The 72,089-nt window shown below is 43.5% G+C and overlaps 1 protein-coding gene across 3 annotated transcripts; it reads right to left on the reverse strand.

Annotated features, from left to right (window-relative positions):
* Positions 1-4,047: 4,047 nt before the first annotated feature.
* On the reverse strand, positions 4,048-59,443 carry LOC119960775 (solute carrier family 43 member 3-like). Of its 3 annotated transcripts, XM_038788377.1 has the most exons (13): positions 59,378-59,443; positions 43,791-44,004; positions 40,438-40,570; positions 28,847-28,893; positions 24,083-24,159; positions 20,528-20,620; positions 19,060-19,199; positions 14,970-15,250; positions 13,652-13,819; positions 9,463-9,582; positions 5,845-6,037; positions 5,333-5,456; positions 4,048-4,504 (listed from the first exon to the last, which is right to left on the reverse strand). In XM_038788377.1, exons 2-13 carry the CDS (start codon positions 43,978-43,980, stop codon positions 4,367-4,369), a joined length of 1,704 nt encoding a protein of 567 aa, XP_038644305.1. In that variant the 5' UTR covers positions 43,981-44,004; positions 59,378-59,443; the 3' UTR covers positions 4,048-4,366. The 3 variants fall into 3 exon arrangements, with proteins under 3 accessions (XP_038644305.1, XP_038644304.1, XP_038644306.1); XM_038788376.1 differs by lacking the exon at positions 4,048-4,504 and having other exon boundaries at positions 5,030-5,456; XM_038788378.1 differs by lacking the exons at positions 4,048-4,504; positions 40,438-40,570; positions 59,378-59,443 and having other exon boundaries at positions 5,030-5,456; positions 43,791-43,965.
* Between the last annotated feature and the right edge of the window lie 12,646 nt (positions 59,444-72,089).

A 72,089-nucleotide genomic window follows, 5' to 3' on the forward strand; every position in this document is an offset into this window, starting at 1 on the left:
GTGTTAGATTTGGAGGTAGGTGAGCATTTTGGTGATAGTAACCACAATTCGATTACGTTAACTTTAGCGATGGAAAGGGATAGGTATAAACCGCAGGGCAAGAGTTATTGCTGGGGGAAAGGCAATTATGATGCGATGAGGCAAGACTTAGGATGCATCGCCTGGAGAGGAAAACTGCAGGGGATGGACACAATGGAAATGTGGAGCATGTTCAAGGAACAGCTACTGCGTGTCCTTGATAAGTATGTACCTATTAGGCAGGGATGAAGTGGTCGAGTGAGGGAACCATGGGTTAATAAAGCAGTTGAATCACTTGTCAAGAGGAAGTAGGAGGTTTATGTGAAGATGAGACGTGATGGTTCAGTTGGGTCGCTTGAGAGTTACAAGTTAGCTCGGAAAGCTCTAAAGAGAGAGCTAAGAAGAGCCAAGCGAGGACATGAGAAGTATTTGACAGGTAGGATCAAGGATAACCCTAAAGTTTTCTATAGGTATGTCAGGAATAAAAGAATGACTAAGGTAAGAGTAGGACCAATCAAGGACAGTAGTGAGAAGTTGTGCGTAGAGTCCGAGGAGATAGGAGAGGTGCTAAATGAGTATTTTTCGTCAGTATTCACACAGGAAAAAGACAAAGTTGTCGAGAATACTGAGATACTGGCTACTAGACTAGTAGGGCTTGAGGTTCATAAGGAGGAGGTGTTAGCGATTCTGGAAAGTGTGAAAATAGATATGTCCCTTGGGCCGGATGGGATTTATCCTCGGATTCTCTGGGAAGCTAGGGAGGAGATTCCTGTACCTTTGGCTTTGATCTTTGTCATCTTTGACTACAGGAATAGTGCCAGAGGACTGGAGGAGAGCAAATGTTGTCCCCTTGTACAAAAAGGAGAGTAGAGATAACCCCGGTACCGATAGACCAGTGACCCTTACTTCTGATGTGGGAAAAGTCTTGGACAGGTTTATAATAGATAGGATGCATAATCATCTGGAAAGGAATAATTTGATTAGAGATAGTCAACAGGGTTTTGTGAAGGGTAGGTCATGCCTCACAAACCTCATTGAGTTCTTCGAGAAGGTGACCAAACAGGTGGATGAGGGTAAAGCAGTTGGTGTGGTGTATATGGATTTCAGTAAAGCGTTTGATAAGGTTCCCCACGGTAGGGTATTGCAGAAAATACAGAGGCATGGGATTCAGGATGATTTAGCAGTTTGGATCAGAAATTGGCCAACTGACAGAAGACAAAGGGTGGTGGTTGATGGAAAATGCTCTTGCTGGTGTCCAGTTACTAGTGGTGTGCCACAAGGATCTGTTTTGGGGCCGTTGCTGTTTTTGGTTTTTATAAATGACCTGGAGGAGGGCGTAGAAGGATGGGTGAGTAAATTTGCAGATGACACTAAAGTTGGTGGAGTTGTGGACAGTGCAGAAGGATGTTACAAGTTGCAGAGGAACATAGATAAGCTGTAGAGATGGGCTGACAGGTGGCAAATTGAGTTTAATGAAGAAAAGTGTGAGGTGATTCATTTTGGTAGGAATAACAGAAAGGCTGATTACTGGGCTAATGGTAAGATTCTTGGTAGTGTGGACGAGCAGAGAGATCTCGGTGTCCATTTCCATAGATCCATGAAAGTTGCCACCCAGGTTGAGAGGGTTGTTAAGAAGGCGTACGGTGTGTTATCTTTTATTGGTATAGGAATTGAGTTGCGGAGCCATGAGGTCATACTGCAGTTGTACAAAACTCTGGTGCGGCCACATTTGAGTATTGTGTGCAGTTCTGGTCGCCACATTATAGGAAGGATTTGGAAGCATTGGAAAGGGTACAGATGAGATTTACAAGGATGTTGCCTTGTATGGAGGGAAGATCATATGAGGAAAGGCTGAAGGACTTGAAGCTGTTTTCGTTAGATAGAAGAAGGTTAAGAGGGGACTTAATTGAGGCATACAAGATGATGAGAGGATTAGATAGGGTGGACAGTGAGAGCCTTTTTCCTCGGATGGTAATGTCCAGCACGAGGGGACATAGCTTTAAATTGAAGGGAGATAGATTTAGGACAGATGTCAGAGGCAGGTACTTTACTCAGAGAGTAGTAAGGGCATGGAATGCCGTGCCTGCAACAGTAGTGGACTCGCCAACACGAAACGCATTCAAATGGTTATTGGATACGCATATGGACGATAAGGGAATAGTGTAGAGGGACTTTAGAGGGGTTTCACTTGACGGCGCAACATCGAGGGCCGAAGGGCCTGTACTGCGCTGTAATGTTCTACGTTCTAAACACAACGATTACTAATATGATAAAGTAATTAATATAATATCCCCAATTATAATTTATGTAATAATAATCTTTATTATCACAGTCGACGTATATTAACTCGGCAATCAATTTACTTTGAAATGCTCCGAGTCGCCTCATTCCGGCGCCTTTTCAGGAACACAAAGGGAGAATTCAGAAAGCCCAAATTACCTAATAGCAAGTATTTTGGGATTTGTGGGAGGAAAGCGGAGCATCCAGAGGAAACGCATGCAGACACAGGGAGAACAGAATCACACTAAACGCTACCTCATAGAGTATTACAGTGTTACAGCAAAGAAAAGGCCCTTTGTCCATCGATGTCGCACTGACAACAATTACCCCTAAATTTGCGCTATTTCCACTTACCTCCATTTATCCCATACCTCTGAATATAATCGAATTTCAAGTGCTGTTGCATGAACTTTTTAAAGGTTGGAAGATTATCAGCCTCCACTAACTTCCCAGCAGTGCATTCAAAAATTTTCTCCCATCTGAGTTCAAATAAAAATAATTATAAAGCCCTCTTGGATTCTCCTGCGCCCAACCAAATGTGATCCCCCTTGTGACTAATCCCTCAATCAAGGGGATCAGCTTTTATCTCCTTTCTTGCCGAAATCCATCATAATCTTTTACACGTCCACCATATCGTAGCTCAGCATTCTCAGTTCCAATGAAAACAATCCATGCCAATCCAGCTTCTCCTTATAGCTCAGATGCTCCACCCAACAACCTGGAGAAATCCCTGTCACCTCTCTAGTGCAACCAACTCCTTGCTATTGTGAGATGACAATAACTTTACATAATTTGGGGCAGCACGGTAGCATGGTGGTTAGCATAAATGCTTCACAGCTCCAGGGTCCCAGGTTCAGTTCCCGGCTGGGTCACTGTCTGTGCGGAGTCTGCACGTCCTCCCCGTGTGTGCGGGGGTTTCCTCCGGGTGCTCCGGTTTCCTCCCACAGTCCAAAGATGTGCGGGTTAGGTAGATTGGCCATGCTAAATTGCCCGTAGTGTCCTAAAAAGCAAGGTTAAGGGGGTGGGGTTGTTTGGTTACGGGTATAGGGTGGATACGTGGGTTTGAGTAGGGTGATCATTGCTCGGCACAACATCGAGGGCCAAAGGGCCCGTTCTGTGCTGTACTGTTCTATGTTCTATGTTCTATTCTAGCTGCGGTCTAACCAACGCTTTCTGCAGCTCCAACATAACATCACTCGCACTGTTCCTCATCCGCTAGCTCCCACACATCAGCCCCGCACATATGCACCCTTGACAGCTATGACACACAGACTCCTGCTGAAGAATCACAAATTGTTCTTTCTTACAGTGAAAATAAATATTGAGGAACTTCACTAAAGTAGGATAGCGGGATGGGTGACTATATTTGTGTATCGTTGTACACCGGTCGCTGAAGATAAACATGCAGATACAGCAGGAGGAAACAAAGGCGTCTGCTATGCTGACCTTTGAACCAAGATGGTTCGAGTAAAGGAACCGGAATGCCTTGATGTCATTTGGTCAGGCCACAACTGGACTATTGCAGTGTCTGTCCCCTTATATAAGGAAGAATGCAGTGGGAATACAGACAAGGATTATCTGGCTGATTTCTAAGTTGGCAGGACTAACGAGATATTGGTTAGTATTGTCTTCGCAACAGTTCAGAGGGAGGGGGAGAAGTGCAGGGTATCTCGAAGAATGCTATACAATTCTAAGAAGAGACAACAGAGCAGATACAAGAAGGCTGTGTACAAGGGTGCGGGTTTCCAGAATGAGAGCTACCGGTAATTTAGAACAGAGATGAGGGGAAATCCCCTCATCCAGAGTGTTAGGCCCGTGGAATTCGCTGCCACAGCGATAAGTTGAGGCCAACGCAGTGTATGTTTTCAAGAAGCAATTAGATGTTTTCGTTGTGGAGAACGAATCAAACGATTTAGGGGGATGGCGGGATCCAACATGATTAAACGCATGAACGAGTACACTGGACACGCACGATGGTCTCCTTTGGTTCCTAGTTTCTAAGTTTCTATCGTAGTATATTCCCACCCAACCCTTGCGCTTCACAGGAATGTATTATCGACCGATCGTACTACTCCTCCAGTTGCGACACTTCGACTTGAAAGTGATTTACCACACCTCTCTTCTCCATTTCTCGTCGGCAATGAAGATAGACGATGATCGGATGGACGTAGGTCAGAGTTACCAGTAGGATTAAACCGATGTTCAACTGCATCAAAATGGATAAAAAGTAAATGGAGTGTCGCTGTACAGGTAAAAGCGTTCTCGAAAATCTTTCGTTGAATAATGAAGGAACAGCGCAGAATCAGCCGACAAGCACGCATTTCCAGTACCGCAAATCTCCAAGATAAATCCTTATAGATCTGTAGTTCTAACTGGAACGCGTTAATAATAGAGCTGCATTTTCCAGTTTAAATATTTAGCCAGCTCCGTGCCTCATGTAACAAAGGAATCGGGCTATTCATTCCTAACCTGTCTTTGCAGTAAAATGTTCTTCTTTCAGTTGAACTCTGGCGCTTTTCACTCGTTCGAAAAAATTACCCTTGGTAATTGACCTATCTGTGAATGAAAACAGATTCCCGTTCCGTTCTATATCCAAAAGCATTCTCACTTTGAATAGCTCTATCAGACTTACTCTTAACCCTCTCTGCCCCGAGGAGAACTCCCGGCACATTATTGAAATCAAAGAACGACTCCAAATTTCGATGCAGTGATATCGGATTTCGGATTGGTAATAACTTCCTTCATTGGATGTATTGTATTTCTTTCTCAATAACATTGTGCACATCTATGGTCTGTGTGGATGTCGAATTTAGAAGAGAGATGAGAAATCCCTTCACCCAGCGAGTGTTACACCCGTGGACACTGACAGATTGATCGTTATTGACTTTGTCGCGTTCACACTGGGGATGATCGGAATTGGAGCGCAAGCCCTCTCTTTCTTGCGGCTGTCTTCCTGTATGTGTCCCGCTCTATCTCCCTGTATCACTGCATTCCTGAACGTCAGGGGGGCACAAAGCACCCATTTAATACTTACATACAAAGGATTGCGTTGGAGAGGTCCCTGGACCAGAGTGAAACAGGGGTACTGGAGAAGAGAAACACATGCCGAAATAGCTTGTGTCAGACCAAATAACTTCCCAAAGTGGCATGGAGGAAACCTGCAGAAAACAAACCAACAGACAAGGTGTTTCACTCAATTACACAGAGTGGCCAGCATGGTTGACTATTGAAATAACAGGTAGAGCTGCTTTCCATATTTATCATGCGAACATTTCCCCCATGCTTCCCTCCATCAGGTATTCCTCCAATATTTTATAAAATTGATCTTTGATAATCCTTCCAACGGCGTTTGTGATATGAATTACAAATGATGACCACTTGTGACGGCATCAACGTGTTTTTAGAAATGTCAAATGACGCTGTATCCCACAATACCAGATACAATGGACTAGAACGGTGGAAGTGGGCTATTGGTCACCAAAATCCTCATGGAATACTTAAGTTTCGATAAATGTTTCAGAAACCCAAACCCTTTGATTGACTTACGCGATGGTGATGAATGCGGAAAGTCCTCCAAACAGGAAAGAGCGAGTGATCACATGCAAGACGAAGGTAAGGTACTGCACTTCCAGCACAGGGATTGTAGCGAAGATTGAGAACAGAACACCCAGAGTCACCGTGACGGCGAGAGACAATACGACAGAGTTCATGTCAGCCAATCTCTGGGAAGTAACTGGAGCTGAAGATGAACGAGAAATATTCCTGATTGAAAAGACTCAATCTCAATTGTAAGGCCCATCAAAATTCATTGGCCCAATAAATCGACAGAGCTGCGGCGCGGGAGGGAGGAGTATGAAGGGCGGCGGGTAATGGCCGGGGTTGGGGAAGCGTAATCCCCCATCACAGCACCAGAGAATAAAGCACACATTAAATTATGTAAGACGTCTTACAACACCAGGACAAAGTCCAACAGGTTTGTTTCAAATCACTAGCTTTCGGAGCACTGCTCCTTCCTCAGATGAATTAAAAGGTAGGTTCCACAAACATATATATAGACAGATTCTAAGAGGCAAGACGATACTTTGATTGCGAGCATTTGCAGGTAACTGACTATTTACAGGTCCAGAGAGGGGTGACCCGAGGTTAAAGAGGTGTGAATTGTCACAAGCCATTGTCACAGTTATAGAACATAGAACAGTACAGCACAGACCAGGCCTTTCGGCCCTCGATGTTGTGCAGAACATGGCCTGAAACCAAGATCAAGCTATCCCACCCTGTCATTCTGGTGTGCTCCATGTGCCTAGCAAATAACTGCTTGAATGTTCCTAAAGTGTCAGACTCCACTATCACAGCAGGCAGTCCATTCCACACCCTTAACACTCTGAGTAAAGAACCTACCTCGGACATCCCTCCAAATCTCCCACCCTGAAATGTATAGTTATGCTCCTTTGTAACAGCTGCATCCACCTGAGGAAATTGTCTCTGAACGTCCACTCTATCTATCCCCCTCATCATCTTATAAACATCTATTAAGTCGCCTCTCATCCTCCTCCGCTCCAAAGAGAAAAGCCCTAGATCACTCAACCTTTCCTCATAAGACCTATCCTGCAAACCAGGAAGCATCCTTGTTAATCTCGTTTGCCCTCTTTCCAATGATTCCACATCCTTCCAATAATGAGGTGACCAGAACTGCACACAATACTCCAAATGTGGTCTCACCAGGATTATGTATAGTTGCAGCATAACCTCGCGGCTCTCAAATACAAGCCCCCTGTTAATAAACGCTAACACACGATAAGCCTTCTTCACGGCTCTATCCACTTGAGCGCCAACATTCGGAGTCGCAAGCCCAGAACAGATGGTGGTGAGTGAATGTCATGCGAAATGAATACAAGTTCCCGGTTGAGGCTGTGTATATAGATTTCCCTGCATTGTTTTCTACTGTGGTACCGGAGGAGGCTTGGTCGCTGCTGCTGTTGATGCCGAGTTTGTCAAACATCCTGTTCCTGATGTGTATATAGGTAGTATCGTTGTCTCATCTGTTTGGCGGTGTTCCGCAGATGTGGTGATGGAAATTATGTGGTTGAGGGAATAAATCATTGAAGTGGTGTGTTCCTGTTCAACTACACGGATGTGACTAAGCATTGTGTCGAGGCGATGAATATTGTTGAACAAGCACTCCTCCAGGCAAGTTGAGACTATCCCATGATATTGTGTAAATGGAGGACATACTTGGGTGTCAAGTTGTGAAGTACAATATTCATCAGGCGGTTTGGTTTAGTCTCTGGCCATTGGGAAATCCCATTGCATTAATTTCCATGCACTAAGGGACTGGTTTAGCTCACAAGGCTAAATCGCTGGCTTTTAAAGCAGACCAAGCAGGCCAGCAGCACGGTTCGATTCCCGTACCAGCCTCCCCGGACAGGCGCCGGAATGTGGCGACTAGGGGCTTTTCACAGTAACTTCATTACATAGAACATAGAACAGTACAGCACAGAACAGGCCCTTCGGCCTTCGATGTTGTGCCGAGCCATGATCACCCTACTCAAACCCACGTATCCACCCTATACCCATAACCCAACAACCCCCCCCCCCCAACCTTACTTTTTAGGACACTACGGGCAGTTTAGCATGGCCAATCCACCTAACCCGCACATCTTTGGACTGTGGGAGGAAACCGGAGCACCCGGAGGAAACCCACGCACACACGGGGAGGACGTGCAGACTCCGCACAGACAGTGACCCAGCCGGGAATCGAACCTGGGACCCTGGAACTGTGAAGCATTTATGCTAACCACCATGCTACCGCGCTGCCCATTGAAGCCTACTGGTGACAATAAGCGATTTTCATTTCATAAAGCAGTAATGTAACATTGGGATCGCGGCCCGCGGATTACATGCGGAATGGGAGCAGGATGTGTCGCCAGAAACTCACCAAAAATTATCCCAAAGATCGCCTGACTATTTTCACTAGGTGACTGCTCACTGAAGTACAGTGTATGAATGCATGAGACTGAAACAGAAGCCGGCACCTTGGTCTTCCAGGCCTCTCTGGTACATCGCATGTTGGGCAGCTTGCTTTCAGAGACCTGTAAATTCTCTTTTTCACAAGAGCTGTGTAATCACCTGTAGGTTACCGGGTCTGCGGGGATCACATTATTTGTACTGGATTGTCTAAAAATGGCAGGAAACTGAGCATTCGCACTGTAAAACCGGGACTAGGTGTGAGTTTAGTGTTAGTTATTTAGTCTGAGAAGCAGGAATTCTCACACTGGGTTTCCTGATACTTGGATGTCCTTTAAATTCACACTCGGATGAACTGTGACAGGGAGGAAACTGACTATTGACACTTGGGTTTTATATGGCTGTGTGTCTAAACCAGGTTTACTGTGACTGGTAATGATCTGAGTGTTCATCCCTGGACTATATTTGACTTAGAGGCAGAACATTCTTTCTACCCATATTTAAACTCCCTGTGGTGGAGCTGGATAACGATCTCGTGATTATAAATGATTGGACGATAGATTAGTGTACTATCATGATTTCATGTTTTTGGGATTCAGCTCGTTCTTCTCATCTGCACAGGAAATTACTGGGAGTGACCTGAACCTTACCATGTGGCGAGGAGGGAGTTGAGTGTTCACGACTGGATTACCAGTGACTAGAAGGGAATTGCATTTGATTTTGGTTTGATTTGGTTTATTCTCACATGTACAGTGAAAATAATCTTTCTGCATCAAGGTACGGTACCCAGTACGTACATAGTGACACAAATAATAATCCACAGCATACATGGCCAAATGATACATCGGGACATAGTGATTGATTACAGTGAGGAAGAAGGGGCCAAACAAAGCAAATACATGAACATGGAACATGGAGGAACTGTTTGTTCAAATCAATATTTCCTATCTCCTTAAGGGAGCTGCTTATTGGTAATCGGATTTCTTATGATTTAGTGTTCACAACTAGGTTAGATGTGACTGGGATGAACCTGTTCGTTAGCAGCGGTATTACGTGAAGGTGAGAGGGAAGTGAAGGTGAGTCTTATCTGTGAGATAACTGACTGATCATATTAGGCTATCTGAGAGTGGGAGACAGACAAGGGATCATAATTGAATAACCGGTGCTTGACAGAGAGCTCCATGAGCACATTTGGTTTACCTGTGACAGTGAGTGACGATACTGTTCTGCGTCTGTGCCGATCCATGATCAACCCGTTCCATGGAGCAGTAAAAATTCCAAACAACTGAGTGATGGCGAAGGCGTTTGTTAATCTACTAACTGAGAGGGAGAGAGAGATAAAGAGGGAAGAGAGAGAGAGGCATTGTTAGATAACTCGATAGAGAGAGAGACGGGGAGAGAGAAAGAGCGAGATGGGGACAGAAGAGTGAAAGAGACGGGGTAAGCGAGATCATTTGAAACAAACAGCATTTTAAGAGTTTTCGATTCAGTTCTTCCTCAAGGCTTCTTTTTTCGAATGAAATTAGATTTGAGATCCGATTTGGACTTCTGTTCAGGCTGGTTGTGACTGGGATATGAGGTCCAGTGTGGATTGAGATATCCGTCTCTGTTAGCGTTGATGTGGGTTGCTTGCTGCATGTGTCTTGGTGTTGTGGGCGGTACATGTCTTAATATTGACTGCGGTAAGAACCTCCATGCGGACTAGGCTGTGGTTCACGATATAGTGTGGGGTATGTCTCTCAGTGCTGATTATCAGCCTCGCTGTGGGCTGCTGTATGGTTCGAGTAGTTGGGTGGAGTACGTGTGTCAGTGTGGATTCGGGTGTGAGTCTCAATGTACGTGGGATATGGGTCTTGGTGTTGTGTGGGGTCTGTTTATCAATGTGTTCTGTTGCAAAACTCTTGGTGAGGATTGTGTCGGGCACCACGGTGGCATTGTTAATTCATAGCTCCAGAAAACCGGTTTTGATTCCCGGATTTGGTCGCGGTCTGTGTGGAGTCTGCACGGTCTCCCTGAGTCTGCGAGTATTTTATCTGGGTGTTCCGGATTCCCCCCAAGTCCCGAAAGACGTGCTGTTAGGTGAATTAGACATTCTGAATTATCCTTCAGTGTACCCAAACAGGCACCGGAATGTGGCGATCATGGGCTTTTCACAGTTACTTAACTCATAGATTATCATAGAATTTACAGTGCAGAAGGAGGCCATTCGGCCCATCGAGTCTGCACCGGCTCTTGGAAAGAGCACCCTAACCAAGGTCAACACCTCCACCCTATTCCATAATCCAGTAACCCCGCCCAACACTAAGGGCAATTTTGTACACTAAGGGCACTTTATCATGGCCAATTCACCTAACCTGCACATCTTTGGACTGTGGGAGGAAACCGGAGCACCCGAAGGAAACCCACGCACACACGGGGAGAATGTGCAGACTCCACACAGACAGGGAACCAAGTAAGATTCGAACCTGGGACCCTGGAGCTGTGAAGCTGTGATAGCTGTGCTATCCAGAATTCTACCGTGCGGCATAATCACAGTGTTAATGCAATCCTATTACTGACAATAATAATCATGGCTGACATTTTCTCAACCCATTCTCCTGACTCAGTCCTATTTTTTATTTTATTCTTTATATTGTTTTTATGAATTTAGAGTAACCAATTGATTTTTTTCAAATTGAGGGCAATTTTAGGGTGGCCAATCCACCTAACCTACACATCTTTGGGTTGTGGGGGCGAAACCCACGCAAACGCGGAGAGAATGTGCAAACTCCACACCGACAGTGACCCAGAGCCGGGATCGTACCTGGGACATCGGCGCCCTGAGACAGAAGTGCTAACCACTGGGCCACTTTGCTGCCGAAGCTATCCCTTTTAGGAGCATGGGGTGTAATTCCTCCCGTCCAGGTGACACTGTCCACATTCAGACCTTTCAGTTTCCAAAGTACCTTCCCTTTAGTGATGGCCACTACACTCACCTCTGATTGTCCAGGAGCTCTGGCATCCCACTGGTATCTTCCACCTTGAAAACTGATCCAAAGTAGCTATGAAGTTCTTCTGCGATTTCTTTGTTTCCTATTATTACTTCTCTAGCCACGTTTTCCAGTGGTCCCACAGGCAGGCAACCACAAAGGTGCACATTGCTGCATTCTTGGGGATGTAACGGAACACTTTTCCTAATCTGACCGTCAGTGAAGGTCAATTTCTATGCTCCTCAGTAGAATGCGGGTGTGACCGAGAAAATTCCGAGGATAAACAATACATTTAATACACCAAAACATCCTTCCCTCACCGGAATCTCCTGTCCCTCCCTCTCATCCCTTCCATCGCCATCATGTGCTCCATCAGGGATTCAATTCTGGGCTCCACCTCAATCTCTATTACCTCTACCTTTTACCCTCTTTGTTCATTTGCTCACCCTCTCCACAAATACTACTTCCACCTCTGTCCACGAACCATCATGACTCCATTCCCGACTTCAAACTCTCTCTTTCTCTTCTCTATTGCATCATTCAATATTCATGAAGCTCAATTGTTTCCTCCCCTATCTGTCTCCGTCTTTGTCTCTGTGTTTTACATGACATTCCTGCCCCTCCTTGCAAGCCAACTCGAACTTTGACTCTGATTTCTGCTTCTCCCTTAGTCTTTGCCATATCGTTTTCTCGTTCACTGCACACTTTATTTTACATTCTAAACGCCAAATCTACATTCAACTATCCTCTATAACAATTCCCTGTCAGAAAATGTGCTCACCTTGATTCCCCACATTTCAACATGAAATCTCTCATCAAAAATCCTCCCTCTCTCTCGCTATCCTCTCCCTTTTCTCCCTCCCTTTTCTCTCTTGTCTCTCTCGCTCTCTTCTCTCGCTACTCTATTTTATCTCTACTTCTCCACACCCCCTCTCTCTCTTTCTATCTATGTCAACCTACCTACCTATCTATCTATCTATCTATCTATCTATCTATCTATCTATCTATCTATCTATCTATCTATCTATCTATCTATCTATCTATCTATCTATCTATCTATCTATCTATCTATCTATCTATCTATCTATCTATCTATCTATCTATCTATCTATCTATCTATCTATCTATCTATCTATCTATCTATCTATCTATCTATCTATCTATCTATCTATCTATCTATCTATCTATCTATCTATCTATCTATCTATCTATCTATCTATCTATCTATCTATCTATCTATCTATCTATCTATCTATCTATCTATCTATCTATCTATCTATCTATCTATCTATCTATCTATCTATCTATCTATCTATCTATCTATCTATCTATCTATCTATCTATCTATCTATCTATCTATCTATCTATCTGTCTGTCTATCTGTCTGTCTGTCTGTCTGTCTGTCTGTCTGTCTGTCTGTCTGTCTGTCTGTCTGTCTGTCTATCTATCTATCTATCTATCTATCTATCTATCTATCTATCTGTCTCTCTGCCTATCTATTTATCTTTTCTCTCTGTTCTCTCTCTCTCTCTCTCTCTCTCTCTCTGTTCTGTCGGACACCAGATTTATTTTTCATTCTCTCTCTAACCTTCGCGTTCTTTACACGCTGCTCGTTTTTCTCGCTCCCATTGTTCTACTCCACGCAAAATGTGCACCATATAACCCTGCCCCGTCATGTGAATGCTCTATTATTTTTCCACCTCGCCTCCTCTTTCCTTTTTATCTCAATGCCTTAGCATCACTCCTGTTATCCAACCTCTTCTTTTCTCTCCTGTTCCTTACCATCTAATAATTTCCATCTTCACTCCAACGTGGCAGCATTTTCTTCCTCTACACCTCATCGAAATTTCATCCCACTTTCCCTCCCTCTCGCATGATTCCCAGGCTGCAAAATATTCTCCTGAATTATTTCCAGATTTTTATCCTTGCCCATATATTATCCACCTGATAATTACTCCTCGCCTGCAACTATTCACAACGCAGCGTTCTAATCACACAGTCGATTGCTTTCGTTTCCCCTCTCTCCATCTCCCGGTGACTCACAATCATCTATCTTGCTGTTCCCCATTCCCGAATTCCCTTACCTTTTCCTCATGTTATGACTATCTCTCTGCCACTACCGAAGCAACTTATTTACGTCATGCCTATTCCTTTATCCGGTCTCCCTCGCCACCACTGTGTTCCTCTGTATCTGCCCTGATGTCTTTCATCCAAACTCTTCATAAATCGATCACCCCATTGCCCTCTCCATCTATGTCCTCTCAATGCTGAGCCCCTTCATCACGATCAGTCTGTAAATCTCACTGACCACTCGCTCTGACTGCGTTCCACTAACGAACACTTCCTCTTGACTCTGTTCGTCACCCATTGGTACCCCCTCCACCCTCAGCAAATCTCATTTACTTCCCTATGCCGAGTACCTTGCAGAGCGTCACCGTTGGCAGCCTGTGTGAGCATGGGGTTCAGGGTACCAATGAATAAAATCAGTCGGAACTGTATGATGGAGATCCAGAACAGCTGCGTGAGGAATATCTTGGAGAAGATGCAGCTTCTGAAGGTGGGAATATGTTCCTCATGTCCTGTTGCACCTGGTGAGGTAGGGGGGAATGACACAAATAAGAGAATGTTTTGACCAAAATTCCCACACTATCATCAGCCTTGTGTCACCAATGGCCTGATACTGAATTGCTTCAGCCAATTGAAAAATGCAGCTACTCAAGCAGATCAGAGGCTCGGATTCTGGGCGAGTATTTCACCTCTTGAATCTCATCAGGATGTGTCCAATTCCAGAGGGTGATATAAAAAATAGGCGGAAATTAGATCATTCGATGAAACTGCAGTGTATCCCATAAAAAGACTGTGAAAGCGTATTTCAGCATATAGAAAGGTAAACAATTAACAAAAGTAAATGTGACTCACAAGCCGATCCTGGCGAACTTGCAATTGGGAACAGGGAAATGACAGATAAACGAGATATGTCTCCGTGGAGGAACATATTAACATCCGCCGGGAAATAACGGCGAATCAGGTCATTCACAAGGGAAAAAACAAACTAGTTAGTGCAAATGAGGAACAACAAGACCACTTTAAAGCTGCCGTGGAAATTGATGTGGCTTTAAATAGATAAGACGCGGGAATCGGAGGATCTACGGCTGAAGTGTACATAATGAATTCAGACGGAACAGTTCCATTGATGGTAATCTTTCTAAATTCTGCAGACTCAGGTATGGAATCTGTTGACTGAAAGGTGACAATTGTCAGACTAGTATTTGAGAACGACGGGAAAGAGCAAAAGTGGAATCATATATCTGTTCGCCTGAACTCCGGAGAGGGAAAGATGTTTGAGTCTTTGTTAAAGAATGTTACAACAAGAAACGTACTAAATTACTGTAGGGTTTGACAGTCAACATGGAATTTTAAAGGAAATCTTGATTGACAAAACAATTCAAGTTATTTTGAGGAAATAAGTCGCAGAGTAACTAATTGTCACCAGTGGAAGTGGTATATTTATATTTTTAGAAAGCGTTTATAAAGTTTCGGACACGATGTTGTTTAATAAGACTGAAACATGGGGAAAGGCGTAGGAATTGTGGGGGAACCTAGTTGGAAGTGTCGGTTAAAAGAGAGTGAAAATCGGAGATGCTGGAGATTACTTAGGAGATGTATGGGTAGACTAATGGAAGGAGATGCAAATAGAGAGATATGCGGCAAGACAGGACGAGGACGAGAGAATTTTACCTCCGTATTCATTAAGCGTCACAGCACCAATCACGCCCATCTCATCATTTCCAGCTTCGCTGTTTTCTTGTCTCTCTCCAGGGCCTCCTTCCTTCTCGCCCTTTCTCTTTACGCTGTCTTCTTCAATATTCTCCTGTCCGTGTCGACTATCTCCTGCCATTTCATCATGTCTCCCGTCCACCTCAACCATATTTACTTCTGTTCCGTGGTATGGTTCTATCTGTCCTGGCGTGGCTTCTTGACGGCAGAATGATGGCAGTGGCAACGTATCACAGCCGATGCTGTCCGACAAGGCAAATAAATCCTCGTTAACCACAGGTTCTGACGCAACTTTCGGCACAAGTTATTTCTTTAAGTGAAAAAGCAGCATATGCAGCAGATCGGTCATGTGTTCGCGCTCAAGGCATCAAGGCGAATTAAACAAGAGTGGGAGAGTATGAAGCCGAGAGGCAGCAAGAGGAGTGATAACAGCAGAAACAACGAGAGGAACTAATTTGACATCGGGCTCACAGATCGCAAAGTAGATACGTGCGGCAGGGGTAAGAGTGCCTATGCATACACTGCAATGCCATAAAGGAAAGGACATTTACCACTAGATACTAGACTAGAGGGGCTTGAGGTTCATAAGGAGGAGTTGTTAGCGATTCTGGGACGTGTGAAAATAGATAAGTCCCATGGGCCGGATGGGATTTGTCCTAGGATTCTCTGGGAAGCTAGGGAGGAGATTGCTGAGCCTGTGGCTTTGATCTTTAAGCCATCTTTGTCTACAGGAATAGTGCCAGAGGACTGGAGGATAGCAAATGTTGTCCCCTTGTACAAGAAAGGGAGTAGAGATAACCCCGGTAACTATAGTCCAGTGAACCTTACTTATGTTGTGGGAAAAGTCTTGGAAAGGTTTATAAGAGATAGGATGTATAATCATCTGGAAAGGAATAATTTGATTAGAGATAGTCAACAGGGTTTTGTGAAGGGTAGGTCATGCCTCACAAACCTCATTGAGTTCTTCGAGAAGGTGACCAAACAGGTGGATGAGGGTAAAGCAGTTGATGTGGTGTATATGGATTTCAGTAAAGCGTTTGATAACGTTCCCCACGGTAGGGTATTGCAGAAACTACAGAGGCATGGGATTCAGGATGATTTAGCAGTTTGGATCAGAAATTGGCTAACTGACAGAAGACAAAGAGTGGTGGTTGATGGGAAATGCTCTGACTGGGGTCCAGTGGTGTGCCACAAGGATCTGTTTTTGGGGCGGTTGCTGTTTGTCATTTTTATAAATGACCTGGAGGAGGGCGTAAAAGGATGGGTGAGTAAATTTGCAGGTGACACTAAAGACGTTGGAGTTGTGGATAGTGCAGAAGGATGTTACAAGTTACAGAGGGACATAGATAAGCTGCAGAGCAGGGCTGACAGGTAGCAAAAGGAGTTTAATGCAGAAAACTGTGAGGTGATTCATTTTGGAAGGAATAACAGGAAGGCAGAAAACTGGGCGAATGGTAAGATTCTTGGTAGTGTGGACGCGTAGAGAGATCTCGGTGTCCATGTCCATAGATCCCTGAAAATTGCCACCCAGGTTCAGAGGGTTCTTAAGAAGGCGTACTGTGTGTTAGCTTTTATTGGTAGAGAAATTGAGTTTCGGAGCCATGAGGTCATATTGCAGTTGTACAAAACTCTGGTGCGGCCGCCTTTGGAGTATTGTGTGCAGTTCTGGTCGCCACATTATAGGAAGGATGTGGATGCATTGGAAAGGGTACAGAGGAAATTTAGAAGAATGTTGCCTGGTATGGAGGGAAGATCATATGAGGGAAGGCTGAGGGACGTGAGGCTGTTTTCGTTAGAGAGAAGAAGGTTAAGAAGGGACTTAATTGAGGCATACAAAATGAACAGGGGATTAGATATGGTGGACATCGAGAGCCTTTTTCCTCGGATGGTGATGTCCAGCACGAGGGGACATAGCTTTAAATTGAGTGGAGATAGATATAGGACAGATGTCAGAGGTAAGTTCTTTACTCAGAGAGTAGAAAGGGTATGGAATGCCCTGCCTGCAACAGTAGTGGACTCTCCAACACTAAACGCATTCAAATGGCCATTGATAGGCATATGGACGATAAGGGAATTGTGTAGAGGTACATTAGAAGGGTTTCACAGGACGGTGCAACATCGTGGGCCGAAGGGCCTGTACTGCGCTGTAATGTTCTCCGTTCTATGTTCTATGGCCTGTCTTATGGTCCCGGATGGGACCCAAACATTCGCTAGAACACTGGACAGAAACACGGTATCTTATCTCAATTTTGTTAGACTGTGAGGTAAGGGTAGGTCGCTCCGGGATAATTTATAAAGATGTAGGGTTATGATATATTAATACAAACTAATTGTTAACAGTGGTAAAACATCGTGGACATCACACCCTAAAATGTCTTACATTGCTACTCAACACAGTGAATACCGTAAAGGTTAACAGACATTCTTATTCCCACTCAAACAATAATAAAACATCGCAACTCTCAACCTCCTGTAAATACATTTTGTCCTCATGAGTACCTGTTCGCATGGCCGAACTAGATATTTCAGAATATTCATACGAAGTGTGTTCATACAATGAAGAAAAAGGTTAAATGATGACCGACCATCTGTGTTTAAGTAGAAAAGGTAGTGAAAGAGTCGAAAAAGCAAATAACTGGGCAAAGATGAGTGGGAGATCTGATGAATCCTTCCAGGAGAAACAACATATTATGACTAACTGACTTGTGAACAGAAATATATTAGTGTGAGTGGAAACGTTGTCGCCATGTACAAATGAATAGCTCCAGCTTTTTCCAGGTGTTTAACTAAAACTTATGTTGAAAGAACGAGAAATCCATGATAATGGGCGAAAATACAGAAATGCCGAATAAAATGAACATATATTTTGTTTCTAGCTGCATTGTTGATGATATGATAATCAATCCAGCAATAGCTGTAAATCAGGAGTGGAGTGAGCAACTTGGTGAAATTACAAACACTATGAAAGTGGTTGGAGAAATTTCATGAAGCTGAACCCCAAGATTACTCTTCTATATGTGTCTGTTACTCGATATATTTTCACCCAATAAGTACCTACCAATTCCCGAATAACGTGATTGAATTGCAGCCTGTAATCAATTCAAAAATACTTAAATTCATGTCGATCGTTTGGATTTCAGCCGCTAAACACATCAACTTCCGATAATGTGGATGATCATTGACATGATATTCTTATTTTTTTCATTACGCAGCTCTTACCCTGTATTCGATTCCAGTTTCTAACTTGATCTCGTTGATCTACTTCTCGAAATGTAACCACTCGAACATCTCCATCAAGTACTGCCTTTCACTCACATTGAGGTACTTATGATTATGTATTTCGCAATCCCACATCCTGATGTCTGTGCAAGACCACAGCACACTCCAGGAATTTATTTTATATGCATCAATTTATAAAATGTTTCCAATAAATTTTAAATTGTGATCTGTAATAAATTGCCGAGGGTATACTAACTATACGATACATTACCGCATTACCTGAGCGAGAAACTGAAAAACCCACAATTAGATTCCAGCCTGCAATTAGCTCCGAGAAAACTGCCATTCGAGGTTCAAACAAATGACATGATTTCAGCTTTTATATCTTTCCTGTGCAATTAATCTTAAATACAGGTCTCGCCTACCCTCCATTACACCAAATTAGTCACCAATCTGTAACTCTATCCTGGATATGTCTTGTGACGGGTATATCCCCAAAATATCTCTGGAGATTACAGAAAATTGCTACGGATTCTGTAATCTTAAACAAAAAACAGAAAATACTGGACAATCTCAGCAGGCCTGACGACATCTGTGGAGAGGAAAGAGAGTTGTTCGAGTCAGGATGACGCTTTGTCAAAGAGACCCTTTGTTAGCTCCCTTTCCCTCCACAGATTCTGCCAGACCTGCTTAGATTGCCTTGTATTTTCTGTTTTTGTTTTGGGAGATTACAATTTAGAACTTAGTCCTCAGTGAATGTTATTCTATATCTGATCCAGATGAATGCCTGGATTTTGCTCCAATCTAAAACTCCTTCTCCCCTCCTCCTTACCCATAGCTGTATCGCTCCAGTAGCGGGTACGGAATGCGTGTCCTCGGAAGCACAAAGAATGTCCGTAGGATGTGAATGATGCTGAGCGAGCTGATGAACAAGAACATGGACATCAAGGAAAGACCAACCTCGTGCAAAACCTACAACAAGAGGAATTGAGGGCGAAATTAAGCAGGGGTGAATGTCAACTGATCACGTCTGACCCCAACGCTGCACATTTGAATCTCTATTAGTCTTCCTGCATCCGATGTTACTTTATTCTCTATGCCACCACTGCCATTGTTACTTGCACCGGGGTATCTCTCTCGCGCTGCCTATCTTTTCTCCGTTCAAACAATCTGTCTCTCTTTGCTCTCCCTCACCTTCGATCCCCTCATTCTCACTCTGCAATACTTTTTTGCACGCCGGATTACATTTTCCTCTCTTCCCATGCTCCTTTCTGAGCTATATTTTGTCCTTTCCTTTTCCCCCTTTGCTTCCAAGTTGCCCACTCTTCCCGGTATGCACGCTCTTTCGTCTCGCTCTCTATCTCTCCCTCAGCGGCAACCACTTTCACTGTGCTGCTATCTCCGGGCCAGTGAATTCACTCATTCACTCCCGTGCTCCGCGAACCCTGTAATGTCTGTATCTCCAAGCGAAGGGTCCTCTCCAGTGGAACCCCCGATGCCCAACGGCATGAGTGAATGACCGTAAGAGATTCTTTCTGCGGGGTGTCAGACTTTAAGCTTTCAGCTAATGGGGATTTCAGGCCCAGCTGCTCAGTCGTCTGTACTGGTGCCTTACAGAGCCAATGACCCGGGTTCATTTAAGGTATTCAGACATGGTATGTGTGGAGTCGGCCTTTTCTCCCCATGTACGCGTGGGCGGCCTCCGGGAGTTAACGTTTCCACCAACAATCCAAATGTGTACAGATACCGTGGAGGTCTGGGGTTAGGGAGAAATGGAGGAGTTCTGTGCCTACATAAATGCTCTTTTGGAGGATTGGTGCACTGCAGGCATTCTGTGGTTCTCTGTGTTCGACGCCCGCTGCGCTATTTTACAAGATTATTGCATTATCTTCCTCAGTCTGATTTCAGGGGCTGTTTTCTGCCCCTTGGAAGAAACTACAGCACAAAACAATGCTATTTGTCCCACTGTGTCTGTGCTGGCAATGATTTTCTTAAAAATTAGAATCCCCATTTCATTTTTTTAAATGAAGGGGCAATTTAGCGTGCCTAATCTGCCTAGCCTGCACATCTTTGGGTTGTGGGGCCGAAACCCACGCAAACTCGAGAAGAATGGGCAAATTCCACACAGTGACCCAGAGCCAGGATAAAACCTGGAAACTCGGCACCCTGAGGCAGCAGGGCTAACCCACTGAGCCACCGTGCTGCCCTACGTCCTGGCAATTTTAAAACGCGGTTATATTGTAGTCACCCCCTACTGCACGTTCCCTCTTGGAGTTCGGCATAAACTGCTCCCATCTCACCTTTACCAGCAGAAACACGACAGATGAGGAATCCAGTGCTCCATTGTACAGAGTGATAATTGTAGAACGTCGGTTTCCAAACAAATTCGCAACCTGCGAATTAGACGAGAGAATCATATAATTGGCATTCGCCCAAAGAAGCCACTTTGCGGAACGTGTCCTTGATTGAATGAAGAGCTTCCTGAACCATTGCACTTCGAGTAATATGCATGTAATAGACAAGCAGATACTTAACAAAAATAGAGACGCTTTCAGTTACGAACGCTCTTTCATGTCCAGAGTGACAATGTTTCGAGCACCCTGTGCAAAAAGAAGAAATTAATGGTTCATCTTCCCTGCAATTATTCATCCCTTTGTTTTTTTTAACAGCCTCCACGAACAGGCGCCGGAATGTGGCGACTAGGGGCTTTTCACAGTAACTTCATTGAAGCCTACTTGTGACAATAAGCGATTTTCATTTCATTTTTTGTTTAGCACTACGCTGCTGCAAGTCCTTCCTGTTTAATCTTGATGGGCGCCACATAATCGTAAAGTTCTCGGTTAAAGCGACCATTAAGTTCCTGTAGACGAATTGAACAAGATCAGTTTATTCAAATTTTCCTCCCAGCTGTCTGTTTCCCATTTCTGCCAATATCTGCTGCTACATTAGACTACCTCTTCAGTTGAAACACAGACTCTTGTTCAAAACTACTTCGTATCATACCAGCTATTATCCACTTAATAACGTGATGCCCAAGGATATTACGGTGGCACAGTGGTTAGCACTGCAGCCTCACGGCGCCGAGGTCCAAGGTTTGATCCCGCCTCTGGGTCACTGTCCGTGTTGAGCTTGCACCTTCTCCCCGTGTTTGCGTGGGTGTGGCCCCCACAACCCAAAAGATGTGCAGGGTTGGTGGAATGGCCATACTACATTTCCGCTTCTTTTGAAAAATGAATTGGGTACTCTAAATTTATGAAACAAAACGTGACGCCTCTGGCTCTGAGGCAACGCATTGTTTTAAGCACACACTGAGTAACTGATGTCTACAGACGTGAGGTGCCTCAGACAAGCATATATAGTGAAGTTAATTGACAGAACAATGACGGGGATGATGAACCATCAATTATTTTTTTCCGCACAGCGTGCTCGAAACACTGTTACTCAGTGCATGAAGGGGTGCTTCAGACAAGTTGATAATTGGTCAGCTAACAGTGCGGCTCGATAACCGCATAGAGTGCCAAATATGTGTGTGAGGATGTGAAACACATACCATGTACCCCCTGTAGCCACCGAAGTAGGCCACTTCCCGACCCAAGGTGGCGATTTACAAAGCACGCAGGAAACATTGGACACTTTAAGAAAGACAAACAGGCTGCAGAATCTTCCTGTGTATTCTGCCTGCGAAGAAAGCAGACAAGCCACAAACCAACAGTTTGCATATTGATGAGGCGATCCCCGGGAACAATGGATACTACGATTAGCTACATTTAGGACATTCTATAGAAGGTCAGACTTCCCGGCGCCAACGGGAGTCTGAAACAAAGGAGAGAAACAGGCCAGGAATAACCGCCCCGCGATCGAGGGACAGCGTCAGTATTGGGGTGATTCATACCAATCGATTGGTATGGGATCCAATCGTTTGAAAGCAAGCTCGGGGTCCGCCCAAAAGAGCACGAAGCCCTTGGGACCCATAAAAGACACGTCACAAGTTTAGCTCCCTCTCTTTGCCGGCCCTCCCAGCAGAACACTTTGCAGCAGCTCTCTAAGAACTTGAACGTGAGAAGGGGAGTCCTGGCCAACAGCTACACCGACAAGTAAGTGTCCAACCAACGCACTCTACGAGAATAGACACTCCTGACTCCTTAGCCCGTACCAACTGGGAGGCCTGCAGTCTCAGAACAGAACAAGAGGCCATTGTTCCTTGATCCAGTGGGTTCCTCACGGTAGCATGGTGGTTAGCATCAATGCTTCACAGCCCCAGGGTCCCAGGTTCGATTCCCGGCTGGGTCTCTGTCTGTGTGGAGTCTGCACGTCCTCCCTGTGTGTGTGTGCGTGGGTTTCCTCCGGGTGCTCCGGTTTCCTCCCACAGTCCAAAGATGTGCGGGATAGGTGGATTGGCCATGCTAAATTGCCCGTAGTGTAAGGTTAATGGGGGGATTGTTGGGTTACGGGTATACGGGTTACGTGGGTTTAAGTAGGGTGATCATTGCTCGGCACAACATCGAGGGCCGAAGGGCCTGTTCTGTGCTGTACTGTTCTATGTCTATGTTCCCTTATCGAATATATGTATTGGCTCATAGTGGTAGGAATAGTTTAGTCCGCTAGTATTAGTTTCATGAGTATCGATTTACTGTGTAAATAAAAAATGTGTTTGATTGAACCTTACTAACTGGTGTATTGAGTCATTGATCTAAACTTGAACTTGAACCTCGTGGCGGTATCATAAGGGTACCTGGCGACTCTAGGGCTAAGGAATAAAACAGAGCCAATTGAGTGTAAAGCACACTCACCAGAACGAGCAACACCCCTTACTGTGATGTACCGCTCAATATGCACTGAACGCGATTAAATTCGATTTTCCACTCTATGATCCAATCGCCCCAAGTGCAGATATTGCCTGATCACAGCTTGTGCGCCAGTGGCCTGCACATAATGAGGAGGAATGACCAAGGCTCAAAGACCAGTCTGTCGTCTGATAAACGGAACTGATCTTTTTGATAATGAGCTTCAAACAATGAGCGGCAAAGCCACAGATCCCCACACTCGAATGTGGCCGGTCGACCTTTCGCCTCAGCTCACACACGTTGCCCCACTGAACGCCAAGTGGAAACGGAGCAGTAGGAGGATTGGCTCCATTTCAGGGTGAATACACCAGCTGTGCTGTGCAAAGACAGGATTTCATGACAGGATAGTCTGAGCTTTTAACGAGCATCTCCTGGGCTTCGATTATATAATTTTGCACTTACGCGCGATTTTCTACACAATTTAGATAAACCGTGTGTATCACACAGATTATGCCCCATATTACAATGACATTTCCAGGCAGAGCTTTATTAATCGTTTCAGGTTCACGTGCAGAGGAGGAGAATTTGAAATATACTCACTGCAGGCATGTTGAAAATAGTGTAGTTAATTATTGCTCAGAAAACCCCGACAAATGACTTGATTAAGCATCAAATTAACTATTGTCTGATGCTGATTGAGAGGTAAACTGAACATCCTTGACCTGCAGAGCACTTTTCACAAAATAGCAGCGATTAACTTTCATGTTCCTCTCAGTGGGAAATGAAGACACTGTTGAAAGTTTCAGCCGAAAGCTGGACACTGTGTATTTGCTGTCTAGTACCATTCCAATGTGTGTGCACATTCAATCCTGGCACTGAGTGTGCTCGTCTCAGATAGATCAGGTTTCATGGAGACTCTTGTCGAATTCTTTACTGTTTAGTATTATATTGCTTGCTATTTCCTGACAGAGTGGGTCGTTGCCTTTTAAATTGTTTTTGTTTCTTAGCAATTACTACGGATGCGCCGTACAGCGCTCCCTCGGTCAATTTCACTTACAGACCGTGCCATACCTGGATGTTTGTAATGAAGAGGAAGATTCCACCAATTGCCATGAGAGAGAGCACAGGGAACAACAATGCTGCGGTGGCTGCAAAAAAGAGTGTGTCAATGTGAGAAATCTTAGTCAACTTCAGAAGCACTAGGTAATACAGTTCGAAATAAACACTTTGTCCCGTCGAATGTACACCGATACATGAAAAATACCTGACCTGCTTACATCATAGCATTCTGCCGCACTTCGCACATACACTGGAGTGTCATTGCGTGCGAAGTACACATGCAGGTTCCTTTCAAAGAATGTTAAGCAACCCGCCTTTTTCTTTCCTTACAGGCAATACATTGCAGACCTTCAACACTCTCTGAGTATAAATGTTTATTCCTCAAATCCCCCCAAAACTTTCCCACCTACTCCTGAAAATGTGTCCCATGGTATCTGACCCTGTAAAAATAAAAGGAACAGCTGTTCCTGGCCACTCCCCTCATTTTCTCGATCAAGTCGTCCCTCAGGCTTCCCTGCTACAGCGAAAACAAGTAAAGCCTGTCCAATTACTTTCCATAACATAAATGTCACATTCCAGGCAACATCCGGTTGAATCAACTCTCCATCCCCTCCAGTGCATTTACATCCTTGCAGCAATGTGGCTAACAGAGTTGCATTTAGGAATTCAAATCATCCCAAACGCATTCACCACAAACAGAGTAGTGCACTTAAAAATATCTTCCTTCATTAAATATGACAACCGATGCTGACAGTTTCGGCAGAGTAAGAATGTCAAAGCAAGCATTTATCTAAAGGGACCTGTGGGGCCGGTACTCCTATCAGCGATTAGACCACGGCGTAGCCACAGGTGTGTTAAAGGAAGTGCATTATCGTTTCTTCATCCTTTTCAACAGAAGCATGTTGTCCCAGAGCGAGCGGAAAGCCATCCTCCCATGTACCTACGAGTAATATTAGCAAGTAAAAAGACTGGCGTGGTCTCCAAACTTCTTCATATCACCAGCTTCAAAAGCTCCCTTTACCTTCACCATGCTCGATGAGTTAACGTCTTTTTAAAAAAAGATATTAAGCTTTATTTTTAACTAATTAACTATTTAAGTATTTTTGGACGATTATCAATTTGTGCTGGAGCATTGATGATGGGTGGGTTTTATTGGTTGTTGGTTAAGAAATTGCCCGCTGTGGTGAAACGTTCTTTCTTGAGGGGCTGAAATCAGGTGAACGTTGTCAGGGTTGTGAAGGAGACAGAGGGAATTCAGGGTCCACAAATGTTCAGGAGAGATAGTATCGGTCGTTGCAATGCGAGCTTTGTCCGAGTAGGATGATGTGGCTGGATAGTGCAGAGGGTGTGGAGGCGGGAAATATGGGCCGCTGGGGCTGCGGTATGGAAAGCACTGTTGGATGTTGAGTACTGGGCACCTTGCACTTTGGGACGCGTTCAGGTAATTATCCAATTCCGTCTTGAATGTTCAATCCCATCAGCAATCACTGGACTTGAGCATACGTCATTCCTGATCGGACTTGAACTTCGTGAACGTTTTTCCTCAGGTCACCATAGTTTCTGTCGCCAACTGCCTTAAATCAGTACCCACTTCTTCACGATCATTCCACCATGGCAACAGTTTGTTTCTTTGTACTTTTTTCAGTGACCTCATAATTTTGTGTAGCTCTAAACAATCTCCTCCAAATCATATTTTCTGCGACCTTTCAAATCGATCTACGTCAGTGGAGTTCCAAATTCCTCAAACTTTTCATGAATGTCTTTATACTCAATGTGTTCACATCCTTCCTAAAATATGGCACTCAGGATCAGAGACGGAACAGCAGCTAAGGGCTCTGTGCTGGAAATGACGTTGTTTATTCTGTACTCTATTCCACATTTTATAAAGTACAAGAGGATGTTGTGTTCTTCATTACCATTTCTCTCAACCTGCCGTGCCACTTTCAATGGTTTTATTGCATGCACTCCCAGGTACCTCTGCACTTATACATGATTTATGGTGGTACCCTTTATTTCCTATTGTCCTTTCCCATGCTGAAATACAAAACGAAAGACATTTTACTTCACTGCATTACATGTCAACTTCCTCGAGTCTGCCCATTCCACGAGCCTGTAAGGTCTTTACGAAATGATTAACAATCTTCCACACGATGATTTCAAATTCCATATCGAAGACGTTTGTGCTGTCCCATATACACAAATGACTAGGCCATTAATAGATAAATAAAGTGGAAAGGAACTAAAAGTGAACAATAGTAGCTCAACTAGAAACGTATTCCCTGTTCGAAAAAAGTATGAATGAACCATGCACATCATTCCCTGTCACTGAGCCATTTTTGTAACATTGTTGGGATCATCCCTTTTGATACATGACGTTTTATGTTTGATCTAGAGTCTGTGGGGGTCATCTTCTCAAACGCATTTGGAAGTCAGTGTGCTTTTCATAGAAACATAATAGGTCCGGGCAGAGTAACCTATTCGCTCCATCACATGTATTCCGGCATGAAATTAAATTATAATTGGCCTGATATGATAATTATCTAAGTCACTATACTATCTCACCACGATAACCCGTGATTCAATTACAGATTAATATCTGTTGTTCTGATACTTGAATAACGTAACACCCAGACTCTACCGCCCTCTGCCGTATAGAATGTCACAGATTCACTACCCTTTTGAGAGAAGCAATTCGTCTGTCTTATATGGGCGACCTCTTTGACTGGCATTTTGCCATCTGGTACGGGACCCTCCTCCAAGTGGAAAGAACCTCAGCCTTAACAACATTATCTTCATAGACTTTTCTGCCTCATTAACATTAACTTCAGCTCGTTAGATAAACAACATTTTACCTTACTAGTTCCCCACTCTCTGGACCTTTTCCCGTAACCGCACAACTCACCTCTAATACTATGGACACTGAGGGGCAATCTATTATGGTCAATCCTATCCTGTACATCTTTTGACTCTGGGAAGAAACCCAAGAACCATGATGAAGGCCAGTCAGAAATGGTGGGAGAGTGTAAACGCCACACGGTCTCCCAAGGCCGGAATTGAACACTGCTCCCTGGCGCCGTAAACAGCGGAGCTAACCACTGTTCCAAAGTGCCGCGATTGGGTCACAATTTCCTCTATCACATTCTTTACTTTGCATTTCACTCGGTCGTTTGCTTCATGAGATGTATGTACCTACAGTCTGTCTAATGCCTGCTTATTACCAAATTGAGTTACCTCATTCCTGAATTACATAGTTTTAATTTGACCTGAGCACAATTTATTATTGGAAAAAGAAAACAGATGGAAGATGTTAATTTCATCTATCAGTTACCCCCTTCTCTATGTCTATGTTACATAGATGTTGATGGTCTGTGGGCAATGGAACAGATACAATCAAAGTCAATCTAAAAAGACATGCAGGAAAGACGTAGTGGATAGAGATGCATCTGATCAGGTTAGATAATGAAGCGTTAGAGTAAATTTCATTCGACAACGTAACTGATTGCACCGGCTCAGTGAACTTGATTATTGCAGTGTTGCAGATGGCACGCAGTCGCGTGTAACTGTTGATGGACTGTGTCTGCACATGTGTGTATTTGTCTGTGCATGTGTACATGTATTGAGGTATGCGTGCAGGTCTATGCGTGTACGTCTGAGTGTATGTTCATATGTTTGCATCAATGTAGCCTGGCATTGTGCGTGCCCGTATGTGTGTAGATTGGTGTGTGTTTTCTTTGTTTGAGTGCGTGCGAATGCGTATACTCTAAACCGCCGTTTATAAAACTCGGTTCGGCGACTGCCTCCCATGGGACCCCGAGCACGCGAGGCTCATCCGTAGAATTTGATGAATCTTCCACAACTGTTCGTGTATTCAGTGTTTTCCTTCATCTATATTTTCGTATGTTTGTGCCTATTCTACTAACAAATTGTTCTTGGTCCAGAAAGAGGGATCGGTGTACGGGAGAGGAAGAGAGAGAGAAATCTAGAGACAGAGAGAGAGTACAACATTAGTTTTTGAAGCGTTTAAATCATGCAAGACTAAGGGAAATATGTGCACTGAATGGGAGGATCAATTCTGTCCGTGCCATTGACCATTGTTTCACAATTTTGGGGAGTCTTCCAATTCTCTCCTTTATAGTGATCCAGCTATCTATCTATCTATCCATCTATCTATCCATCCATCCATCCATCCCATCTATTCATCTATTCATCTACCCATCTATCCGTCCATCTATCCATCCATCTATCCGTCTATCCATCCATCTATCCATTTACCCATCCATCCATCCATCTATCCATCCATCTATCCGTCTATCCATCCATCTATCCATCTACCCATCCATCCATCCATCCATCTATCTCTATACATCTATCCATCTATCCATACATCTATCCATCTATCCATCCATCTATCCATCTACCCATCCATCCATCCATCCATCTATCTATCTATACATCTATCCATCTATCCATACATCTATCCATCTATCCGTCCATCTATCCATCTATCCATCCATCTATCCATCTATCCATCCATCTATCCGTCCATCTATCCATCCTTTCCATCTGTCCGTCTATCCGTCCGTCCGTATGTCCGTCCGTCTGTCCGTCCGTCCGTCTATACATCCATCCATCCATCTATCTATCAATCAATCCACATATCTCGTCATGTATCACTCTGCATTTATCAATCTGTCTAAATCCTAGTCCCCCGCATTCTAAAGGGATTCGATCATGTTCCCCATTTCCAGCATGAAAGACATTGGATGGTCGACTCACCAGCAGTTGAGAGGGCGAACATCAGTGTAGCTGCGGTATAAACAGTTCTGGAAAATTGAAGAAATTTCATTTACAATACACCATTCCTCACCCCTTCTCCTTCCCATGATGCACCTCCCCTCATGTACAGAATACCACGAATCCCTCGTTATTTAGAACCTTCTACCAACTCGGGAATTGACAGATTTGTTTACAGCCAATGAAATTTAGAAACAACGATTTAGGCTACGTAATCGAAAAACTAGCTGAAGACATTTGCAAACGTCTTTGTCGATCTTAATTTCAGTATTTTCTCTGAGCACTCCATTGGTATGTATATTGGCATTAGAAACTTAGGAGTTAGGAACAAGAGTAAGCTAAACCTGCAACCGATTCTGCAATCCAATTTTACACCATTCTCCCCATTCCTTCGTCATGCAGATATCTACAGACCTCTGTACGCTTGAACGTACTTTTTGATTGAACGTAATTACTGGGCAGCACGGTAGCATATTGGTTAGCACAGCTGCTTCACAGCTCCAGGGCCCAAGTTCGATTGCCGGCTTGGGACACTGTGCAGAGTCTGCACGTTCTCCCCGTGTTTGCGGGGATACCTCCGGGCGGTCCGGTTTCCTTCCACAGTCCAAAGATATGCAGGATATGTGGATTGGCCATGATAAATATCTCTTATTGTCCAAAAAAGGATAGATGCGGTTTCGGGGTAGGGGGAAGTGTGGGGATGGAGTGAAGGTGTGGGCTTCGGTACGGTGCTCTTTCCAAGCGTCGGTGCAGACTCGATGGACCGAATAGCCTCCTTGTGCTCTGTAAATTATATGATTTTATGAGTCTACAGCGCGGTTTAGAAATTACAAACCTTTACCACCATCACAGAGAGGACATTATTCCTCAAGGCTTCGGAGAGATGTGAGAGGAGAGTATCCTGAATTGTGCCAGGGACATCGAGATCAGTCGATGTTTATTCTTAGAGCTTGAACGGTTCTCGGTAGATCGAACTGAGGTACAAACACGCAGAGGGTGTTCTGCTGGAATATGGAAACCGCAGCCTCCTTGTTCTTCTTCAGCGAATACGATAGGGACTGCCAAGCCAGTGTGTCTCCCCATCCCCAGCAATTGTTTCTGAACAGAGAGTAGAACTCGGTAGCACGAGACATCTTTTCAAGGAGGCTCTGCAGCCAAGAAGTTCATATATGTTCGAACAGTGAAGCTGTTTCCTGGCAACAGGGTAGGTCAAAAAATAAGCGGATTAGGGCGGCACGGTGGCGCAGTCGGTTAGTCCTATTGCCTCACGGCACAAAGGTCCCAGTTTTGATCCTGGCTCTGGGACACTCTCCATGTGGAGTTTGAATATTCTTCCCGTGTTTGCGTGGGTTTCGATACCACAACCAAAAGATATGCAGGGTGGGTGGATTGGCCACGCTAAATTGCCCCTTAAATTAAAACAATGAATTGGGCACCCAAAATTTATTAAAAAATAAGAAAAAAAGATAAAGGAGTTGATTGAAAATCAATTGGAAAAAATCAGGAAGTGTACAAAAGTGTTAAAACCGAATCCATAGGACTTTTCAGAAGGCTATTGGATATGTACACAGAGGAATAATTGTGCAGAAAGACATTATTACAACTGAGATATAAAATAACGAGTAATGTTTTTCAAAGACAAGAAAAGACACAGCGGGCCAATTAGACACAATGTGCTGAGCAGCATTCGTTAATCCAATGATCGATCATTGAGGCTGAATTGCGTCTCGCACGTTACACCGGGTATAACAGTATTGGAATATCACAGTCCATGTAGTATTTTCCTATTACATGATCATGACAGCACGTTCCATTCGTTCTACTCAGTGTCATCAACACACGCTCACAGGAAACTCCTTATTCTTATTCGGTTGGATTCAGTGTAATTCTACCATTACATTGTCGAGATTGAACACCAGTCAAGCACACGGACATATACTCGCACTAATGCAAACACAAACGTACAGACACAAATGCAGTTCTGCATCCATGCACACACATACACACATGCACACAACCACACTTTTGCAAATAATCTCACGCATGCACTCATGCATCCATAGTCACGCGCACAAACACTAACAAAGACAAATTCACACAAAGACCCTGACTATTGCTGATGGAAGGAATGCACTAACTTCCTGTAGTTAACGAACTTCACTGATTACAGCATATGTTTCCCCACTTTTCACAGCTAACTATGCGGCCGATTATGTGCTTTATCTGGGAATCCTCGAACAACCAGTCAATTCCCAGGTTCATTCAATGTGCAACACAATTATTATTGTGCGATAAAAGAAACAGACCTATCAAGTTGACAAGTAGACAACAAACAAATACGAACAAAAGTGGCGCCTGTTCCGCAGTAGCAGGTAGGGAATGGTGGGGTAACTCCGGGATTATTGCTTGGGACCCAGTTATTCACGAATATACAGCAATTATTTGGATAATGAACCCGAGTGTAACATTACATTTGTAGGTGGCACAGCACTTGGGCGAAGATGACTGGTGGGAAGGGTACTCAGACGTTTATGGTGATTCCACAGGTTGAGGGTGGAAAAACCCCTGAAGTGCGGAGGGAGACCACTTGGCCAATCAAATGTCCACCGACCTTCTGAAAGAGCAACCTATCTAGATCTTTTCTAATTTGGACACCAAGGGGCTCCGGAAAGTGGCGTCTAGAACATGTTCACGGTAACTCCATTGCAGTGCTAAAGTAACCCTAAATGTGACAATAACAAAGAGTATTATAGAACGTAGAACATAGAACTGTATAGTACAGTACAGGCCCTTCGGCCCACTATGGTTGGACCGAACTAGTCTGAAAATAAGATTAAATCAACCTTCTCCCAATCATTCTAGTGCACTCCATATGCCTATGCAATAACCACTTTGAAAGTTCCTAAAGTGTCCGACTCCACTACCATTGCTGGGACTGCGTTCCACGACCGAACCACTCTCTGAGAAAAGAACCTACCTTGATACCCTTCCTATATCTTGCACCATTAATCTTACAGTTATGCCCCCTTGTAACAGCTCCATCCACCCGAGGAAAACGTCGCTGAAGGTCCACTCTATCCATTCCTCTCATCATCTTATACACCTCAATTAAGTCACCTCTCATCCTCCTTCGCTCCAATGGGAAACTCCAATCGCTCCCTCAACATCTCCTCATAAGACCTATCCTGCAAACCAGACAGCATCCTGGTAAATCTCCTTTGCAACCTTTCCAATGCTTCAACATCCTTCCTATAATGAGGTGACCAGAACTTCACACAATTCTCCAAATGTGGTCTAACCAATGTCCTGCAGTGTAACCTCACGGCTTTCCAATAATTTACTTCTGTGAGACTAACCGGCATATAATTCCCAGGGTTATACCTATTCCCTTTTCTTGAACAAGGGGACAACATTCACCTCTCTCCAGTCTTCTAGCACTATTCCTGTAGACAGTGAAGACATAAACATCAAAGCCAACGGCTCTGCAATCTCATCCCTCACCTCCCAAAGAATCCGAGGATAGGCCCAGGGGACCTATCTAACCTGAGGCTTCTCAAAATTTCTAACACGTCTTCCGTCCGACTGTCTACCTCCTACAGTCCACCAGCCTGCATCGCACTATCCTCCTGAACAACATGGTCTCTCTCCTTTGTGAACTCTGAAGAAAAGTTTATTTAGGGCCTCTCCTATATCTTCAGACTCCATGCACAGGTTCCCAGTACTGCCCTTTACCGGCCCTAACGTTAACTTGGTCATTCTTTTATTCCTCGTATAAGTGTAAAAAGCCTTGGTTTTTTCCTTGATCCTACCCGCCGAGGACTCCTCATGCCCCCTCCTACCTCTCCTAAGTAGTTTCTTGAGCTCCTTCGCAGCTATCAAGTGCCCTAACTGAACGCTTTTTTCTCACACTTACAGAAGCCCTCTTCTTCCTCTTGACCAGACATTCAATCCCTTTTGTCAACCATGATTACCTCACTCGGCCACTTCCTCCCTGCCTGACAGGGACATACATATCAAGGACACGCAGTATTTGCTCCTTGAACAAACGCCAGATCTCAATTGTGCCTATCCCTCACAGTTCCTGTTTCCAACATATCCTCCTCAAATCTTGCCTAATCGTATCGTAATTACCCTTCTTCCTGTTGTAAACCTTGCCCTGCCGTATGTTCCTATCCCTCTGCATTGCAATAGTGAAAGGCACCGAGTTGTTGACACTATCTCCAAAGTGCACTTCCACAGCCAAATCTAACACTTGGCCCGGTTCATTACCCAGTACAAAATCCAATGAGGCCCAGCCTCTTGTCGGTCGACACACATATTGTGTGAAGAAATCCACCTGCACACACTGGATAAAACAGCCCCCTGCAAAATATTCGAACTTTAGTGGTTCCAATCAATATTTGGAAAGTTAAAGTCACAACTACCCTGTGACTATCGCGCCTATCCAAAATCTGCATTGCAATCTTTTCCTCCACATCGCTGTTACTGTTTGGGGGCCTATAGAAAACTCCTAACAAAGTGACCGCTCCTTTCCTATTTCTAACATCAGCCCACATTCCCTCAGCAGACAGATGCTCCTCAAACAGCCTTTCTGCAGCCATTATACTGTCCTTGATTAACAATGCTACTCCTCCACCACTTTTACCAACTTCCCTAATCTTACTGAAACATCTATACCCCAGATCGTCCAACAACCACTCCTGCCCCTGTTCTATCCATGTCTCCGGAATGGCCAGAACATCGTAGTCCCAGGTACCAATCCATTCTTCAAGCTCATCAACCTTATTCCTAATGCTCCCCGCATTGAAGTAGACACAGTTCAAACCACCTTCATGCCTGCAGGTCCACACATGTGACCTTGGTACCTCCCTCAGTACTGCACCACCCTCAACTTCCTGAACTCCAGCAAGGCTATCTTCTGGACTACAAATCAGTTTTCCATCACTCTGACAAATTAGTGTAAACCACCCCGGAAGAGCTATAGCACGTTTCCCTCGCATGATATAGGTGCCCCTCTGGTTCAGGTGTAACCCGCCCTGTTTGTACAGGTCCCACCTTTCCCAGAATGTGCTCCAATTATCCAAGTAACTGAAACCCTCCGTCCTACACCATCCCTTTTGTCACGTGATTAACTGCACTCTCCACTGTTCCTCACCTCGCTAAAACATCGCACTGGCAGCAAACTAGAGATGACAACACGGTCTGTCCTGGCTCTCAGCTTCCACCCTAGCTCCCTGAATTCCTGTTTTACATCACCATCCCTTTTCCTACCTATATCGCTGGTACCGATGTGTACCACGACTTGTGGCTGCCTCCCCCTCCCCGTTAAGAACCCTGAAAACACGATCAGAGACGTCATGGACTGGGCAGCCAGGAGGCAACACACAAACCCGGGAGGCAACACACCAACGGCGAGCCTCTATCGTTGCCACAGAATCGTCTATCTGTAAATCTAACTATAGAGTCTCCAATAACCAATGCTCTCCCCCTTCCCTTCTGTGCCACAGGGACAGAGTAACTGCCAGAGACATGGTCACCGTGGCTTACCTCTGGTAGGTCGTCTTCCCAACAGTATCCAAAACGATATGCCTGTTATTGACTGCTTCACCCCCCTCCTTTTAAACGTCACACAGCTGCCTTCATTCTTAGGAGTAACTACATCTCTGTAGCTTCTATGAATAATCGACTCTGCCACCCGAATGATTCTCAGTTCATCCAGCCCCAGTTCCCTAACAAGGTCTTTGAGGAGCTGGAGATGGGTGCACTTCCCCCAGGTAAACGTAGCATGGCCACTGACGGTGTCCCTCACATCGAACACCCTGCAGGAGGAACAATGCACTGTCCTCTGTGCGATCCCTTCCACTTATCCACTTGACATTCACAGACGGAATTAAAAACGCTGATCTGATTTTCACACTCCCCGCAGGTTAGACATGGTGGAAGGATGAAGCTTGGAAAAGTAAAGAAAAGCTTACCTCACCAACTCACCACACAGTCTTCTTTGGTTAGAGGAGGAGGATCGGTGGGAGACACTACCTGTGTGCTGTCTCGGGTTTAGCCACTGCCTGAAATATATCAGTTCGAGAAACTCACCCGACAGCAGCTTTCCACAATTCACTCCCGCAACAGCCAATCAGAGTCGCCGTTCTGCCGCCCTTTGCCGGATTATGCTTTTATTATTATTATTAGTCTGCACTGCACATCATATGGACACATGTGTAGTATAGAGACACATATTCAGTATAACATGGATAAGTGTGAAGTGATCTTTCGAGGATGAACAGAACGACAGTGTTAATAAAATTGTGGTCGATTTGGAAATGTTGACGTACACGGAACCTGGGTGTCCTAGCAATAGTCAACAGTAGTATGGCAGGGAGCAATATTACAGAAAGTGACAGAAATGAGGGGGCACTAGGAAAAAGGGCCACTATGGCACTGAGCAATAGCATTCAGGGAGATGTTGCTGAAAACAGCCTTCCTGGTGGCTGGAGCATTTACTTGAGCATTTAGGGAACAGTGACCACAATTCAGTAAGTTTTAAAGTGCTGGTGGACAAGGATAAGATTGGCCCTAGGGTGAATGTGCTAAATTGGGGGAAGGCTAATTATAACAATATGAGGAGAGAACTGAAGAACATAGACTGGTGGCGGATGTTTGAGGGCAAATCAACATCTTACGTGGGAGGCGTTCAAATATCAGTTGAAAGGAATTCAGGACCGGCATGTTCCTGTGAGGAAGAAGGATAGATAGGGAAAATTTCAGGAACCTTGGATAACGAGAAATATTGCAGGCCTCGTCAAAAAGAAAAAGGAGGCATTTGCCGGGGTTAGAAGGCTGGGAACAGACGAAGCCTGGATGGAATATAAGGAAAGTAGGAAGGAACTTAAGCAAGGAGCCAGGAGGGCTAAAAGGGGTCACGAAAAGTCATTGGCAAATATGGTGAAGGTAAATCCCAATGCTGTCGACACGCACATAAAATGCAAGAGGGTAGCCAGGGAAAGGGTTAGCCCACTGAAGGACAGGGGATGGAATCTATGTGTGGATCGAGAGGAAATGGGCCAGGTACTAAATGTATACTTTTCATCTGTATTCACCAAATAGAAGGAATTGGTGAATGTTGAATCTGGAGAAGGATGTGAACATATCCTGGGTCACATTGAGAGCCTAAAAACTAGGTGTTGGGCGTCATGAAAAATATTAAGTTGGATAAGTCTCCAGGACCTGATGGGATCTCCTCCAGAATACTGAAGGAGGCTAGGGAGGAAATTGCTGAGGCCTAGAGAGAAATCTTTGGATCCTCACTGTCTTCAGGTGATGTCCGGGAGGACTGGAGAATAGCCAATGGAGTTCCTTTTTTTAAGAAGGATAGCAAGGATGATACACGGAACTACAGGCCGGTGAGCCTTACGTCAGTGGTAGGGAAATTACGGGAGAGAATTCTTCTCGACAGGGTCTACTCCCATTTGGAAGCAAGGGCCATATTAGCGAGGGGCAGCACTGTTTTGTGAAGGGGTTGTCGTGTCTCACTAACTTACTCGAGATTTTCGAGGTCACAAAGATGAATGATGCAGGTCGGGCAGTGGGTGTTGTCTATTTTGTCTTCAGTCAGGCGTTTTACAAGGTCCCTCATGGCAGACTGGTACTAAAGGTGAAGACACACAGGTTGAGGGGTGAGCTGGCAAGATGGATGCAGAACTGGCTGGATCATAGAATGCAGAGTTGAAATGGAAGGGTACTTTTCTGATTGGAGGGCTGGGACTAGTGGTGTTCCGCAGGGATCAGTGCTGGGAGGTTTGCTGTTCGTAGTATAAATAAATGATTTGGAGGAAAATGTAACTGGTCTGATTAGTATATTTGCGGACGACATATAGTGGTCGAATTGTGGATAGCGATGAGGACTGTCAGAGGATACAGCATAATTTAGATCATTTGGAGACTTGGGTGGCGAGATGGTAGATGGAGTTTAATCCGGACAAATGTGAGGTGATGCATTTTGGAATGTCTACTGCTGGTAGGGAATATATAGTGAATGGTATTACACTCAAGAGTATTGAAAGTCAGAGAAATATTGGTGTACAGGTCCACAGGTCACTGAAACGGGAAACACAGGTGGAGAAGGTAGTCAAGAAGGCATACGGCATGCTTGCCATCATTGCCCGGGGCATTCAGCATACAAATTGCCAAGTCATGTTGCAGCTGTATAGATCCTCAGTTCGGCCACACCTGGAGCATAGTGTTCAATTCTGGTCGCCACACTGCTAGAAAGATGTGGAGGCTTTAGAGCGGGTGCAGAAGACATTTACCAGGATGTTCTCTGGTATGCAGAGCATTAGCTATGAGTAGAGGCTGAAAAAACTTGTTTTGTTCTCACTGGAACGAAGGAGGTTGAGTTTCGAACTGATGGAGGTCTACTAAATTATGTGGGGCATAGGCAGATTGGAGAGACAGAGACTTTTCCCAGTGTAGATGGGTCAATTACGAGGGGTCATAGGTTTAAGGTGCTAGGGGCAAGGTTTAGAGGAGATGTACGAAGCAATTTTTTTACACAGTGTAGTGGGTGTCTGGAACTCGCTGCCGGAGGAGGTGCTGGGAGCAGCGACGAAAGCGACGTTTAAGGGGCATCTTGACACATACATGAATAGGATGGGAATAGAGCGATACAGACCCCGGAAGTGTAGAACAATTTAGTTTAGACGGGCAGCATTGTTGTCGCAGGCTTGGAGGGACGAAGGGCCTGTTCCTGTGATGTACTTTTCTTTGTTCTTTGAAAGCAATTTGGCAGGAAAAGCAAACAGTTAAGAAGGAAAATGGCATGTTACCCTTCATTACAAGTTGACTTGAGTGCAGGAGAAAGGGTGTCTTATTGCAGCTGTGCAGGACTTCCCTGAGACTACACCCGGGGCAATGTGTCCAGTCCCGGTCTCGTTATTCAGGAAAGGATATAGGTATTCTATAATTGTTACAGACAAGCGTCAAATGGTCACCAAACTGATTCTTGGGATAGCAGTATTTTCCTTTTAGGAGACGTTGAATCAATTGGGTTTAGGTTCACTGGAATGCATAAAACCGATAGGGCATCTCCTTGAAATGTGCACAACACTGACTGCCCTTGAACGAAAGTTTGTTGGAGCCTTGTTTACTCTGACTTAGTGGCGGTGGGGAAGGAGTCGCAGTCTCAGGGTGCAGAAAGAGCAGAGTAGAAATGTTGCAACTCAGAGTGTGGTGAAAAGGTGAATTATCTACCACCTGAGGTTGTGCAGGCCAGGTCACTGACAAGATGTAAGAAGGAATATGCATAAGTGTCTGCACACTAGAAGTGTCAAGGGGAAGGTGAGAGCAGTGGAGCATGACATTGAGATAGAAATAAGCCATGATCATGTAGAATGTCAGTGAAGGCTTGACAGGCCGAAACGCATACTACTACTATTTTCCATGTTAATAAGTAGAATTGCACAACCTGTTAAGATCCAATTTTAGAGACTAACATATAACAATTGCTCTTTCTAAGTACCTTAACCACACGCCACAAATAAATACAATAGAAATACAAAAGTTCTACTAATTTGTGTAAATTCAAACGTTGAAACCAAAATGTAAACTGTGGAGTCCTTGAAGCAAACGGGAACTATTCCTCTATTTTACGGGATGAGCGGCGTTTTTGCAAACTGTACTATGTAGTGCCGTTTGGGAGTAGCTTCTCATCACTTTCGGATTCGGTCTGCGTGTAGACTGTCGAGGTATGTTAGGTTATTCTCGCAAGAAGTTGATCCTTCCTCCCCAAACCTTTCAAGAAACCAGTTTTCAAGGCATAATGTCCTGTTGAAAACGATCAATCACCACCTGACATTTTGTAAATAGCCCACCAGGAAAAACTTTTTCTTGGCTTCTTTAAATGTCTCAGTTAAATTTCCTGTAAACGGTAACAACAGCAACAAGAGTTCTTGCATGCACCATTCACGGGTCTTTTAAATAAACACAAATTATCGCAGAATGTCCTGAGTAATTAAAGATTATCTATTTTGTGTTATTGAAGAGTTTATCAAAACAGCTTCATATTCACACCCACTCACAGACACACCCACTCAGAGACACACCCACTCACAGAACACCCACTCAGTGACACATCCACTCACAGACACACTAACACACTTTACAGTCAATGTCAGCATCTGAGTCATAACCAGAGTTGTAGGTGTTTACCGTGAATTCCTGGATTGTGTTTTGTAATCAATACCTCTTCTTATAGAATCTATGTATCCCATACACATTCTAATCTACTCTCTCAACTCATCCTGATACGTTCAAATACTTTTGACTACATGCCTCAAATTTCTCTGTTGTTGCCATCTCGTCAAAGCAAAAGATTTTTTGCCGTTCCATATTGATCCTCAAAACTGCATCCTTCTTAATTGTTAACATTAAATTGCATTTTCCAGATAGCTGTTGATCACAGGACAACACGACGTCATTCGTTAGTCTAAGTTGTAGTTCTCATTGTTTGCAGTATGGGTAGGTTTTTGAACCGTTTCCAAACATCACAATAGCCCTGACAAACTACAGGTTATGTGTTTTAAAACAGCAGAACAAGCACAGACCCTAATGCGAAGATGGATGCACCCAGAAGTCCACTAATGGGGCACCTCTTCGCCACTTTCCTTGACATTCTATGCTTCTGCCTGTTCTGTACACACGGTAAATATTTTTGCTTTATATACTACGCTACCATTTTCTATATAAATTAATTCTATGATTTTCTGTAAAATGCCTAATGGAGGTAATTATGCAAGCTTAGCATCGGAACTCAATGTGGCCTCATCCTCTCACAGATCTCTCAGTGCCCTTTGTCCTACACTTGGCGTTGCCTGACTGTTCCTCCCCGCATTCGCCTTCAAGGTTCCCCTGCCATTCTATGGATCCTCAACTCCCTCCAATCCTTCCTTCTCTACTGCTCGCTTCTGCCATGACTTTTCCTAGCACTGTTTGCCCTGCCCCTCTTCCCCTGACCTCCTTCCTGCCAGTCTACGACTCCCTCACTCACTAGTTACTCCTTTGTCCTTTCACCCAGTTAATTCGCCTCCTACTCTCTTCCCCTTCAATTCACTTGACATCCATTCTCTTGCTAATCTTCTTCGACATCCTTCCGAACGTCTATATGACATAGAATTTACAGTGCAGAAGAAGGCCATTCGGCCCATCGAGTCTGCACCGGCTTCTGGAAAGAGCACCCTACCCAAGGTTAACACCTCGACCCTATCCCCATAACCCAGTAACCCCATCCAACACTGAGGGCAAATTTGGGACACAAAGGGCAATTTATCATGGCCAATCCACCTAACCTGTACGTCTTTGGACTGTGGGAGGAAACCGGAGCACCCGGGCGAAACCCACGCACACACGGGGAGGATGTGCAGACTCCGCACAGACAGTGACCCAAGCCGGAATCGAACCTGGGACCCTGGAGCTGTGAAGCGATTGTGCTACCTACAATGCTACCGTGCTGCCCAGACGCTGTTTTCCTCCCAGCCAGCGACCTCCAACCGTAAATATTGAGGAACCGCGGGAGAACTCACATGGCCAGGATACGGGTTACCATGGTCCCGAAGAAGTCGAACAGGACACCACCAGGCAAAGCAGAGAAGCTAAAGACGAAGTTGGCGATGGTGAAGACGAGAGTGAACCGATCGTCCTGGAGATCACACCCAGCTGAGGGCGAAATAATAGGAGGTGGAGTGAGATAGAAAGATATTGAAAAACGAATAAAATGTATTTTAAAAAGAATATGTAGAGTACCCAGTTATTCGTTTTCCAAATAATGGGCAATTTAGCTTGGGTAATCGACCTACCTTGCACATGTTTGGTTTGTGGGGCAAGACCCAAACAGAAACGGGGAAAATGTGCAATCACCGCACGGACAGTGACACGGGACCGGGTTTGAACCTGGTCATCAGTGCCGTGATGCAGTACTGTAACCAGTGCGCCACCGTGCTGCCGACGAAGAAAGCAATTTTGACAACCTTTAACAAATTCGGTTGCCGGATAGGGCTTTACTGCACATGCAACATTTTTGACCTGTGTCAATTCGCCCTCTCTTCTCTCTCTTTCTCCCCTTTGACCTCTCTACCTTAATGTCTCCACTCAACAACCTTCCACAAGCTCCCTCTCATCTCTACGTCCATTCTCTCTCTCCCCGACACTCCTCCTCCTTCATCACTTTCGCTGTCTTTCTCCGCTCTTTCCCTCTTTTGTTCGCTCTCATTCTCACTATTTCTGTTCATTTCTTAACCCCCGCCTAAAACCTTCCTGCACTAACCTGATCTCTCTCTTTATCGCCATATCACGTTCTCCTTTTGTCCTTTACTGCTCGACTAATTTCACTCTCTCCTCTCACTCTGTTCTGTTCTCTGTATATTACACCACTCTTCTCTTCCACTTTTCTTCCCCCATTTCTAATATCCCTCTTGCTTTCGTTCTCCTTCCTCTGCTCTTACCTTCCAACCCTTTCCTGTGTCTCTTACTCTCTTTGTTCTTCTAAATATTTCCATTGCTCACACTCCCCTTCCTTCTCACTAACATGAACCCCCAGTACGTTCGCCATCCTCTCTTCTTCCCTGTTCGTTGATTACTCTCCCTCATGCTATGCCACTTCATTCCTCCACCATTTTTACTATCATACTCTTCATTTTCTTTTCTTGTCTCCTTCACCGTAATCTTCCTTTGTGTACTCTGTCCCACTTCGCCTCTCACAGAACAGTACAGCACAGAACAGGCCTTCGGCCCTCTATGTTGTGCCGAGCATTGTCCGAAACCAAGATCAAGCGATCCCACTCCCTCTCATTCTGGTGTGCTCCATGTGCATATTCAATAACCGCTTGAAAGTTCCTAAAGTGTCCGACTCTACTCTCACAGCAGGCAGTCCATTCCACACTCTAACCTCTCTCTGAGTAAAGAACCTACCTCGGACATCCCTCCTATATCTCCCACCCTGAATCTTATAGTTATGCCACCTCACCACACATTGTCGCACCTCACCTTTTATATACCCTCGTTTGACTCTCCGTTGTTCTTTCTCTCTCTCCTGTCCACTTCTCAACTACGTTATTTCATTCCCTGTCATCTGTCTATCATCTCCCTCGCCCTTTTCCTCTTTGTCACCTTTATCCTTTCCTCCGAACTAACATTCATTGCGATGTCAATTCTCTCTAGTCAGAAAGTCCTTCTCTCCATTGATAACCATCTATCCATCATTGGACCCGTGATTGCACACCTTTCTTTCTGGTTTTCCTTTTTCATTTCTGCTTCCCTTGTGCTTCTCCATTCCTAAATGTCCCAATCACTTTATTCATATTTAATTTTTCTATCTCGCCACTTACCTTTCCCCATGCTCGATATTCCTGTTTCTCCCTCTTACACTCACCCCACTTACTCTTCACTCCGATTCTTCTACACGGTTTCTTGATAATTTTGTGCATTCTTCCCAGTTCACTTCATACCGTTCCCTGTCTCTGAACTCCCCGCCCTCTCCATCGAACCCACTCCCTCCATTAATATTGTACCCTGCCTTTTCTTCATCTTTATCTTTCAATTCCATTCGCCGGGCCTTCCAATCTGATATATCCACTGTCTTTCAATCGCCCCTTCTCTCTCAAGCCCCTCCCTCCTGCTCTTTTCCCATCTGCATCTCATTTTTTTCACCTTCTCCTTCTCTGTCGCTTCTCCCAGTCTGCTACTTTATGCCTCTCCCGTGTTGCATCTCTTCTACCATCTCTGCATCTCATCTGTCAAGTTCCCGTTCCCACTGCCTCTTCCCACTTACCTCCCTCTGCTCGTCTAACACATTTCCCACCCTTTATCGATACCTGCTCCTGGTCTCTCTGTCCATCAGCAACTCGATCGGTCCTTCGTTCAACGTTACAAGTTATAATCTCCTCAACTCTCTCCCTCCACCTCGGCCTCTTCCACCACTTCTCCCATTTACCTTTCTGGCTTCAGCCAGTGGTACTCTGGCTCCACTTCCATGTTTCCTTTTACACTCTCCTTCAGTTTCTGCCAAGCCCATATTTCTCTTCCTTCGCTGTCTGATCCTTTCTGTCCGTCAGCTTTCACCTTCCTCCCTTCCTTTCACTACTCTCCACAATCAGAACTATTGATGCAATTTATCCCACTCTCTTTCCTCCCACTTTCTTGCTTTCTATTTCCCCCTCTACTGGTCTGTGTTCTGGCGTTTACTGATGTGTGCACACACTTTCCCCTTCACATTTCTCTCTCTCCTAACTCAGTTTTTCCTTTTCGGTTTCTTTCTGCTCCTTTATTTCAAGTCGGGAGCTTTGTTCTATCGTCCTGAATATCGCCTTTGCGCTTGCTGAAACTGATTACGTTTCCTTTCTCGCTACAAGCGCTCCGAAGTTTGAACGCCACAATTAGCCGTCCTCTTAAAAGCTTCTGCCCTGTGGAGAACGACTTGCAATTAACTGCCGTTGTTTGTCGCTGCCATATTCCAAGTAAATCTCTCATGACATTCATCAAGGCCAACACATTATTTCCAAAGTGCGGGTCCCAGTATTAGAAAAGAAACTCTAATTCTGCCAAAGTGCTATTTTATACAGGTTTATTTAACTTCCTTCGGTATGCTTAACTCCATTATTGAAAGCGAACATAGTGCACATCTCTGACCCGATTGGATGTGGGGCATTACTTGAAGTCCAAGACAGTGACGGAGTGGTCATTGCTAAATTAAACCCACGTTTAATCTGAGCATGGTATGGACTTAACCTCAGCAGACTTAAAGCTGCTGTCTCGGTCTCGGTCATTAAGTGTCTCGGTCATTCCTCCCCCCTCTCTCTCTGTCTCTCGTTCTATCCAACCCCCGCCCTGCCCACAGCATACCCAAGACAACCATACATCGCTCATTGCTTCATACACTTACTGGAGCCATTCTTCGCCCCGTCACTGCTGGAGTTGTGGAGTGTGTCACAGACGTCGAGGAAATATTCCTCCTTTCTCAGCACGAAGACAAGTGAGGCCCAGCCGTAGATCACACCTGTGAAGCCCAGACATTCAAACAGCCCAATGGCAAAGCAAAAGTACAGTCTACATCGATCTTTCAAAGACTCCATTCGGCCCAACTCCTGGTGAACTTCCTTTAATAAAAAAGAAAAGTTGGATTAATCTGGCTGATAGGAACAGCAAGTTGCATTTAAACAACATCGATCACCACGACAGGACATCAGGAACAATTCAGCAGAGAGTGCAGGGCATTTTCCATGTGCAGTTATTATTGTAGCAGGATACCTGGACAGGGTCCGATCCCACTGATTGTAATATTAAAATGCAAGATCATCTGTTTTAATCAATGTAAACTATTGAGGAATAATGTGTCCTCGTTAACATCGGATACCTCCAAGGCGCCTCTCCACATTTGGGACAGTGAGATCTTAGAATACTCTAGATTAACAGTTAATTAGTACTGAGAGACTTTCCTTCTGGTCAGCCACGAGCCGATAAAATGCGTTGCTCCTACAGTGCACTACATACAAAAAGAGCAGCGGATTCCTCAGTCCTGACCATCTGACAAAGCAGCGTCCCATCAGCACTGAACAGACTCGATAGTCAATATCCTATGCCCTGAACCTCGAATAATGTAGAACAGCCGCCCCTGTCCTGAACATGGAACCGTGCAGCGGTCCTTCAGTTCTGGAGCTCAGACTGTGCAGCTCGCCCGAATACTTCCGCGATCAAAAGTTCAGACCTTATTCAATATTGACAGTCCGCTCGTACAGCGTCAGCTCGCTGCTGACGTGCGGCCAGCGCAGCTCTCCCTGTGAACTGAAACATTGACTGTTCAGACTCCTGAGCTCTGAATTTCGGACAGTGTAATATTATCTCAGCAGAATCCTTTTTGAGCCTTGGTTGGTCCAGTCGCTGGAGTGCCATCCAATAACAATGATAACACTGCCTCACAAACGGAAAGTTGAGGTTCCCGATTCACTGAAACCTGTGACAACATCAATATGATAAGACAGGAGGCCACGAGTGGCTAAACAGCTACTGTGATATGTCAGGCCGAGGAACAGCGGAGTGGGATCAGAAAACATAAGAGAGAGAAGAATGGCCAAAGAGAATGATAGAAGCGTAGGATGTGTTGAATCTTTGCAATTCTGAAGAACTTGTGATAGTATCAGGCGTCTAAAAACTGCACAGTAAATTGAGCGACACCGCCTCACCCTCCGAAGACCAGTCGCTCTTGAAGCACAGAAAAGTAGTGCTCATCTTTTGCAAAACAAGATATCACAATCTGTTTCAATATATCACCTGTCAATCTAGTCTGTCATGTTTTTACTTCAAGGTTGATCACTACAGCAGTGGGCCTGGGAGAACTTCCGCTGTTCTTGTTTCAACCACGAGCAAATATTTACTCACACATGGCAGAAGTGCCGATATTAGCGAAAGTCCCTCATCTATGATTCTTCCCAGAAAAACATAAGACAGAGCCAATCCGATAATTTGCTTCCCTGTGAGGATGCATTTGATTAATAGCTAACTGCTCAGATTTTCTTTTACAATGTGACCAGATTGTGAAAGTTAAGGCGGCACCTTTTTGAGTAACTTTCACAACGATGTTCAGTGGGAGTTCCACCAGGCCCATTTGAGTCCAGATTTCAACAGTGTTGGTCCAAACGAGGTCGGAAGTGCTGAATTCAATAGGCAACTGAGATTTACTCTGATTAAAAATAACATCAGCAACATGCACAAGTGCGCTATAAACTGGCCTCAGCGATGCTGAAGTCACTGGGAACCGGAAGTAAACTCTGCACTAGTTTCGGTGATATTAAAAACAAATAAAATGTTTTTGGTTATTGGAGTTCAGCAATTTGTCCCAGAACATCGCTGGAGCAGTACCTCAGGTTAAACAATCGATTGAATCTGTGGGTGCTTCATTAAGTATCCTCACTTCAAAGTAAGCTTAAATTTGATTGGAGGCATAGTAGGGAAGCACGGTAGCATAGTGGGTAGCACAACTGCTTCATAGGTCCAGGGTCCCAGGTTCGATTCCCGGCTTAGGTCACTATCTGTGCGGAGTCTGCACATCCTCCCCGTGTGTGCGTGGGTTTCCTCCGGCTACTCCTGTTTCCTCCCACAGTCCAAAGATGCGCAGGTTGGGTGGATTGGCCATGAAAAATTGCCCTTAGTGTCGAAAATTCTATGATTACTGTTTACTGACTCCACAACTAAGGGGAAAAGCACCTTCCTGTGCACAACAACTATCCCTTATCATTTTTGCCCCTTAATCAGGTCTTCCTTCAGACTTCTGTGCTTCAATAAAATAATACCATTCTGTCCAGTGTCTGTTGATAACTCAGGCGATCCAGCCCAGGCAATATTCCAGTGAATCTTCACTTCACGGCTACAAGGGCAATCGCTTAGTTTCTATAGGGTGTGTTCTTGAAAATACAGAAAAATGTGTCATTTGAAACATGGAAGTCTGGCAATATCTGGTTTGAGAGGATACAGGGAAAGATCCCACAAAAGTTTCATAGCAGCTGCAAAGAGCAGGGTTATAAAATGCAGATTCTTGCTCACAAGCAGGCTAATCAAACACATAGGTCTCATGTGGTAAGCTAAAACAATGGCTCACACCTTCATGGAATGTAACTATCTCAGGAAGCATCTGAAAAAGCATGGATGAGAGTTTCAATTGCATTAAGTGACGAATGTTTAAAACAGGCAAGTCTTTCAAGTCATAACCAAGTTAAATTTTAGCATACCGCTAAAAGCAAAGTTTCACACCTTAATTGAAATAAACTCTCTTAGTAAACAGCTGGAAAGGATGGAAGATACTCAGTCAAATTTGGTGTCAAATTTAAAGTGTAAAATTCTATGAACATCAAACAATTAAAAGAAAATTGGAGACGACCTGTCTACGAGAAACATCATGTAAGTCAAAATCAAAGGCAAAGTTATGAGCTGGGGACAATTGGAAAATTAAACGATTTGAAATCACAGAATTAAAAGTAACACCTATTGAAACCAAAGCATTGTTTAATCAGATCTGAGAGGAGACGATATGCCCAAAATGAATAATTAGTTGTAGTAAGATGTTTACATCAAAGATAATTTTAAACTATCAAAGTGAAACAAGCCCATTTACAATAAAGTCGTTAAAACTTAATAACTCTCAGAAAAAGAATATAAACCCAGGGAGCAGCAGCAGAGGACAGGAGAAACCAGCAACAGGAGAGAAGGGGAGGAGAACTCAGAGAGAGAGAGAGAGAGAGAGCTCGGTCATGGGAAAGACAAGGCAAGCAGCCGAGTTTAAACAGTTATACATCTAAGGAAGACTAGAATTTAAACAGGAGTCAGAGTCAGCTTAGAGATAGCTAGCAGAGCCAGCTCTCACAGCTCGGTGCATGGGAAGAACAGGACACAGCAACCGAGTTCACCAGCGAATACAACTCAAGAAGACCAGATTTTAAGAAGATCGATTGCCAAGGTGGGCCTGAAGCAGCCAGAAGCAAGATCTTTTTTCCTTTCTGTAAAGAAAGTGTTTGCAGCTTTTAAAAGAAAAAATATAATAATACAAATAACTTAACCTGAAAAAGTGGTTATTAGCTTACTTCACTTCCTTAATAACGCAGGACCCAGGACATCGATGCTATTAAGGGGTAAGTAGGTAAAATTCTTCGGTGAAGGTATGGGTTATACCGGGGGATAACTTGAAAAGATAGTTTGACCTGAATAGCACTCACAGAAGCCTGCACTGGAGTCAGGGAGTGAGAATCCCTGTTCACCATTTAGAATATCAACCTTTTTTTGGTATAGGGGGAATTCTAAGAATAGTGGTGAGTTTTAACTTCATGGCGCCCAACGTGGGGCCTAGAATATTAGAAGTTTCTAGGTAAAGTGAGCCTAGAATATTAGAAGTTTCTAGGTAAAGCGAGGCTAGAATATTAGAAGTTTATAGTTAAGCAGAGTAGGGGCTAGAATATTAGAAGTTTCTAGTTCCCAAGAAACGGTTGGAATATTAGAAGTTTCTAACCGGCACAAAGGCTAGAATATTCGAAGTTTCTAGTCTATGTGTGTGTCAGACTTTACTTGCCGAGTTTAGTCTGGAAAGTCATGTGTGATTGGCTTTTGTAAGGATATTCTGTGGATCGAGGGGACTGAAGCTCAGGTTGGGTGTGAATCAGCAGACTAGAAGATGCTGACTCTGAGTGAAAGTCTGCAAGACATTTTGGTGATAGCACTAAAATCTTGCATCCGTTACTGGTAAAAGAGGCCAAAGAATAAATCATCCTCAGAGTAAGGCAGATTGTGCGGACATTTTCTGGAAAATAGGGACGCTTAGAATCTTCAGAAACCAATAACCAATCGACCCTTAACTAAAACAGGAAGATAGTGCCTTAGTCAGCCTTGGATAGGGCCCAGAAAGGGTACTTATCCTTAATTTCAGAGTACACCTGAAAGGGACAACCAGGAACAGAAAAAAAATGCAGAAAATGGCAATTAGGGTAATTCTCTTGCCCTGGAATACAGTCAAGAGAGTTGAAACAATGAAACAAGAGTAGAAAAGCTTAACAGAGGGAAAAAAAATTCCTGCAGAAGTGAAACTTATCAGCATGGAGGGGTCTCAATTTTTGTTAAGAGTAACTGAAACCCTACTGAATAGAGGTCCAAGATCTCAGTGGATAAATGAGTGTGTGTTTAATAAGGATTTGTGAAATCCTGCAGAGTAAAGATCCAAGATCTGAGTGGATGAATGAGTGTGTGTATGTCTAATAAGGATTTGTGAATTTCCTTTAATGTTTGTATTTTAAAAAAAATGTTGTGTTTTACAAAGCCGATTTTCACATAAATTGGAAGTTATAAATGGCAGGCAGAAATGTGATCAGTATTATGGGATAAGTAAATCAGTATGTTCAGAACTAAATTGGTCTCAGAATGAACAGATAAAGAGTTTGTGCTGCTGCAGACTTTGAAACTGCTGCGATGAAGTTGACACTGCATGGCTCCGCAGGGTCCTAGTGCCCGCTGATCACAACAGTCACTAGCAGAGATAATGATGTTTAGAATGTTAAATACATTGAAGAAGGAGCTTTAGAGAATAAAGATATTGGACCAGAAGTTAGTTTGGAGAATTAATTGCAGTACCAGGAAATTAGTATCTGATTGCCGGAAAAGATTTAATACAAATTGATGCAGAAAAATTAAAATATTAAAACCAATTGACAATGACAGAAGGAGGCTTAACAGGCTTTAATGGTATGATGTACATCAATGATAAGGAAAATAAACCAGTTCAAAAAGAAATAGTGGCAAAAGAAATCCGGAAGTCCTGGAGAGGGCACTTCTGGGTTAACCAAATTAAAATAGAAAGTACAAATTAAAGAATAGGGCCCTCTCCACCCTTGATCTGTTCATTTGATTTTTCAGATGGAAAAAATAAATAACAAACCAGTTCACAAGAAGGAAGAGAACTACGCTCCAGCAAAGAATCTTTTAGACAGGATTGGGGGGAAACTAATGATACAATTGGCTACATATTTGAGGGAATTAAATGACAGAACCCGGAGGAAAACGTTACGGGTTAGAAACAAATCAAAATATCAAATTATTACTGGACAGTGAAACCTCCGGTCAGACATCTCTAACTGGACATTAGCTGATGGATGATCTGTGGTCTCCACGGGGTATGTACTACACGGTGGAGTTATTAAGGGTCTCGGCAGACAGCAGCGACTGACGAGGAACCCCAACATGATAAATGACAATCATTTAAGAATTTTTGTAGCTTGATACCACGGCGGGAAAATTGTTATCAATGCGGCAAAACAATATTGCATTGAAGAGCTGTAATTGTTATTAAAAAAAAAAAAAATTCATGTAAATTGATAGGGACTGCTATATATATATATATATATATATATATATATATATGATAAGGGGGGTAGGTGTGCCGTTAAAGAACTTGATCCGCATTTCTAAACTGTGTGAATGTTTTAATAGAAGGATAGTTTAGAGTGTTTTCTTGATTTAACTACATAGAACATTACAAATAATATTGATGTTGTTTATATGCCATATTTAGTATGTAATGACTACTGGTCCCAAAGCCAAGAAGGGATGTTTCGATATTGTACCTTATTTCTAGTATTAAAATTGTGATAACAGTTGCAAATATGTAAGGTTGTAACACACAGTCTATTTGTGTGGTTAGGTAATGAGTAATGTGTTAAGATAAGACTTAAGTTTTTTTACTGTGTATTTAACAATAGGGAGAATTTATTTGGAAAAGTGACAGTTCAATGTGGTTTTACAAATGCTGTAATGGAAAATATACACTTTCATGTTGTAAGGGAAATGATGACAGATGAAAGGGATTTGAAGGAAATTTGTCAGAAAGATATTCTCTCATGTAAACCAGGGGTTGGCAGACTTACATGATTCACGACAATGTTAGACATTAATGGGGAAGTTAGGAATACAAGCAGGATCAATTGAACCTTTTAAATTAATGAAACAAGGGAATCAGTGGGTGGTACATGATATCATAATTTACCATTCCAATCAGCAATGGAAAAGCAATTTGGATAACGGAAACATGAGACACGTAACAGCCAGTGATGGACAAAAGACCTTTGTGGTTACTGATGGACTGAGTTGTGTGCTGTTTCTAAGGGACATGAGGAAGCTTCTACGGTGCTGCTATCCCAAGGGAGTAAAATGCTTTGGAGGTAGTGGAACACACGGAAAGCGATTGTTACCTTCCTGAGCAACAACGGCTATGGTTCACGGTAATTGGACTTGAGGAAAAGAAAAGACTCTTATCGACACTGGTCTGAGATATGGATGCATTTACGTGTTGATTTTGGTGCCCAAATTGAAATTCCAACACATGCATACAAATGATAAAGATCGGGGATATATGTTAGTACAATTGGATGGGGGGACAATTACCCAAATTATATAGTTATGTTTCAAATGTCAAGACGGGGTGTTCTTGAAAATACAGAAAAATGTGTCATTTGAAACATGGAAGTCTGGCAATATCTGGTTTGAGAGGATACAGGGAAAGATCCCACAAAAGTTTCATAGCAGCTGCAAAGAGCAGGGTTATAAAATGCAGATTCTTGCTCACAAGCAGGCTAATCAAACACATAGGTCTCATGTGGTAAGCTAAAACAATGGCTCACACCTTCATGGAATGTAACTATCTCAGGAAGCATCTGAAAAAGCATGGATGAGAGTTTCAATTGCATTAAGTGACGAATGTTTAAAACAGGCAAGTCTTTCAAGTCATAACCAAGTTAAATTTTAGCATACCGCTAAAAGCAAAGTTTCACACCTTAATTGAAATAAACTCTCTTAGTAAACAGCTGGAAAGGATGGAAGATACTCAGTCAAATTTGGTGTCAAATTTAAAGTGTAAAATTCTATGAACATCAAACAATTAAAAGAAAATTGAAGACGACCTGTCTACGAGAAACATCATGTAAGTCAAAATCAAAGGCAAAGTTATGAGCTGGGGACAATTGGAAAATTAAACGATTTGAAATCACAGAATTAAAAGTAACACCTATTGAAACCAAAGCATTGTTTAATCAGATCTGAGAGGAGACGATATGCCCAAAATGAATAATTAGTTGTAGTAAGATGTTTACATCAAAGATAATTTTAAACTATCAAAGTGAAACAAGCCCATTTACAATAAAGTCGTTAAAACTTAATAACTCTCAGAAAGAGAATATAAACCCAGGGAGCAGCAGCAGAGGACAGGAGAAACCAGCAACAGGAGAGAAGGGGAGGAGAACTCAGAGAGAGAGAGAGAGAGAGAGCTCGGTCATGGGAAAGACAAGGCAAGCAGCCGAGTTTAAACAGTTATACATCTAAGGAAGACTAGAATTTAAACAGGAGTCAGAGTCAGCTTAGAGATAGCTAGCAGAGCCAGTGCATGGTGCATGGGAAGAAGCGTGCCAGCTCGGTGCATGGGAAGAACAGGACACAGCAACCGAGTTCACCAGCGAATACAACTCAAGAAGACCAGATTTTAAGAAGATCGATTGCCAAGGTGGGCCTGAAGCAGCCAGAAGCAAGATCTTTTTTCCTTTCTGTAAAGAAAGTGTTTGCAGCTTTTAAAAGAAAAAATATAATAATACAAATAACTTAACCTGAAAAAGTGGTTATTAGCTTACTTCACTTCCTTAATAACGCAGGACCCAGGACATCGATGCTATTAAGGGGTAAGTAGGTAAAATTCTTCGGTGAAGGTATGGGTTATACCGGGGGATAACTTGAAAAGATAGTTTGACCTGAATAGCACTCACAGAAGCCTGCACTGGAGTCAGGGAGTGAGAATCCCTGTTCACCATTTAGAATATCAACCTTTTTTTGGTATAGGGGGAATTCTAAGAATAGTGGTGAGTTTTAACTTCAGGTGTGAGCACAACAGCACACATTACTCCAACTGTGCTCTGATTAGCGCTTTGTGCAGGTCCAGAAAAATCTCCCTGCTCTTCTCTTCAATGCCATGGTTAATAAGGGCAAGCATTAATTTTGCCTTCTGAACCACCATATCTCCCTGTCCTGCTGACTTGAGACCAATCTGAATATGCGCACTAAGACCTCTTGGAACCTCTGTATTTTCTCGGGACCGACCATCCATTGTATATGGCTTCGCCTTGTTCGTCCTCCCAAGAGACATTACATCACAGTTGTCATGGTTAAATTCCGCTTGCGACTATTATGCCCATCTAACCAGCCAATTATACAGTCTTGTCATCGAAGGCAGTCATTTTCAAACACAGAGTCGTGACCAGCGGATGTGTCGCGGGTGTTCCCAATCGTGTTCCGGAATGCGGGGCCATGCGTCATGATATTCCGATCGCGTTCTTGAATTCCGGCCATGTGCCGTGGTGTTTCCTATCACGTTCCGAATCGCGGCGACATGCGTCACTATGTTCCCGATCACGTCCTGAATCGCGGGGCCATGGCTCACGGTGTTCCCGATCGTGTTGCGATCGCGGGGTCATGCGTCACGCTGTTCCCGATCGTGGACTCATCTTTGCGCTTAAACCCATCTTTGCGCAACAAATGCAACTCCACCACACTTTCTACATGTTGGAGGAATGTATAGGGGTGATGTCAACCGTCGGTTCTTTACACAGAGAGTTGTGGGTGCCTGGAATGCAGGCGGAGGTGATTGAGTCTGAGTAATCAGGGACATTTAAACGACTCTTGGGCAGACATATGGACAGCAGTTATTGAAGGGTTTTAGGTTAGGTAGTTCTTAGATTAGGATAAGCGTTCGGGGCAACCTCATGGGCGAAAGGGCCTGCACTGTGGTGCACTGATCTATGTTCTATAATCAGTTTTCCCTTCCTCAAAACTTATTAGCCCTGAATATCTATCTCCCATTCTTGGTAACCCTGGAAACATGCCTTCAAAATCCGACCTATACCATACCCCTTTGCAATCTTTGAAACTCATCATCCATTTTCCTTCGAATGCAACGTGCATTCAGATATAAAGCCTTAAGCCTCGTCCTTTTAGCGTTCCTTATCATGCCCATGCATTGTATTTTATTGTGTCAGTATCTGGTACAGGCCCTTCATTCATCTGCCCATCACTTTTCGTATTCTCCTGTCTGTCTTCTTCTTCTGTACTTGATTACCCCTTCTCTGAATTTTGACATAGATTCCCATCCCCCTGCAGGATTAGTTTGAACCCTCCCCAAGTGCCCCCCATGTCCCCCAGCCCTCCCTCTCTCTGAAGGACATATGTCCCGGTCCCAACCAGACGTACCTCGCCCAGTTTCTGAAGGTCACAGCTCCACCTGATCCGGTCCCATTACCCAGCAATCTTAAACCGTGACCCTGATACCATGTTTTCAGACAAGTATCCATCCTATATATGCTGCTATTTACACTGAGACTAGCCCGTGACACTGGTGGGAATCCTGACATAATTAACTCTGAGGTCCGACCCTCATCTTTCCTCATCACTTCATATTTACTGCTGTTTTAACTGCATTATAATTTACCTATGTGTGTACCACGACCAAGGCTGGTCACCCTAACCCTCCAGGCTATCCTTTAACTGCTCCGAAACAGCACCAGGGAGGATATAGATGGTGTCCGTCTTTGTCATTTCAGTTCCCCTCCCATATCCTCCGTTCCTTCTCTGTCACAGCACTCTACTCCATTTCAGTATTTTCCACGAAATAAACTACATCCACAACGGCTGGTCACAACTATATTACTGCCAATAAATATTTTGACATGTTTCCAGTTAACATCATATCATTTTGCAAAACTAAATTTTCGATCATAACTTCCTTAATTTTTGTACATATCTTCGTTCCTTCTGTTCTTGTCTGAATTATTCCTGCTAGCGTGCTACTTTCTGCACACATTGTCTGCCATTGAAGGAATATTAAGAACGATTTTGCTTCAGGTTGTTACAAGTTTTGGAGTTCACGAATTCGTTCTTTGACTATTGACCCGCAATTCGCCCAAAAACAGTTGACCCAGTAGCTCATTTCCCTCTCCTAATTAACATAATTTTTATTGTCACAAGTAGGCTTACATTGCAATGAATTTACCGTGAAAGTCCCCTGATTGCCACATTCTAGCGCCTATTCGGGTACACCGTGTGCTTCTTTGCTCCATGTCTGTTCATTGTTTGCTCCCGAAGCGGGCCACTTTAATGCATTTATTTGTTTTTAATCATTCCTAAGCTTCACGTTTCACTCACCACCTGAACCTTTTATGTTGAGAAAAGTGCATAAAAGTTATTCTGGAATCGATCTCCGTCCTTAACTCCTTTCACGGAAAGGAAAACAAATCACATTTTCCGCGCAATACTCTGTCCTGTAATACTTCACAGAATATTGGCCGACAAGAATAGAGTTTTCTTTTAATGAAGCGTTCTTGCGCTATCGGAATAACTTATGTATTTGACATTTCAACACATATCTCACGGATATTCATATCCAAACTGGACTCCAAAACCTTTTATTCTCATTCCATCAACTCTCTCCATGCCCATCACCTTTACCTGCTGATCAAAAAACCCCCACATACCCCCAGAAGCAACCTGGAAACCCACTGCTCCCCTACCTCTCCTTATATTTGACACCTTCAGTATCCTGCCCTCCAGGGGCACGTCACTCCCTCCCATGTGACTCCTGCAAGTTCACTCTTTCGCAGTCCGCTTCTCGTACAGTTCTGCCCGAATCCATCAGCACCTCTGCACGTCTTACCCCCATGGCATAGTCCAGGACCAACCCCTCATTTTCTGAACCTTACTCTCCTCTTTACTTTGCTCTTCCACTCTCCCACCGTCCACTCTCAACACTTTTGCAAAGCATCTATTCCCCGCCCATACTATTAGTAAAGGTGCACACCTTTTTTGTCAGCTTGGATCTTGTATGTCTCATTAGTTTGAATTGATTTATTATTCTCACATTTATTGGTATACAGTGAAAAGTGGCGACTCTTGCTTGCTATGCAGGCAACGCACACCATGCAGAGGTAAGGAAGGAGAGACTACATAATTTATTATTACAGTCTTAGCTAAGGTGTGGAGAAAAGATCAGCTTAACACGAAGTAAGTGCATTCAAACGTCTGATGGCAGCAGGGAAGAATTTGTTCTTGAACTGGTTCCTGACGGATGAAGGAGGAAGAAAGTGTGTACGCAGTTCGCGGGGTCTTTAATTATGCTGCATGCCTTTCGAGGCAGCAAGAATAGTGGACAGAGTCAATGGATTGGAGGCAGGTTTGAGTGACGCACTGGGCTATATTCACGACCTTTTGCAGTTTCCTGCGGTCTTAGGCAGAGCAGGAACCATACAAAGCTCTGAAACAACAAGAAATAATGCTTTCTATGGTGCATCTGTGAACGTTGGTGAGAATCGTAGCTGACATGCCAAATTTCCTTAGGCTTCTGAGACAGTAGAGTCGTTGATGGACATTCATAGCGAAAGTGTCTGCATGGGTGGACCAGAACAGGTTGTTGATGACTGGAGAGCAACAAACGTGAAGGTTTCGATCCTTTCTACTTCGATGGAGAAAGGGCCATGTTCTCCACTACTCTTCCAGAAGTTGATGACAATCTCCTTCATTTCGTTGACATTGAGGGAGAGACTATTGTCGTCGCACCACTTCATCAGATTCTCTATCTCATTCCTGTACTCTGTCCTATCTTTGTTTGAAATCCGACACACTACCGTGGTGTCATCGGTAAAATTGAAATTCGAGTTGGAGGGAAATTTGGCCACACAGTCATAGGTGTATAAGGAATATAGTAGGGGGATGAGGACACTGCGTTGTGAGGCACCGGTGTTGAGGATGACTGTGGAGAAGGTGTTGCTGTCTGTCCTTACTGATTCCAGTCTGCAGGTTCGGAAGTTCAGGATCCAGTCGCAGAGGGAGGAGCCGGGCCCAGCCTAGGGAGTTTAGAGATCATGAATTGAATTATTTTGAATTTGAATTTCATTTGTAACAAGCGTGGCACGGAGTTACAACGGATAACGCTGTTGTATCTCAGAGCCAGGGAGCCCGGTTCGATTCCGACCTTGGGTGACTGCCTGGGTGGTTTTCTCCCCTTGTCTCCTTGATTTTCCATGGTGCAGCAGTTTCCTCCCAGAATGCAATGATGTTCGAATTGGCCTTGATAAATTACCCCTTATCAACCAGGGTTATGTAGATTAGGTTGCGGGAGGACGTGGTGTGGGTCTGCAGAGATTGCTCTTTCAGAGGGTCTGAGTGGGCTCCATGTGCCTTACTCACAGTCGGGATTGTTTTATTTTCTATTTGTCGTTACTCTAGATATCCTGTTCTCAGAACCCATGTCAAACAGGTCGAACAACACACCGCTCCGTGACGTTCAAGGCGAACAAGGCAGTTCGTGGAGTGAATTAAATGTTCGTCTAGCAGGTGGCAACCATGAGCAGCGAAATAGGAGGAGAGGTCAGAAAAAAAAATCAAAGGCATTTTCCCAAGTTCAGCAAATTCCAAACTGTTTCATGTCAGATTAAACTCTGATAAAGTATAGTCAACGATGTGAGGAACTCCGATACCATCTTTCATTGTATCTGATCCAATGGTGCTACATCTCAAATCTTCCACTTTTGTACTGTCCCATTTACCCGTGCTCACCACCATCTCAGCGCTCTCCTTCAATGCACCTTCACTCCGCCACTCAATTACTCTTTCTGTATCTTTACATCAAATTCAGTCGCTGGTTCCGCCCCTCACTCCTGCTCTCCAATTTCGGCTCCCTTTCCTGCCACATTCTTTCAAATCAGATTACCCCAATTTCCGATCCTTCTCAGTCTCGCTCGATCTCCCTCTATCCCAATCCATGTCCAAGAACACTTCTCGCTTTAAATTGTTACCTTTATGTTCTCTCACCCCCCTCTCCTTCTCTTGGCTAAACACTACTCACAGTCTCTCTGTTCCCCTCTCTGATTTCTCTCTTTCATATTTGATCCGGTTTGCCCGCTCACTCCTCTCACACAGCTTCAATCAACTTGTGCATTCTCACCTTCCCCCCACCCCCCGAGATATGCATCCTTCTCTCTGACGTCTCTGCTTGTCTGTCCTCTCGTAACCATTCCACATTTCTATCTTGCAAATAATGTGCTTGGAAAAATCTTTCCGTGCACCCTCCTTCACTTTCTTTCTCTTCATCTTCGTCAGCCAACGGACTTCCTTGATTACAAGTATTTTTATAATCTCCCAGTGATTCGCAGCATTAAGTATGTCGCCATTTCTACTTTCCTCTGAATGATGCTCTCTTTCTTTCTCTCTCACTCATTGACTTCTCTCTCTCTCTCCCACACTCTCTCCACCTCCCACCATAACCCCTCTCGCTATATATATTATTTTTCCTTTACCGCTCCGTCAATCGCCAAAGGTTTCTCTCTTTCTCCCTGTCTTTACCTCTCCTCCATACTTTTGAAAATGAAATGAAATGAAAATCGCATAATGTCACAAGTCGGCTTCAAATGAAGTTACTGTGAAAAGCCCCTAGTCGCCAAACTCGGGCGCCTGTTCGGGGAGGCTGTTACGGAAATTGAACCGTGCTGCTGGCCTTCCATGGTTTGCTTTCAAACCCAGCGATTTAGCCCTGTGCTAAACAGCCCCTGATGCAATTGCTAATGCCACTCGTGCACTATCTCTCAATCTCGCTGTGTTCTCTCTTTTCGCACACCAGAGGTCAACAACGAAATGGGTACTGCTGCCATTCCCCTCGTTCCCACTGTTTTCCCATTCCCTCCCCGCCCATCCACACCGCATCCACATACATAGAGACTAACTTGTGCCATTGAGAGTTGTACAGCGCCACCCAGCTATCGAGAGAATGTTCTTACTTCCTCAACACGAAGAGGAGTGGCGCTCATCCGTCCATCACTCCCGTGAAGGCGAGGGATTCGGACAGCCACATGGCAAAGTATACATACCCCGATAACTTGTGAATTAAAGAATGTAAATTCTCCCTCATCCTGGACTATTCTGTTCAATACTTTAAGTGTTTAAAATACATTCAATATCTCAACCCTCAATTTTGCTCGCAAAGACAAAGATCCACACAGAGCTTTCGAGAAATGAAGTGCAATTGTTTTAAATTGCAGCTGTTATTGTACAGTTGTAAGACAATACAGGATTTGGGCAAAAATATATCGAAACATATACGTATCCTAATGTAATGCATTATTTCATTGAAGCAAAGTATGGGATAGATCCTGCACCCCGATTTGTTGCATACCTTCCTTGTTTTACTCACGGAGTGGAAGATTCGTAATTCAGTCCACATCACGGGTCAGATAATGTTAATTGTAAGAAGTCTTACAACACCAGTTTAAAGCCCAACAGGTTTGTTTCAAATACGACCTTTCGGAGCACTGCTCCTTCCTCAGGTGAATCTCATGTTGGACTTTAACCTGGGGTAATAAGACTTCTTACTGTGCTCACCCCAGTCCATCGCCGGCATCTCCACATCAATGTTGTAATAAGCATTGATGCGTATTATTTAAAATGTCCAAGTAAAGGACGATTTACCACAGTTAATTGCCACCATGCACATCTTGGGCTATGCGGCCATACCACGCAGGCACGGGGCGAATGTGCAAACTCCACACAGGCAATAACCAGGGGCCGTGATCGAACTCAGTATCGAACACAGGCTGGGGTCGAGCATTGAAAAAAAAGACACTTCCAAGTTAGAAGGTGCCTCAGTTCTGAACATCTAAAAAAACATTATTTCCTCTGTCGTGAATGAAGAACAATGGAGCTATTCCTCAGACAGGAGCGTTTGTCACTTCAGGGCTTCTTATGGAAAGAGCCTAAAGTTCTACTCATCCTGATGTTCAGCCGCTGGAGCACAATCTCCCTAGTGAACCTGCAACCCCGGCAAACTCCCTAAGGATTAGCATCTGCCAATTAGGCTGAGACTCAGTACTGAGGTAAACCAGGACAGAATTCCCTCTGGACTGATAGAAAGACTTTACATACCTCCTTCTGTGCCGAATGTCACACGGAACTATTCTCTTTTACTACAAACATTTCCGTGTTTTGGAAAATCTGGGCTCTGAAACCATGTCCAATCATCAGGGTGATGAATTTATAGAAAGGAATGCAGTTTTTCTGTGTTTTGTTTACTTTTGTGAAACCAATACGGCATAAGGGCTCTGAAACCATTTCCAATCATCAGGGTGATGAATTTATAGAAAGGAATGCAGTTTTTCTGTGTTTTGTTTACTTTTGTGAAATCAGTACGGCATAAGGGCTCTGAAACCACGTCCAATCATCAGGGTGATGAATTTATAGAAAGGAATGCAGTTTTTCTGTGTTTTGTTTACTTTTGTGAAACCAGTGCGGCATAAACAGCTGCAGGCCATGGGCTGGGTAAAAATATATTTCGGTATGTGAGAGGTAGGGCACGAGAAGCACAGAGAAATAAATGAAATATGGAGAGGAAAATAAAATAAAAACAAAAAAGCAAAGTGAGACAGACTTGCATTTATTTTATTTTTTAATGTACAGTGCCCAATTTATTTTTTTTAATTAAGGGGCAATTCAGCATGGCCACTCCATCAAACCTGCACGTCTTTAGGTTCTGGGGGCGAAACACACGGACAGTGTACAAAAAAATTGTAAACAAATCAGGCGGTCCAGAGACGCTTCACAGAACAATAATATCAGCATGTTATGATGGGCACTCCCATTTGTAATGTAAATAAACTTGTCAGATAATTTATCTGCAGCAAGTTCACTCAAACAACTATTTTGCAAAACCAGCTGATCTGGTTGTAGTTTGAAGGGGCTCCCTCATCGTCGCTCACTCCCCCACCCACTGTCACTGTAATTCCACCTCACCTTTGGACAGTAAGGGATAATTTATCATGGCCAATCCACCGAACTTCACATCTGTCTGAGGAAACAGTAGCACCCGGAGGAAACTACTCGGACAGAACGTGCAAACTTCACTCAGAGAGTCCCCCGAGTCTGGAATCGATCCCGGGTTCGGGAGGTTGAGAGGCAGCAATGCGAACAACTGTGCGTGCAAACTAAAACTTTCACACTTCCGTGGTCCATATCACTCTATTCCCATCCCATTCATGTATTTGTCAAGATGCCCCTTTAACGTCACAATTGTCCCTGCTTCTACCACCTCCTCCGGCAGCGAGTTCAAGGCACCCACTGCCCTTTGTGTCGCACTCGTACATCACCTCTAACTCTTGCCCCTCGCAATTTAAACATATGCTACCCTAGTAAGTGACCCCTCTACCCGGGGAAAAATTTTCTGACTATCCACTCTGTCTATGTAATATAATTTTGTCGACCTCTATCAGGTCGCCCCTCAACCTCCTTTGTTCCAATGAGACCAAACAAAGTTTAGTCAATCTCTCCTCATACCTAATGTCCTCCATACCAAGCAACATCCTGGTAAATTTCTTCTGCACCCTCTAGAAAGCCTCCTGGTAATTTAGAGACGAGAATTGGACACTATACTCCAAGTGTGGTCTGTCGAAGATTCTATAAAGTTGCAACATGACTTGCCAATTTCTATACTCAATGCCCATGCCAATGAAGGCAAGTATGCCGTATGCCTTCTTGACTACCTTCTCCACCTGCGTTTCCCTTTCAGTGACCTGTGGTCCTGTACACAAAGATCACTCTGACTGTCAATACTCTTGAGGGTTTTACCATTCACTATACATTCCTATCTGTATTAGACATTCCAAAATGCATAACCTCACATTTGTCCTGATTAAACTCCATCTGACATCTCTCCGCCCAAGTCTCCAAGCCATCTAAATCCGGCTATATCATCTGATAGTCCTCATCGCATTCCGCAATTCCACCAACCTTGTGTCGTCCGCAAACATACTATTCAGACCAGTTACATTTTCCTCCAAATCATTTATAAATACTACGAACAGCAAATGTCTCATCACTGATCAATGCCACACACCAATAGTCACAGCCCTTCAATGGAAAACGCAGCCTAATATTGCTGCTCTCTGCCTTCTATGACATACGCAGATGTGCATCCATCGTGCCAGCTCACCTCAGATACCGTGTGACCACTTTTTCTACTCGTCTGCCATGGTGGTCCTTGTCAAATGCCTTAATGAAGTCCATGTAGACAACATCCAGTGCCCTGCCTGCATCAATCATCTTTGTGACCTCCTCGAAAAACTCAAATTAGTTAGTGACGACCTCCCCTCCACAAAATAGTCCTGCTTCTCGATAATACGAACACTTGCTTCCAAATGGGAGTAGATCCTGTCTCGAAGAATTCTCTCCAGTAATTTCCCAACTACTCACGTAAGGCTCACCAGCCTGTAGATCCCTGGATTATCCTTGCTACACTTCTGAAGCAAAGGAGCAACATTGGCTAGTCTTCAGTCCTCCGGGACAGTACCTGAAGACAGTAAGGATTCTGTCAAGGCCTCAGTAATTTTCTCTTTAGCCTCCTTCAGTATTCTTTTGTACATCCCACAAGGCCATGAGGACTTATGCACACTAATATTTTTCAAGGCGCCCAACACCTCGTCTTTATGGATCTCAGTGTGATCCAGGCTATCTACACACCCTTCTCCAGACTCAACATCCACCAATTCCTTCACTTTGGTGAATACAGATGCAAAATATTAATTTATTACCTCTTCCATTTTATCTGGCTCCACATACAGATTCCCTCCCCTCTCCTTCAGAGGGCCCACTCTTTCCCTGTCTACCCACTGGCTTTTTTATGTACGTATAAAAAGCCATGGGATATATCTGAACTCTCTTTGCCAATGACCTTTCGTGACCCCTTTGAGCCCTCCTGACTCCTTGCTTACGTCCCTTTCTACTTTCTTTATATTCCACACAGGCTTCGGCTGTTCCCAGTCTTCTAGCACTGACAAACGCCTCCTTTTTTCCTTTTGACGAAGCCTACAATATCTCTCGTTATCCAATGTTCCAGGAATCTACTATATTTAATCTTCTGCCTCAGAGGAACATACCGGGCCTGAATTCCTTTCAACTTACATTTTAATACCTCCAATGTCAGGTGCTGATTTACCCTCAAACATCCGCTCCCAATCTATATTCTTCAGTTCTCGCATAATATTGTCATAATTAGCTGGCCCCCAATTTAGCACATGCGCTCGAGGATCACTCTTATCCTTGTCTACCAGCACTTTAAAACTTACTGAATTGTGGTCACGGTTACTGAAATGCTCCCCGACTGAAACTTCTAGCACCGGGCCAAGCTCATTCCCCAATACCTGGTCCAGTACAGCCCTTTCCCTCGTTGGACTATCTACATATTGTTTGAAGGAGCCCTCCTGGATGTTCCTTACAAACCTTGCCCCGTCCAAGCACAGAGCGGTAAGGGAGTCCCAGTCAATATTGGGGAAGTGAAAGTCTTCTCTCAGAACAACGCTGTTTCTTTTACTCCAAAACCTGTCGTCCTCTCAGCTCCTCTATCTCCCGCTAGCTGTTGGGAGGACTTTAGTAAACCGTCAACATACTGACTGCACCCTTCTTATTCCTGATCTCTACCCATATAGCCTCGCTGCCCTATGAGGTGTCCTCCCGCAGTACAGCTGTGATATTCTCACTAACAAGTAGCGTAACTCCTCCACCCCATTTCCACCCCCCTCTGTCCCGGCTGAAAAATCTGAATTCCGGAACGTTTAGCTGTCAATCCTGTCCTTCCCTCAACCAGGTCTCTGTAATGGCAACAACATCATTGTTCGAAGTACTAATCTAAGTTGTAAGTTCATCTGCCTTACCTGTTTTCCTCTTGTATTAAAACATATACACTTCAGGCCACCAGTCCCTCTGTTTTCAGCAACATTCCCCTGTCTGCTCTTCCTCAGAGCCATACTGACCCTATTCCCTAGTTCGCCATCAGTTTTTCACCTTCTGAGCTATTGCTCTGTTACCCACCCCCTGCCGTACTAGTTTAATATCCTCCTTTCAATATCCGCACTTCAAAAATTCCCCCCTCTCAAAGTTTGCCTTCGTGACTCTGCCCTCTCTCTTTCCACCCCATGCTGGCACTTCGTTCACCCCCCACCCCAATGCTGGTTGGAATCAGGCTGGTTTAGCACAGGGCTAAACAACTGGCTTTCAAAGCAGACCAATGCAGGCCAGCAGCGCGGGTTCAATTCCCGTACTAGCCTCGCCGAACAGTCGCTTGAATGCTCGCGGGTTTTCACAGTAACGTCATTTGAAGCCTACTTGTGACAATATGCGAGTTTCATTTCATTTCATTTTCATTTCATGCCCTCCTGACTATTCAAGTTCATTCAATCCCCTCCTGATTGCATCCACTCACCTGTCTGCTCCACACTCCTTCCCTAACGTCACTTTTCTTGAGATACTGAGTGATTCCCGTGACACCCAAACACACCACAACCCTTTGAGTGGAAACCCTACAAGTCTATTCTGGGTGGATATTGATGTAGAACAAGGACGCGGCGACATTTATTAGAATTCTTCTTGGCGGTGAGAGCTGTTGACGGGCATTCCTCACCGGGAACGAAAACTCTCTTTGCATCATCCAATCTGAAAATTAAAGATGGACATTGATAAAAGCAAAGCAAAGAATTGTTAACAAATAGATACAGCAAGATCCCAGGACTCCATTCTTAATCGCTGATATTCACATTGCTCGTTTCGCAAAACCAATTGTATGACATGACGCCACTCTGCCAAAAATTTAAAAATAGGGGGCTTTTTTCACTTAAACTATAAATCACCAGATGGTGATGTACTTCAAAGGGTTGCAAGCAATGGAAGCCTGGAGGGCCACTGACAGATCCTGGGTCTGTCACGCTTGTGTTTCATCTGCTACCGCCGGATGTTTTACTGCCTAATTAGAAAGAAAGGCACAAACGCTAATGAATACGCCTCGGGTTCACTTCCCACTCGCCCATTACTATAAGTGCCCCCCCCCCACCCCAGCTTTAACTCTCGCCCTGTGGTATATGCCTATCCCCTTCCATCGCTGAAGTAAACGACGCCGAATTGTGGTCACTGTCACCAAAGTGCTCATACCTCCAAATCTAAAACCTGGCATGGTTCATTACCCAGTACCAAATCAAATGTGGCCTCCCCTCTTGTTGGCCTATTTACATTACTGTGTCAGAAAACCCTCCTGCACACACTGTACAGAACCTGATCCATCTAAAGTACTAGAACAATAGCGTTTCCAGTCAATATGTTGAAAATTACGTCACCCATAGCAACTACCGCGTTCCTCTAGCTCCGATCCAGAATCATCTTTGCAATCCTTTCCTCTACATCTCTGGAACTTTACGGAGGTCTAAAGACAACTCCCAACTGAGTGTCCTGTCCTTTCCTGTTTCTAACCTCAGCCCATACTAACTCAGCAGACGAGTCTTCGTCAAACGTCCTTTCTGACACCGTAATACTTTCCTTGACTAACAATGCCACACACAAAGCATGTTTGTCATTTCCGTATTTTACTTAACCAACGTACCACCAACTGTTAACAAGGGACGACCTTCCATGTGACCACTCTCCTTTTCAAAATTTAATTGCAAAAGCTACCTGTGATTTTAATATTCCTTGCGAGTTTATTGTCATGCTCCATTGATTTGTGTTTTACTTTTGCTTTGTCACTATTTACAGCTGTGACAATCTTGCATCCATATTTCTGTAATGGAATGCGTGTTGTGACCCGCAAAGTTAAATTTGTGGCTGGACTCATTTAATCTCTTTTCATACCCTCACCCCTCATCTGGCATTATTCCTGTAGACAGTGAGGACATGAAGATCAAAGCCAAAGGCTCTGCAATCGCATTCTTCGCCTCCCAAAGAATCCAAGGATATATCTCATCAGGCCCATGGGACATTTCTATCCTCAGGCTTCTCAAACTTTCTAACACAGCATTCTTCCGAATATCTACCTCCTTCAGCCTACCAGCCTGTATCGCACTATCCTTCTCAACAACATGGCCCCTCTCCTTTGTAAGACTGAAGAATTACTTTATGGCCTCTTTTCTCTTCAGATTCTATGGACACGGTCCCACTACTGTCCTTGACCGGTCCTAACTTCTCCTTGACATTCTTTTATTCCTCACAGATGTGTAAAAGTCCTTGGAGTTTTCTTTGATACTACCCGCCAAGGACTTCTCATGCCCCATCCTAGCGCTCCTAAACCCTCTCTTGAGCTCCTTCCGAGCTATCTTGTATCCCTGAAATTCCCTAACTGAACCGTGTTTTCTTATCCTTACATAAGCTCCTTCTTACCCTTGACAAGACATGCAACCTTTTTTCTAAACCATGCTTCCATCACTCGACTATTTCCTCCCTGCCTCCCAGCGACATACATATCAAGGACACGCAGTATTTGCTCCTTGAGCAAACTCCACCTCTCAATTGTGCATATAGCTGACAGTTACTGTTTCCATTTTATGCTCCTCAGATCTTGCCGAATCGCATCGTTAATACCCCTCCTCCAGTTATAAAACTTGCCGTGCCGTATGTTCCTATCCCTCTCTATTGTTATCGTGAAAGTCATCGAATTGTGGTCACTATCTCCAAAGTGCTCTCCCACAACCAAATCTAACACTTGGCCCGATTTATTACCCAGTACCAAATCCAATGTGGCCCCGCCTCCTGTCAGTCTATCCACATATTGTGTGAGGAAACCCTTCTGCACACACCGGATAAAAACAGCCCCATCCAATCTATTCGAATTATCGTGGTTCCAATCAATATTTGGAAAGTTAAAGTCACCCATGACAACTACCCTGTGACTACTGCACCTATCCAAAATCTGCATTGCGATATTTTCGTCTACGTTTGTTTTACTGTTTGGGAGTCTGTAGAAAACTCCAGACAAAGTGACCGCTCCTTTCCTATTTCTAACTTCAGCCCATATTACCTCAGTAGGACAGATCCCCTTCGAACAGCCTTTCTGCAGCAATTATACCATCCTTAATTAACAATGCTACCTTTTGCCACCCTCCCTCATCTTACTGACACATTTAAACAGCAGAACTTCCAACAACCATTCCCGCCCCTGTTCTATCCACGTCTCCGTAATGGCCACAACATCGTAGTCCCAGGTACCAATTCATGCTTCAAGCTCACCGATCTTATTCCTGATAAAACTAGGATACTTAGTTCCCGAAAGATGCACAGGTGTTTAAGTCATCCGGGGATATGGGCACGGCATCACTGAAAGAAGAGTCATGCATGTACGCCTGCTGGGGAAATAGGAGACACAGTTATATAATAATAAAGTAATAGCTTGTTTTCACATTTAGTCTTCAAAAAAGTGACTTTCGCCACATTCGGGCAGCTGTTCGGGGAGGCCGGTATAGCAATTGAACCCACGTGGCTAGCATTATTCTGCGTGATAAGCTAACAGCTTAATACGCTATGCTAAACCAGCCCCTAACGTGGGCGATGTAAACACGCTAGCTTTTTGATTTGGAGGTACAGCTCCAGCACTGGCATTAAGATAACCTTGCTGGGGAACGAGTAGAATCAGTTACAGACTGTGGATATATTTCCAAGCCAGGGTGGTGAGTGCTTTGGAGGAAATCGCCAGGTAGAGGTTTCCTAGATATCTGAATTTTGTCCAGTCCCTGCTCCTGATTCAATAATGTTTCCTCGTATCTCTGGCATTTTGAACTCTTCCAGTCCTGCAAATACTGCAACAAAGCCATTCTAAACCATGTTTGTCATTTAATTATCTTAATTGACAAATGCATCATCAATTGTTAACAAGGGACAACCATCCATGTACTTTTCATCATTAATTGCAAAAGCTCCCTGTGACGATATTAATATTCCATGCGAGTTTATTTTTATGCTCCATTTATTTGTATTTTACTCTTGTTTCGTCGCCATGCACAACTGCAACCATTTTGCATCCATGTTTCTGTCATGGCTCCCGCCTTGTATCCCACAAGTTATATTTGTGGCCGGAGTCATTCAATCTATTCTTCATACTCTGGATGTATGTACAAACAATATTAATAATGCCGTAAGCTAGACATTGTGCTCTAAATTTATTTTACCCAACCGTTAATTCTTCCTATTTCAGTGACTTATCCACGTTTAGGTACAGACACTAACCCGGGAAACCGGGAATGGGAGATATAGACTCGGAATAAGGGGCAGCCATAAAATTCTCTAAATATTATTTATTTCAGACGATGATGGATATTCTAAATTTTCTACCACAAAACGCTGTTAATTTTTCGCATAGAGGATCTAATCTTTAACAGACTGATTCTGTGACGGAGGCTATTGTGTCAACTTGCAAATATTTCCTTTAGATTTGAATAATTTGCAAGTGTTTCTGCTAATCTTCTGAGTGCATTTACATATTGGACATTAATCCTTGAGGTGAGAGAGGCTCAGAGTAAGTTTTAATAACGTGATGAAATACCTTTTGTCGACCCATTTTCTATTGAAACCTAGAGGAAACTATGTTACCAAAGCTACGAAATAATTGAAGATAAATATAATACACTTTGAAAAACACACAACCAGTGGACTTGAAGGCACTGAAATAGAAGCTGTATCATTAAAAGAGCTAGCGGCGAAGCTTGGCCGCACAGTTACATAATACACATCATGTATATAACCACGCTGGGACCGAGGAATCACGGTTATAAATTAAAACCATATCTGCCATTTAGCTGGTGAACTGGTGGACACAGGAACAGAATGAGGATCATGTTTCGAACACACAGTGCAGAAGGAGGCCATTCGGCGCATCGACACTGGATCGAGCCACTTATGCCCTCACGTCCACTATATCCCGGCACCCAGCAACCCCTCCTAACGTTTTTTGTCACCCTTTGTAACAAACTGCTTGCATCAAAATTCCCTATGTTTTGCTGAACAGTCTTTTATTGCAACAAAGTGATTTTCTCGTCGAAAGTTACCAAAATTCCCTATGTTTTGCTAAACAGTCTTTTATGGCATAAATGTGATTTTCTCGTCGAATTAAGCATTTTGACAAACTGCTTGCCTCAAAATTCACTATTTTCTTTCCAAACAGTCTTTTGTGGGATAGAAGTCATTTTCTCAGCGAATTTTGACAAACTGTTTGCAGCAAAATTCCCTATGTTTTGCTAAACAGTCTTTTATGGCACAACAGTGATTATCTCGACGAATAAAGTATTTTGACAAACTGCTTGCATCAAAATTCACTATGTTTTGCTAAACAGTCTTTTATGGTAGAAAAGGGATTTTCCCGTCGAATTTAGCATTTTGACAAACTGCTTGCACCAAAATTCACTATGTTTTGCCAAACATTCCTTTTTGGTAGAAAGGTCAAATTCTCGACAATTAAGCATTTTGACAAACTGCTTGCATCAAAATTCAATATTTTTTGCCGTATAGTCTTTTGTGGCATAAGAGTGATTATCTCGGCGATTAAGTATTTTGACAACCTGCTTGCATCAAAATTCACTATGTTTTGCTAAACAGTCTTTTATTGCATCAGAGTGATTTTCTCTGCCTATTAAGCATTGTGACAAACTGCTTGCCTCAAATCTCACTATTTTTTTCCATACAGTCTTTTATGGCAGAGAATTCATTTTCTCGTCGAATTAAGCATTCTGACAAACTGCTTGCATCAAAATTCACTGTTATGCCAAACATTCCTTTTTGGTATTAAAGTGATTTTCTCGTCGAATAACGCATTTTGACAAACTGCTTGCCTCAAAATTCACTATTTTTTTCCAAACCGTCTTTTATGGCATAGAAGTCATTTTCTCGGCGAATTAAGCATTTTGACAAACTGCTTGCATCAAAATTCACTATGTGTTGCTAAACAGTCTTTTATTGCATCAAAGTGATTTTCTCTGCCTATTAAGCATTGTGACAAACTGCTTGCCTCAAAATTCACTATAGAACAGTACAGCACAGAACAGGCCCCTCGGCCCTCGATGTTGTGCTGAGCAATGATCACCCTACTTAAACCCACGCAACCCGTATACCCGAAACCCAACAATCCCCCCATTAACCTTACACTACGGGCAATTTAGCATGGCCAATCCACCTAACCCGCACATCTTTGGACTGTGGGAGGAAACCGGAGCACCCGGAGGAAACCCACGCACACACGGGGAGGACTTGCAGACTCCACGCAGACAGTGACCCAGCCGGGAATCGAACCTGGGACAACTGGAGCTGTGAAGCATTGATGCTAACCACCATGCAACCGTGAGGCCAAATGTTTTGCTAAACAGTCTTCTATGGTAGAAAAGGGATTTTCTCGGCGAATAAATTATTTTGACAACCTGCTTGCATCAAAATTCACTTTGTTTTGCTAAACAGTCTTTTATTGCATCAAAGTGATTTTCTCTACCTATTAATCATTGTGACAAACTGCTTACCTCAAAACTCACTATTTTTTTCCAAACAGTCTTTTATGGCATAGAAGTCATTTTCTCGTCGAACAAAGCATTTTGACAAACTGCTTGCATCTGAATTCTCTATGTTTTGCTAAACAGTCTTTTATGGAATAAAAGTGATTTTCTCTGCGAATTAAGTATTTTGACAAACTGCTTGCATCAAAATTCCCTATGTTTTGCTGAACAGTCTTTTATTGCAACAAAGTGATTTTCTCGTCGAGTTCTACCAAAATTCCCTATGTTTTGCTAAACAGTCTTTTATGGCATAAAGGTGATTTTCTCGTCGAATTAAGCATTTTGACAAACTGCTTGCATCAAAATTCACTATGTTTTGCTAAACATTTCTTTTTGGTATAAAAGTGATTTTCTCGTCGTATTAAGCATTTTGACAAACTGCTTGCATCAAAATTCACTATGTTTTGCCAAACATTCGTTTTTGGTAGAAAAGTGATTTCTCGGCAAATTGAACATTTTGACAAACTGCTTGCATCAAAATTAAATATTTTTTGCCGTACAGTCTTTTGTGGCATAAGAGTGATTATCGCGACGAATAAAGTATTTTGACAAACTGCTTGCATCAAAATTCACTATGTTTTGCTAAACAGTCTTTTATGGTAGAAAAGGGATTTTCTCGGCGAATAAAGTATTTTGACATCCTGCTTGCATCAAAATTCACTATGCTTTGCTTTACAGTCTTTTATTGCATCGAAGTGATTTTGTCTGCGAATTAAGCATTGTGACAAACTGCTTGCCTCAAAATTCACTATTTTTTTTCCAAACAGTCTTTTATGGGATAGAAGTCATTTTCTCGCCGAATAAAGCATTTTGACAAACTGCTTGCATCAAAATTCACTATGTTTTGCCAAACATTCCTCTTTGGTAGAAAAGTGATTTCTCGGCAAATTTAGCATTTTGACAAACTGCTTGCATCAAAATTAAATATTTTTTGCCGTACAGTCTTTTGTGGCATAAGAGTGATTATCGCGACGAATAAAGTATTTTGACAAACTGCTTGCATCAAAATTCACTATTTTTTGCTAAACAGTCTTTTATGGTAGAAAAGGGATTTTCTCGGAGAATAAGGTATTTTGACATCCTGCTTGCATCAAAATTCACTATGTTTTGCTATACCGTCTTTTATTGCATCGAAGTGATTTTCTCTGCGAATTAAGCATTGTGACAAACTGCTTGCATCAAAATTCCCTATGTTTTGCTGAACAGTCTTTTATTGCAACAAAGTGATTTTCTCGTCGAATTCTACCAAAATTCCCTTTGTTTTGCTAAACAGTCTTTTATGGCATAAAAGTGATTTTCTCGTCGAATTAAGCATTTGGACAAACTGCTTGCCTCAAAATTCACTATTTTTTTTTCCAAACAGTCTTTTGTGCGATAGAAGTCATTTTCTCAGCGAATTTTGACAAACTGTTTGCAGCAAAATTCCCTATGTTTTGCTAAACAGTCTTTTATGGCACAACAGTGATTATCTCGACGAATAAAGTATTTTGACAAACTGCTTGCATCAAAATTCACTATGTTTTGCTAAACAGTCTTCTATGGTAGAAAAGGGATTTTCCCGTCGAATTAAGCATTTTGACAAACTGCTTGCACCAAAATTCACTATGTTTTGCCAAACATTCCTTTTTGGTAGAAAGGTCAAATTCTCGTCAATTAAGCATTTTGACAAACTGCTTGCATCAAAATTCAATATTTTTTGCCGTATAGTCTTTTGTGGCAGAAGAGTGATTATCTCGGCGATTAAGTATTTTGACAACCTGCTTGCTTCAAAATTCACTATGTTTTGCTAAACAGTCTTTTATTGCATCAGAGTGATTTTCTCTGCCTATTGAGCATTGTGACAAACTGCTTGCCTCAAATCTCACTATTTTTTTCCATACAGTCTTTTATGGCAGAGAATTCATTTTCTCGTCGAATTAAGCTTTCTGACAAACTGCTTGTATCAAAATTCACTGTTATGCCAAACATTCCTTTTTGGTATTAAAATAATTTTCTCGTCGAATAACGCATTTTGACAAACTGCTTGCCTCAAAATTCACTATTTTTTTTCCAAACCGTCTTTTATGGCATAGAAGTCATTTTCTCGGCGAATTAAGCATTTTGACAAACTGCTTGCATCAAAATTCACTATGTTTTGCTAAACAGTCTTTTATTGCATCAGAGTGATTTTCTCTGCCTATTAAGCATTGTGACAAACTGCTTGCCTCAAATCTCACTATTTTTTTCCATACAGTCTTTTATGGCATAGAATTCATTTTCTCGTCGAATTAAGCATTTTGACAAACTGCTTGCATCAAAAT

Source organism: Scyliorhinus canicula, unplaced genomic scaffold (genome assembly GCF_902713615.1).
Source record: "Scyliorhinus canicula unplaced genomic scaffold, sScyCan1.1, whole genome shotgun sequence".
Lineage (NCBI taxonomy): Eukaryota > Metazoa > Chordata > Chondrichthyes > Carcharhiniformes > Scyliorhinidae > Scyliorhinus > Scyliorhinus canicula.

Coding starts and splice junctions, on each gene's coding strand:
- LOC119960775 (XM_038788376.1), bottom strand. CDS start 43,980: ATGGAGTCTTTGAAAGATCGATGTAGACTGTACTTTTGCTTTGCCATT. Junction 19,200..20,527: donor TCGTGTTTCTGCTGGTAAAG/GTGAGATGGGAG, acceptor CTCTTGTTGTAG/GTTTTGCACGAGGTTGGTCT. Junction 9,583..13,651: donor CAACGGTGACGCTCTGCAAG/GTACTCGGCATA, acceptor TCTCCCTCTCAG/TTAGTAGATTAACAAACGCC.